Below are 66,507 nucleotides of genomic sequence, written 5' to 3'. Positions count from 1 at the left end.
ACCCTCATAGTGTCACGCAATCACAAAAAGTGAACACCTCGTTATGTTTTGTCCAGTCTAGAAGGCATCTACACCATTAAAAATTTGACGCCGTAACAAAAAAATGATTAACTTAACCCGATTTTTCACAAGTTAGGATCGTTTTGAACTTTTTAAAAAAAGTATGATCAATTTGAACCATCCTTTTTTCAGGAACCAAAAGAAGTATTAATCGATAAAAGATAAAAGGGTGTTGCTCCCTCCACCACCACAACTCTCTTCCTCCACCTCCCCAATTTTCTTTAATTCCAATTATATTCTCAGGTTAAAATTTTTTACTTTTATTTACTTTTACTATTTTAATATTTTAATTTATTTAAAACCTCTGATTTACTCCTGCACCTCTTCCATTTTCGTTTACCAATCTCTCTTCCGTCAAGCCTCTTCTCCTTCCATTTCCGTTTACCATTCTCTCTTCCGTCAAGCTTTCACTTCTCCTCCTCCCTTTCTTTCTTCTTCATTTTCAGGAGGCCCTTTCTTTCTTTTTCATTTTCCGGAGGACCGTTTGTGGAGTAGCCGTTGGGCAGAGGAGGCCGTTCATTTGGGTGGAGGAGCGGATCTGCGGCGTCCAGGTTTGTTTTCCGTTTACGCTGGTGCTTTCTGCTTTGTCGCGCTGAACAATGTCCACGAAAGGCCAAAACGGATGTGGGACATCCGTTTGCCTTCGACGGATGTCCGACTTCCGTCAACTCCCTCTCTTCCCACATCCTTTTTGAGATCCGTTTGATGCCGTCGGAGAGCCGTTGGTGGTGCGGTGGTGTGGGTGTTCCTGTTGCGGTGGTGTGGAGGTGGTGGTAGGCGGTGGTTTGTGGGCGGTGCGTTAGTGGGTGGAGAAAGCTGCTGGAGGTTAGTTTTCTTATTCTGGTATTTTGCTGTTCCGTTTCTGTGGAGGGGATGACCGGAGCGCCAGAACGAATGTCGCACATCCGTTTGGCACTGAAACAGATGTCGACGGATCATCACCTCCGTTGAAGGATTGACATCCGCACCTGAGACGAAGCTCCTCCTGCTGCTCCGATAACCACCATCACCTTAAACGTTCCAGCATAACCCACCACCGCGGTTCCTTGCCAGCCAACGTTCCAGCACAGCCCACCACCACACCGACTCACACCACGCACACTTACCCCACCACCACAATCTATCTCGGAAGGAGAAGAAGAAAAGCATGAATGATTTCCGTGTGCACAGTTTACTGGTATGTGGGGGTGCATTTGTTATAAAGGAGAGAAGAATACTAATTAATAAAAGTAGATTAATGTTGTTGATAAAAGTTTACTACGGGGCAATTTGGTCATGGGAAGGTGCAGGGAGTATTGAATGGAGATGAAGGGAGCATCTCTCAAGATAGAAATGTAGTGGAGTATGGAGACATAGACTACTTAACCGTTTAGTGGGCCAGCGGTGGCCCAGCGGAAAGTGGCATGTTCTATGCTTACTTAAGAGAATAACCAAAGACGAAAAATCCTCAATCATGTGCATCCTTTACTCCACAAATTTTGCCTTTTGACTTTCTGTCCTCCATCACGTTCCTCCTTTTCATATTTTTCTTTTTTCTCAAACTATGAAAAGCCATTTCCATTTTTTATTCTTCCTTCCAATTACATTCTCATTCTTGAGACAGAATACTAGTTCCATAGGCAGAGTGAACTACTTCCACTATTTATTTACTCACAAAAATCTAAAAATAGTAATATTATTTTAAAAAAATTACTACAACTATTTAAATATCTATCTTATTTTATAAATAAATTGTATAAAATGAAATTTCTCAGCCAATAAATAATGCCTGACAAATCATTGAAATGGTGACGTAATATAACATCATCAGATGAAGCCACAGACAACGATAGCTCATCAGTCTACAAGTAGATATATGTCAAAACAGACTACAAAATATTACAATTTTCTATATGTTATTTGAAATATGAAAATACATAATAAGATTATACCTTAAATCATAAATATTTACAGATTAAACTTCAATCAAATAATTTAACATATAAAAAAAGTAATATTCATGTTAGTTCATCTAGTAAAAATCATTTATTAATCTATTAAAACTTAAAAGAAACATTTACATACTTTTAGAAGCAATAATTTATTAAAAAATAAACTTAGTAAACTAAACTAATTGACTAACTTATATCTTTACGGAAAAAATCAAGACTTCTAATGTGTATTAACTATCTCGTTAATAAGCTTAAAAGTCTGAAAATTTTAAGATCGAGTTTAAAGTTTTCATTCATTAAAAATAAGCTCAATTTTCTTCCTTCTTTCTCTATTTTTTTTTCTGATATGAGCCACATCTATTACACAGTACTAAAACAAATAAGAAATTTCTGCTTATTTTATAAACTGGATACTACTATTTTGCCACCCAACATATTTTTATACACAGTTTATCTTCATTATTTTATCTTTCAAAATTTCCCTTATTTTATAAATATAAAAATTAATTTTTTTTAATGACTAAAATATTCGTTAAAGTAAGTTGTCAACGTAAGTGATATAAAATAAAAATTCTTAAAAATTTATTGTGAATTGACTGTTTTCTTTTTCTTTTACATAATATATATATAACATCCATTGTACTCGTCAAATCAATCGTGTCCATGATAAATAATAATGTTATCTTAGTAGTGATGAATTTTCATATTCATCATAATTATATGTGTGATTATTGATCCAGACATGTAAAAATCAAATGCATACAATGATTTTGATTAAGAATATAAAAATATTTATGTTTATAAATATAATTGATATTTATAAATATTTATTATGTATGAATAATGACTCTTTTAATCTTTATTTATAAACCAATCGAGTATATGATTATTTTAATCTTTATTTATAAACGAATCGAATATATGTATTATTATAATATTTGCATGACAGATATTTATTATTAAAAAATTAAAATTAAAATTAAAATTTTATTTTATTAAGTTAAATTTAATTAAAATTAAAATTAATTTATATTTTATTAGGTTAGATTTAATTAAAATTAAATTTATATTTATATTTAATTTAATTTATATTTTATATTTTTAAGTTATTTTATTTATATTTTATTTTAAAATTTTGTAAAATATATTTTTTAAAATATTTGTGAATATCATGAAAATACCGTAAATTTTAAAATACTCAAATATTTTTAAATAAATAATGAAAAGAGTATTAAATAATAATTTTTTTTTCAGATTAAATAATTGTTACTCTAATTCATATTGAACAGGAGAAAGTGAGAAAATGCTTTTTAACTTTGTGCGATGATCTTGACTATGGTGGTGTTTCATTATGGTAGAGAGTTTTCATAACAACCTCAGTGGTCCAAAAATATGAAATAGAGAAAAAATATTTATAAGGCATTAAATTATTTTAAGTAAAGAATTAATAAGATACTGAAAGTACTTACTCAACCTACCAATTGGAGAAGTGTTAATATGATGTACGCAATTTGACGCAAATATTACATCAATGCTTAGCTATCATATCACTCAGAAACACAAGTTAAGTAAGTTTAAGAGTTTCTTTACCTTTACACTTCAGGCTGTTTTCCTTTTGAAAAATGAATTTATGGGAAAATTATACTAGTAAAAAGTGTAAGTGAATTTAGAAATAAAATTTATAAAAATTAGTGTAAAATTTGATTGAGATAAAAAAAATAATTTAATTGATAAAATTTGAATATTATTAAAGTATTTTTAGTAGTATAAATAATATAAAATGATAATTATTAGTATTATATATAATTGTAAAAATTATTATAAAATGAGAAAAAATAAAAATTAATTTTTAACATGAAAAATTGTATTATTATTATTATTTGAAGTAAAATATACATTGAAAAAATATACATATGATGGAAGTAAAAGAGAAATAAAGTATTAGATGGATGTAAAAGAGAAATAAAGTAAAAAGTTGTTTTTAAGAGTAGAAATAAGAAGGAAATGGAGAAAAGTTGGGTTGTTGCATGGACACACGTCAACAAGTGGAGGAAAGCGTGCAGAGGTTGGAATTGAATAAATTACCATGAGAATCGATTAAGGAGTTTAATGGAACCGAATACTTGCGGAAACCAAATATAAGTATTATCAGTTGCATTTGTTCTATTTACTGAAACTGAATGCTAAAAAATGGGAACACAAACTAACACCCTCAAAACTGAATACAATTCTTCTTCAACTCCTTCTTCAAGTTTTCTTTTTTTTTTATCTTCTTCATTTTCAACAACTCTTCATCTTCATCTTTAACATGATAACAACCATCAACCTCGAATCACCATATACCAACCTCCTCCTGGCCATCATCTTGAGCTTTCGGAATTGATCTGCTTGCATTTTTATGTGGTATTTTAAATTGAGATTTCAATCAAAATCACTGCAAATCTGAATGTATCAGCGGGGTGATGAAAATGTGCATATCCCACAAATCCACGTAAATTCATCTTCGTGTATTGACTGAAATGAACGCAGTTATCTCACAAATCCGTCCTAGTCTTTCCTCTTGAATAATACAATCTGCCGATGCGAACACAACCTTAGAGTTGGTGGAGATTGTTATACATTGTTTCAATTACTTCACATATAACTATAATTAGCTTTTTGTCTCGTTAAAAAACATCTCTTATTTTATTTTCTTTTTTGTGTTCATATTATATAATGGATTTGAAGAAAAGAATAGATGAATTTGTGAATAAATTAATTATTGATTTTTTAAAAAATTTGGAGATGAGTGAGAATGAATTTGAAAATAAAATTTGTAAAATTTAATATAAGATTTGACTGATGAAACAAATAAATAATAATAATTTAATCGATAAAAATTAAAGATTATCAAAATACTTTATTCTTGTTATAATTGCTTGGAACCGTGTAAAACCGAACCGGTGCAACTAGAATCGAATACTCTTGTAATAGAACCAAATACGTGACGTTGGAACCAAATACCCTTGGTCATTTTAGAAATAATAGAAGACAAACGTGACATTTTGACATAAATCACTCAAAATCCAAACCTTTCGCGGGTGACCCAAAAACATGGTATCCTTCAATTCTTCGTTGCTCCATCCTCACACATATGCTGAAATGAACTACACAGATCTCACACGGTTTTTATCAACAGTAAAATCACCTTATACGAGCACAATGCTAGTTTTTTCACTTAATAATAACTTACTTATTTCTATAAAATCAATTTTTTTATAATTATTTTCCCATATGTATCACAATTTAAACGATATAAATATTTAAGACGATTTATTAAATTGCAGCAAGTAGAGAGGTGTTTTCTAATAAATCTGTTAAAGTAAAATAAAATTTGCAAAAAAATAAAATCATGAACGATTCTACTAAAATTTTGGCATCATTTTGATTTTTTAACCTAATGTAATAAAATAAATTCAAAGTAAATAAATCACATTCATCATAAATTATTCTTAACTACATAATCTTAATCACTTAACACTACAAAAATAACCAATTTTATGAGGGTTTTTTTTTCTGTATTATTGGCGGTTTTAACCACTGATAAATACATTTCCTGCATTGGAAAAACCACTGTCACAAAGATTTCCATCGGTTTTAGCGGAGGTTTTTTTCAAAACCGTCGCTATTTACGAAGGTTTTCACAAAAACCGCCAGTACTTGTAAAGGTTATACAAAACCGCCGGTAATTTATAGATTTATGTTACTGCAGTTTTTAGAACCCGGTAATACAAATAATTTAATTTTTTATGATTTTAATGATTTAATTAACATGAAAAATTTTTAATAATAAATCAAAATAATTTAACTATTTAATAAAAAACTAGAATAATCTAAAATCAAAAATTAATTATTATTATACAAAGTAAACTATAAATGTTAAACATACAACTTAAATAACATGTCTAATCCTAAAAATTAAAATAAAAATACCACCACTAGTACAAAAAGAAGAAAAGACACCGGTTATTTTTGTTTATAGGCATCGATTTTGCAACCGAGACATATACGACCGAGGTAAAAAAATTAGGTTATATGCCTCGATCACACACCGAAATAAAACAAGATAGGATTATGTCTCGGTTTTTAGAGAACCGAGGCAGTAACGTGTTCTTTTTTTCAGATTTTAGAACTCGCCACCGTCAATCAGTGAGATTCAATTTCTGAGGCTGAATCTGAATCTAAGAAAACCCAAAAAATTATCAGCAGGAGGACAAGACCCTCGCCACCGTCACCACCAACACCAGTTTCCTTTGCTCGCCGCCGATCCGCACCGGGGTCTAGTGGTTCAAGCTTCGTTCCTCGATCTGCACCATGGTCCAGTGGTTCAAGCCCTCTACTCGCCGCCGATCCGCACCGGAGTCCAGTGGTTCAAGCCTCGTTCCTCGATCCGCACCGGGGTCCAGTGGTTCAAGCCCTCTACTCGCCGTTGATCCGCACCGAGGTCCAGTGGTTCAAATGAAGATGGAGAAACTTTTAGCACCCTCAAGTACCTGGGAGCGTGGCAACAAGCTTGGCGAGACAGAAAATGGAGGTAGCCGCGACAAATGGAGGCAGAGGCAGCAGCGAACCCAGAACTGAGAAGCACCGGCGACAGAGATGGAAGCAAAGGCGCGCTCCAAACGTTGTAGAGGAAACGACCAAAGCACTTAGCGGTGGTGACCACAAGGAGAGGACGAGACGACGACGACAAACGGCGGTCACTGGCGATGGGAGCAAACGTGATGGAAGCAAACGTCGATGGAAAGGGTTTTTCTATTTCGCGCTAAGAAGAAGATGAACAGGAGAGTGGTTCTGTTTTGCGGAGCAATTTAAATAGCTTACTGCCTCGGTTCTCTACTTAACTGAGGCATAAACACCTTACGACCTCCGTCAACAACCAAACTGAGGCGTAAACACCAGACAGAATTACGTGAAAAGGCATCGGTCTTCCAACACCCGAGGCATGCAAACGTTACTACCTCGGTCAGCAATGTAACCGAGGCGCAAAGAGTTGACAAAAATAAAAAAAAGTTGCATCATCACCTCGGTCAGTGTTGAAATGCGAATTGCAGGCATTTTATGCTTTGGTTCTGAGTACAACCGAAGCAGTAGCTGTACATCAGAACAGCTAGCAAGCAGAGCAGTCCCATCTGGGCAAGCGGAGCAGGTATGGAGCAGAGTTTTATGCCTCGGTTTAGCTTAGAACCGAGGCAGTAGCAGGCTTTAGGCATCGGTGTCGGGGCAGCCGAGGCATATAGATCTATACACTTCGATTTCTGTAAAACCGAAGCCTATATGGTGCTTTCTAATCCCTTTGTTTTACTAGTGCACTGAATAACAATGATAAAAATTAAAAATTAAAATCTTGCTATTCTTCATTTGTCTTCTTCTTAATTTCATTCGTTGTTGACTTTAGCTCTGGGAGCCTTGTCTTTTTCCTCCTTGTAGTTAATAAGCTCTTCCTCGCATGCTTCGTCCTTGGTTTCTCCCATTATCGGCGAATCACATAATCAATTAAATCAGAACTTGAAACATAATATTATGAAAATCGAGTGGATAAATTGAACTAGGGTTTTGGAATAGGGAAATACCTGAGAGATGAAGGATTGAAAGGAAGATTGGAAGGTTGGGTGTTAGGATTAGAGATAGGATTGAGAGAGAGACTGCAAAGTAAATTGTTAGATGAAAAACAATTTGGAAAAAAGAAACTAAGAGAGCAAAACCTCCACGGAACGGTGCCAGTGAGGTCAGAAATGTGATGGTTAGCCTTCTCTGTTGGTTACAAAGTCGTGAAGGAGAAGAAGATCAAATGGCTCTTTTTTAAGAGAAGATGAATAAATAGAAAGAAGAAAGTCAGATGGAAAACATAAACGGGAAAAATGAGGGGGAAACAAAAGGTTTTTTCACCTCACCAGGAAGTTTCTATTTGAACCGTCTAAAAATTTTTTAATAAAAAAAATATTTTTAATTTATCTGGAGTTTTTAATAAAATTGCTAGAATTTTCAAGAGATTTTTAAAACCGCCAGAAATAAACTCCTACACTAGAAAAAAATGCAGTTTTTAATTCGATATATCGGCTTCGGTTATGTGATAACCGAAGCGTATAAGATTATATACACCGGTTAATCTAAGAGCTGAGGTAGAATAATGATATGGCACCGGTTAATTCAAGACACGATGCATATACCATTACCCAATTCAGAAAAAAGGCCCTATTGCCTCGGGTGACTAGGCAACCGATGCCTATATCTCTCCACTTTATTCAGACTTAACCTAATATGCGCTTCTCATTCCATTACTCTCCTATTTTTCCTCTACGCGTGCTTCTCCTTCCTCTGCTCTCCACGTGCTTCTCCTTCTAACTGCTCTCCGTGTGCCAGTGCTTCTCCTTCCTCCTGCTCTCCGCCTCGCCGCTGCTGCCTGTGGTGCTTCCTCCAACGACTCCACTCTTTCGTCGTCGCTCAGCCTCCGTCGTTGTTGCCTCGGCCGTTTCTTCTTCCGCACTGCTGCCTTCGCCGAAAATAGAAAAGGCCAAGCCGCTCCAGATGCAGATCCGCCGCTCTAGATGCAGATCCGCCGTTCCAGATGCAGATCCGCCGCTCCAGATGCAGATCCACCGCTCCAGATGCAGATCCGCCGCTCCAGATGCAGATCGGCGAGATCCACCGCTCCAGATCCAGATCCGCCGCTCCAGATCCACCGCTCCAGATCGGAGCCCTCCGTCGTCTGCTACCCTCTCACCCTTCGAATGTCGCCGCCGCCCTAGACAGTAGCGTTTGCAGCCGCGAGTCACCGTTAAACTTCTCATTAGTTTTAGGTTTTTCTTGTCAAACTCTATTCAATCAATGGTTTAACATTATTGTAATATTGTTTATGGTTTCTTGTTTGATTCCTGTATGGTTTTCTTTTGATTGTTTTAGATTGTTCAATCAATGGTTTAACATTGTTTTAATATTATGTGTTGTTTCTTGATTGATTTGTGTATGGTTTTCTTTCGATTGTGTTACATTCTTTAGCTGGAAAGTTCTGTTTGGTATGATAAATTGAGTCCTAAATCTGAAAAAAAAAAAACACCATACTGCCTCGGTTCTTAGAGAATCGAGACATATTTTTATCTCGTTTTATTTCGGTCCTTAACCGAGTCATGAAGTTTGACTTTTTTACCTCGCTCACATATGCTTCGATTGTAAAACCGAAGCCTATAACCAAATCTAACCGGTGTCTTTTCGCTTTATCCTACTAGTGCTGTTACATCACATTATTTTTGTAGTGTAATGTGTTCATCTCTGAAACCTCAATCCACCATGATCCACCTAACATAACTAAACTCGAAACTATTTTCATACTTTGAATTTTAAAAATTAAATATTGTATGTTTTGAGAATAATTTTGTTATATTCTAAGTTTTGGAAGTTTTGAGAATAATAAAAAAGCAGTCAAAATAGAAGATTGAGCAAAACTAAAATTTAGTTGTATTTTTTTTATTTACTTTTTCATGAACCAAAAAATTTGGTTTGAATTCTCTAAATCACAAGCCCACGTGTCAGAAGTAATATTTTTTAACCCATTTCTTCTCACATTGATATATTGTTTTGGGTAGAGTGAAAGAGGGAATTATATAGCCTTATTTAAATTGAAAGATAACATAAATTAGGTCTCAAACATAAACTTAGCACACTTAATTTTTTGTTTAACCTACTAAATAAATATATACTGATTTCCAAAACTTAAATTTATATCTAATACATTAGTTGGGTAAAATAAACTACATCAAGTCATACATTCAATTCATATTTTTTAAAAAATATACTAATTAATTGAGAAAGACAAGAAAAAAAAGACTCCAACACAAATTACTCAATATCCTTATCTTCCACATAAAAAAAAATATAAATATTCAAATCACTCCCTATGTTATGAAGTCCAAGTAGTAATTATCCAAATATTCAGTAATCTCAGTCACACATTAAATATTTGAAACAAGTAATTGTTGCATGAATCGGTAAGGATTTGGAATTTTTTTTTATTGAGACATACTATCATTTAAGATAAACCATCAAGTTTGATATAAAGTTGAAATTTTTTATTAGAATAAATTAGAAGATTTATCACTTATAAGGTATGAATTATTTATATAAGAAAATGTATTTATTTTTATATATTAATTAACTTTTTGACGTTTACTTAATATAAAACTTTTAACTTTATCTTATATTTCTACCAAAAGTAAACCACATACCCGAATCGTAAACTCTCATGTTAAACAAATTAAATAAAATAGATAAAATAGATTTGTTTTTAAATGAACTAGCATTTCAGTCAATCACAACCTTTTTGCAGATAAAATGAACCATCTTTTAACTCAAACCATATACCTAATTCTACATATATAGAATAACCTTCATTTTTATTTTATATAACTTTATTTGTTGTTTATTGTAATTAAAACATTAAAAAAAAGGAAGAAGATAAATCACGCGCAAAAAAGAATAGCACGCTTTTTTTTTTATGTACATTTGTTTTTCTTCCTCTTGTTTTTACATATTACAAAATGCAGTGTTATATTTGGGTTGATTTTGCAGCACTATCTAGTTTTTTAAGTATACAACCACTACCACTTACCGTAAGTTTTAGAACTCTACGTTTTTTCAAAATTTAGCTAAACACGCATTACTAGTAATAATTTTTTTGGTTGGGATAAAACCCCAGTGTAGTAAGATCTAACCTACAGTCACTATTTGTTTTCTAAGTTTGCGTTCAATAACAAGATACTGATATTTCACACGCAAATCATCATTAACTTAGATCAATATTACTATAATTAGATAAAATATAGGTATGAGAGGTGCCCATAAAATTGATGTTATGTTTGGCCAGTTTGGTCTCATCCTAAGTTAAAATTATTTCATATTCCAGTCTATTTTATATATAAATATATATATATATATATATATATATATATATATATATATATATATATATATTTATATTGTTTAACCTTACTCTAGGTTAGGTTTATAGATTAATATTTTCATCTAATTGACATTAAAAAGACTACAACTTGTTTATAACATTATTATTTATTTAAAAATTTAAATACTATTTGAAACAATTTTGTTTGTGTCTCCTACATTCATAACATGTATAATTAAAATAAATAAAGATTGATAAAAGCAGACAAAAGTCTAACATTATTATGAAATTGATTAAAACACTACAAAATAACAAGCACTTTAAAAAATAACTATAAACAATTCTATCAATTCGACATTTGTTTACTATAGAAGATAAACTCTTTTAGAATTCAAAAACTTAATTATCGATGGTTCGGTCTCCATCATACTCATTACCGTTCGGTCTCAACTTAATTATTGATCGTTCGGTCTCCATCATACTTACTACTGCTCGGTCTCATTCATGCTTCCGTCTTTCACCACTTGCTCTTCATTCATCACCGTTCGATTCCATCTTCCACCACTCGATTCTTCATCACTGCTCGGCCTCACCTTCCACCACTCCATTCTTCATCACCGCTTGGTTCCATCTTCCACCACTCGGTTCTTCATTACTGTTCGGTTTCATCTTTCACCACTCGGCTCTTCATCCCCACTGCTCGGTTCCATCTTTCACCACTCGGTTCCTCATTCCAACTGACCATCATCGCTTCTCTGACCAATTACTTATTGTTATGTGTAACTGTTTATTCTTTTCTGTTTTTCTCTTTTCCTCTGTATAAATAGACATTAATGTCTATATCTTTGTATTGTTTTTTTTCACATTAATCAAAATATTTTTTATCTATCTTCTCATAGCGCTCTGTCTGTTATTCTTCTCTTTCAATCTCAGTTTGTAAGTTTTGTTTTCTCCTTTCTGCCATAATGCCTGCAAATGCACAACAATTTTGTCTGCAATTTTTCTCGTGAAACTCTCAATTAATGTATAAAGAGTAAAGAAATCAACTCGTTATTAGCTAATTTTTATTTAGTTAATTATTTTTTAAATCAGACTTTGAATCATGTGATTAATTCCTTAAGTTAGGCTTGTTTTATCAACCTTATTTATGTTTTTAATTTTAATGCATTAATTTATCCTGTACAGTTTTATAAATTTCGGATTTTTTAAATAGTTTTATATGTGAAAAGATGAAAACAGTACTACCTTAAAGGATAGTTTTAAGAATGTTTAAACAAAACGAAATAATCACGTTTTTGTATTATTATTATTATTATATATATATATTAAAAAATAAATAGTCGGATTAGACTGATTCAAACAGAAACTCATTATCAAACCAGTTCATTTACTCATCGTTTTACAGAAAAACTGTCATAAAACTAATTTTATAATTAATTAGTTGGCTAATATTGTTTGGACCTGTTTACCCAAAAAAACCTTTCTATATAATTTTCTTAAAATTAAAAACACAAAATCACAATGATTGAAACAATTCTAATCCGATATTATATTAGTTATATGTGGAAATAAATGTCATTATGTGTTATTAAATTCAAGTATTATGAATTATTCTTAAATATTACAAATTATAGATATTATTTTATTTTTGTTCACTGTTATTTAAGTATTACTAATTTAATCATAATTAAACCACTAAGGGGTACCTTCCTTCTCATATCTCCATCCAAAACTCAATTGTTAATTACTAGAACATTGATAAGATCCATGCCAAGTTGTCCAGCTCTTGACAGTCAATTAGCAACTTCAATTAATTATAAAATTTCCAACTAGTTTAAAATATTTCTTTACATACCAGAAATTTAAAATGTTGTTTACTATTATAAATATATATTATATTTTCTGAATATAAATTTGGCTACTTTTTCTAAGATAGGTATTACTTATGAAAAAAATATTAAAATTTGTAGTTTAAAACCTTCGTAATTTATGGAAATGTCCTACATTTATTTACTGTATTAATCTTTTAGTAATAACTAATAATTATTCTAAAATAAAATAAAAATATTTAGCACTTAAATTTTGCTTATGATCATTTTCAACCCTTATTCAATCATGCGCGTTATTGCAGTCCGCTCATACAATTCAATAATACTGCCATGATTTACAAGAGCACAATTCTACATTGAAAAATGGAACAACACGTGGAGCTTTCAGATAGAATCACCGACCTGTCAACATTAGTTTCGAAAATGATAAAGAAGTTAAAGTGGTACAGTGACAGTACTTATTTGTCACTATTCATTGGATTTCCAAAATACAGTATTACAAGTTTACATTTAGCTTACTGTATCATTTGGAAATTTTAATGAAAATTGTAAGCGAATAAATTATAATCTAAATAAAAAATATTGATTTTTTATTGAATATTTGCAAATTAATCTAAGGATTCGGGAGTTTCTTGTAACAAGAAAATGGTTAAATTTAATTGAAGTTAGTAAATAGTTTTTGGCATCGTACTATCATTTATTACATGGAAAATAAGAGGAATTATTATAAAATAAAAATATAATAATTTATTAATCGAGAAATACAGAAAATGAAAATAGTGGTAATAGGAAGAAGATTTGAAAGAAAGAATTCGTGGCCACAGCACGTAATAGAGGTGTCGGTGAATGAGTGTCAAAATAGTAAATAAGGAGAAAAGCAGTGGCAAAAGTGAGTTTGTAAATCCCCTCAAACACCAACTTGTCTCTGCAATATAATCATTTCCCGCGACTTTGATTTTCGCATTTTTCCACTCGCTTTCTAGCTCTTTTGTCTGCAACTACAACTATTCTCTCATCGCCCTAAGAACTCAACCTCATTTCATTTCTATTCGATTCGATTCAATATCCTCTTTTCGTCGTCCTCACAGAAAAAACGATCGAAACCCTGAAATCATGCGAATGCAACACGCACATCTCCTTGTGAGTGTAAGTGGCTCAGATCTGGTGCTGATTTGATATTGGAGGACTAAGAAAAAAGTTAGGTAGAGACGAATGGAATTCGGAAGATGAAGTTCTATGTATCTGCGAAGGAGATAAAAAGAGTTGTCGCTGTTACCAAATCCGCCGCAAAGACATCTGCTCCTGCCGACACCATCGTCGGTCGCCGGGTTTCCTACCGGACGGTGGTGGCTCTCGGAATTGTGTTGCTGCTGGGTTTTGTGAGAGTAGCTGTTTTGGTGGTGGAATCTTCTGCGGCGTGCTCCACCTTTGGTAAATTTCCGACTCCTTTTCAATTTTCGCTCATAATTTTGAATTATATCTGCTTTTTTTTTTACGGTTAACCTAATTGTGGGACAAGTAAAGTACATATGAATTTGAGTGTTGAAAAAAGTCCCACCGAATCTGTAACGACCTACCGCACCATATGATGATGGAGAAGACCTCTTCTTTCAACTTATTTTCAAGATAATAAATGCAAAAACTTACTATTTTATTTTTCTTCTCCATTTCTCCTCTTCGTCAAACATAATGTTTTTAATTTACCATTTTTAAAATTCTGTTGATGATTTCTTTAATAATATTATTTGGAAACTTTTTTAAATGAATTATTTAATGAGAAGTATATTTTTTAATGCATTGAATATGTTTTGTATAATTGGAGCTTTTAAACACATGCATTCACATTTTTTGTTTCAATTTAATTAGATAAAAAAAAGATTTTGTACACAGTTTAAATACGAAAATGTAAAAATTAAAAATGTCGAAACTTTAAATCAGTTATTATATTTTCAAATGATAGTATTATTTAAATACGTTTTGCATTTTAAAATGTTATGTTTCTTTTACTAAAAAAAGTGAAAATAATAGTTTAAGTTTCATGTATATGGATATCTTTAATATTTTGGAGTAGCGTTATAAATGCTTTTGGTACTATTCCTCAATAAGAAAGAATAAAAATTGATTTTAAAGGTTAATATATGTCAGTCAGGTAAAACTCTAATTTTAATGAAAGAATATAATCATTGTAATATTACGTGCAATTTAGATTTATCTTTTAACTATTAATAATATTGTAAATTATTAATGTGTAATAATTCTTAATCAGTATTAAATCTAAATCAATAATTGATTTTTATATTTTAGGTCATAATGTCTTACCATTTCTAATTTCCAAAATACCAAAAAGTATTCGATTGGAATCAAATTAATTACAATCTACTTTATAAATGTATCATATTATGTATTATTTTTATCAGTTTATATAAAACGAAAGTTGACGCACACAGTTTTCAAAGTCTCCTCCCTCTATTCTTCTATCTTTCAACGACAAAAAAAAAAAAAAAAACCTTGAACGATTAATGATAAAATCATCTTTAAAATGAGCTCACATTTGTGACCATTGTAATTGTCACAGATTGCGTGGGATCGACATTTTTCGGCGGAGGTGACGACAATCTGGTAGAGCCAATCTATATTTTTAATCCTTTCTGATGGACTTTTTGTATCGTATCACTATTTCGATAAACACGTATTGTTTGAATAACCTATTTTAATAAATTATTATCACTAATTCGTTTTAGGGTGAGCTGGATAATGTTGAAATTAATATTTTATGTTTTATTTTTATGAAATCATCAGGATACTAAAATATATATTTGTTATTTTCTTCAAGTTTTTAACTTTCGTATTTATTAAAATGTGCAGTCATGAATAATTCCTAATATGATTTGAATAATTACTTTTGCTATATTATTTTATTAATATAGATACATATATATAATTAAGTGTGTGAATTATTTAGTTAATGTTATATTGAAGTCTAATTATATTGAAGGAAGAGTAAACATTATAACATGTTAGTATTGGATTTTAATACGAGCACTATAAACAAGAACGTGAAAGATTCAGAATCTCCGCCATAGGCATTCGCGGGGCGTTTTCAAATATGGTAATGACATTAATTAAAATTAATAAGGCAAGATAAGATATTGGAAGAGAGACTTCAAATGATAATTATAGGTCACAACACAACAACTGTAATCCATTGTTTGATACAAAATTTCAATAAATTAAACTTCAGAAATTTGGTTACAAAGATTCAGAGATGTATTTTGATAATAATATGTACTTTTCCATTTCTGTTGTCCTTAGAACTTCTTTTTTTATTTTTAGATTGCCATGCTTAGAAAATATTAAATAAAATATCAAATCTTCATAATTTCTTTGTAACGTAAAATTAAATTTTACGGTGTTAATTTTTAAGGTGGTATGTTATTAGACGTAAATTCAAATATTAAAAGTATCACCCAGATAGTTATAATGAAATAAGTACTTGCTTTTTACATCCTTATAAAACAGTTTTGCTATCTCAATATTTTATAAAGCTGACTGGAAAAACTTAAACACTTTGATAAAAGAAGAGGAATGCTTTTATTTATAATAACATGTTGTAAATAAGTGAAGTTTATAATGCATTTAAATTTTTATAGTAAAAAAAAATGTATGCATGGACAAATAATTAAGTAATGAGAACTCATATTTTACATTCCCGTGACTTTCATTCCCGTTTTTACGATGATACTGTGTGTATATACATGCATGAAGAAACTGAGAGAAGAGCTGACCAGAGCACTAATAGAGGCAAATGATGGTAATAAGGCAAATGAAGGAGGAACACAGTCATTTAACGAGCTTGTCAAAGTGTTGGCGTCCAAACAAGACCTTAAGGCATTTGCTTTCAAGACCAAAGCCACGGTACACAAATATCCACTTTATTTTAGCCACTTCTTCTTAAGATAACTACGTATCATTCACTATTCCATAATTTTTGATCCACCAGAAGGTAGTTTGCAATGGACTAAAAATAATATAAACATCGAGTTCATAGCTCTTTTGAAAATTTTCGATATATCGAATATAGGTTAAGAAACCTTAGGGGTGAGACAAAAATCAGTGTTTAGAAATTGTCTTTAGCTTTTACATTTGTCATTTATTAACTATTATTCTATATGTAATTCTTCCTTCAATTATGGACTGCCATGCAGCTTGTACTGTACCGCTACTGTTGTGTTGAACACAACGTTGTTTACAACTATGAATGGCAAAATCCATCTGAGCTATGCTAGGTCTTAAATTATTTGGGAAGCGGAATCATATTCTTATAAGTACGTTTGACAGAGAACTTTAAAAACAAGTAAAATTATACAAATACTTACTAATTTAACTAATATAACACTTAGAAAGGTCACTGATTATGTTGATATGTATACGTAGCTATCAGAGATGGAACGTGAGGTGCAATCAGCTAGAAAGAAGGAGTCACTTAATTGGTATATAGCGTCGCAGGGAGTTCCCAAAGGTTTGCACTGTCTTTGTCTGAAGTTGGCTGAAGAATACACTGTAAATGCCATGGCCAGATCTCGTCTACCTTCTCCTCTACATGTCTCTCGCCTTGTTGACCCTACACTTCACCACATAGTTCTCCTAACAGACAACGTCCTTGCAGCTTCAGTTGTTGTAGCTTCCACCCTTGAAAACTCAGCCAACCCTGGAAGATTAGTCTTTCACGTTGTCACCGACAAGAAAACTTATACTCCGATGCACACCTGGTTTGCCATCAACTCTATTAATTCAGCAGTTATTGAGGTTAGGGGCTTACACCAATATGATTGGTCTAAAGAAGTGAATGATGGTATCACAGAGATGCTGGAAACTAATGATTTAATTTGGAAGCACTACTACAACAACTATAAAAAGAAGGAGCTTGAGCACAATGAAGAGGATAACAGATATTTAGAAGCTTTAATGCCAAGCAGCCTTTCCTCGTTGAATCAACTCCGTCTCTATATCCCTGAGGTAACTAATTATTTATCTTTTCTTTCTTATTTTTTCTTGCTAGCCCTAACATCGAGGATTTTGAAAATGGTGTCAGCGTTTCAAGGGTTTTGTGGCGTCTGCCACCACAAATATCTGCAATATATTAAGGAATGATATGAGATCACTGTTACCTCAATATAAAACCTTTCCTATGATTTTAGAGATAAAACAAAACAAATGTTCAGTGATTATTCATGACTGTTTCATAATGTGAATTTTATGGACCAAGGCAAAAAATGTCAAGGTTTTAAAAAATGTCAGCGACCGTAATTGCAGCAGTGTCAAGGTTTTTGTGCTGTCTTAAGGACTTAGTAAGAACTTGACATGTTTCGTGATTTTTGTGGTCCGTCACAGCTGTTTCCAGATCTAAACAAGGTTGTACTGGTGGACGATGATGTTGTAGTACAGAAGGACATATCTTTTTTGTGGGAACTAGATCTTAATGGCAAAGTGAGTGGTTCCGTGTTCAAGTCATGGTGTGAGAATAGCTGCTGCCGTGGAAACAAATACGTCAACTTCTTGAACTTTTCGCATCCTATCATATCATCCAACTTTGATGGTGACAAGTGTGCATGGCTCTTTGGCGTGAATATATTTGATCTTGAAGCTTGGAGGAGATCCGATATTACTGAGACTTATCATTACTGGTTGAAGCTTGTAAGTATTGTACGAGGCGTTCATGTATGATTGCATTCATAAATGTTTGAGAGAGAGAAAGAAATATTGTGCTTTAGATATTCATTAAATTCATTATATCATGAAGGGTGCTGTTTAGTTCTGTTAATTTTGTGATTATGATATTAAACTACATGCATATGATTTGGTTTGTTGCAGAACGTGAAGTCTGGGTTGACATTGTGGAATCCTGGAGTTGTTGGACCTGCTTTGATTGCTTTTGAGGGTGAAGTGCAGCCCATAGATTCATTATGGCTGGTCACTGATTTGGGTTATGAGTATCGATCAGAAGAAGAAATGAGCAATAGCTTAGAGAGAGTTGAAGGTGCTTCTGTTGTTCATTTCAATGGCCCAGCAAAGCCCTGGCTCGAAATTGGTTTACCTCAGGTTCGAACTTTATGGAATAGATACGTAAATTTCTCCCATAAGTTTATTAGGAAATGTAGCATTATAGAGTGAAGAAATTACAGATCCAAAGTTCATCTTCAGATACCACCAATAATCATTATCAGAACTTTTCATAGTTGTGGGACTTTTTTACTAATATTTTTCTGTAATTTAAAAAAAAAAAATATAGATAAGAAATTAGAATTTTATGAAAAATCTGAAAAAAATAAAAAAGTCTCACGAGATGAAAAATTCTAATGATGAATAATGCATGAAAAAAGAGAGAAGAAGGTTTTGCCTTCAGTCCCTGTAACATGCATTCATGCATATATATAATCGTCCATACATATACAAATAGCTTAATTATTCTATACATGAAAATACTCTGCCAGAAGAAGCTACAGCAGTTAAGTATGAAATGTAATTTCTTTATAAAATTATGATATTAATCGTCTTAGTAGACAGCATTTGTATCCTGTTGGATTTTAAGTTTCTTTCTTGGCTTTTAAGTTTATAGCAAGGGTTCTCAAATTCCTTACACTTTATTAAAAAAAATATTTTCTACATTAATTATTTGGGCTTGATCTTTAAACCATTTTAGATATATCTATTTCCAGCGTAATTGTGAAAAGCTGAAAAGGATGAATCTTATCCTATTTAAACGTTAAAAGGGATTAAAATATATGATAATGGTGTAAATACTCGACAAACCATTAGAATAACAAGTAATTCTCACTTTAATAACACATAAAATTAATATATAACATGATAACCTTAAAATGTATCACAATCAATCATTTTACATTTCAACATTCAAGCCATATTTTAAGTATCAATAAAAACCAACCACTTTACACTCAATATATGTATGTTTTAATTATATTTTCTAATTTTTTAATTTAAAGTATTAATATACTATTATATTATTAAAATGAATGATAAGTATATGTTTTTTTAAAGTATTAAAGTACATATATTTTTATCATAATAATAGATGAACTAAAAATGTAAAAAAAAAATTACTAAAAGAAATGAAAGAAAAAAAAGATACATTTATGTATTCAAAAAATAATTAAACTTTAAATACAATATTTAAGTTTAATTAAATATAAATAAAGAAATTATATTATAATAACCAAACATTTTCTCAACCTTTTTTTTTCTTTAACACTATAAATAACTACGTTACATATATAGTATCTTTTTAATGATCTTATGATATTTTAGAAACATATACAACTGAATCCTAAAGTTGATTTATACAGGTTCAATGATGTTATAAAGATAATCCTATAAGATCAACTATTTCGGAGTTTCAATGAATATGATCCAATGCCATCATACAAAATCCCCCAACATATTTATTTTATGAGTGATCTTTTATAAAATTCTTTTAGTGTAAAATTTACAAATTTACGGTAAATAATTAATTTAAATGACTAATTCTTGTTCCTAAACAATATCTCGTTATAGCTGCTTTTTGAACAAAACACACTTTTCGGATTACTCTGCCTTAGTTTGTGTTTTGACTTCGGAGCTGGTCTCACGGGTGAGAGAGTTTTGGGTTTGATAAAATATTAGACCCAAATAAAGCCCAATCTGTAATACTTAGGTGTCAAATTCATTCCGGCCCATGCTATCTACATCTCCCTTCACACTTTACATCAATTTTTATTTTTGCCTTTATATATTCAAAAAACGAAAGATGACATCCGTGAAACAAAAAACACTTGTCAATTCAAATCAATAATGTTTTAATTAAATTTTCTTTACTTTTTAACTTAAAATTCAAATTCACATTATTATATTACTAAATTAAATTGTAAGATAAGTGAGTGTATTGTTTTTAGAGTGCGTCAAATTAATTTTTCTTGTTTGTTACATTCAAATTTATCTTTTAACCTTTTTTAGTTGTACAAATTAAACAAATAACATTTCTTCACATCCCTACTTTTTCGTACAATTTACGAAAATTAGTTTTCCCAATGTACATAAAGGAAAAAGAATTTGATATTTTTTTGTTTCCCTTTCACGTGATATTTGATTAGTTATGTGCAGTCCACAAATTTTTTCATTAAATTTATAGTATATAGTAGGGCCAACCAAAGATACAACACAAATTAATATGGTAGGACTGAATGTATGGAAATTATACATATTGGAAGATACACAGACAATATCATATATATATATATATATATATATATATATATATATATATATATATATATATATATATATATATATATATATATATAACATATGATGTATTAGTACAAATGCTGATTCTTGCTTTAATTTCTTAAAGTTTTCATGGGAAGAAGTTTAGCAGAGGAAATTCGAAGGGCACCCTTCAGGAGACTTAGGGATATGTATCCCACACCACTTCCAAATCATAGAAAGGCTATGCCATAATTTTAAATAGGGTTATCAGCTGCATCCAAAGGTCAAAATCAAGGGAGAAAGTGTTAGAAAATAATGCACAACTTCTATAATCAGATTCATGGAAACCAATTACATACAAATTTAATAACAAAAATAAGATTAAATTATAATATATAAATTAATATTAATTTTACTTATAAACTATAGTTTTGTGTAAGTGAGTTTATCACATTTCTAAAAATCGATATGTATATGGTTTGTAGGAGAGATTACATGTAATATTTTTCTATAGATCGAAATCAGTTTACACATAACGCGAAAAAATGTTTATAAAAAATTAATAGTCACTAACTTGACTATTAATTTTAGAGACTGGTTTAATGACCAGTTATATATGGAAATAAAACATAATTTCAAAACTAACAATCCTTAATTTAAAAAAATATTTTACAAGTTAAATTATTCAACAACTAAATATTCATTATTTCTAATTCAGATTCTATTTAATGAATTTCTTATAATCAATTCAAAAATAAGAATTTATAAAAATTATATAAGAAAAGTTCTATAAATTAGTTTATGCCTTATATATTATGAAAATGTTAATTTCATTATATTCATAAATATTTATGTAAATAAACCCTAAAGTCATAAAAAAATAAAATAAAATCTAAAGAGGCCCCTCAAATTTGGGATTTAAGAGAAAAAAAAGGAGAGGAATAGAAGAAAAGAAGAAAAGGAAAAAAATTGAAGTAAAATTATAATTGAGCTGTTTGATAAAATAAGTGTGTAAATATAACAAAAGTATATACTTTGAGACTGAAAACATTCACTTCACAGCTAGTTTTAATGATATATATTAAACTTTAAATTAAAATTAAAAAATATTAATATATTGGTTATTAAGTGGTATCTAAATATAATAATAACATATATATATATATATATATATATATATATATATATATATATATATATATATATATATATATATATATATATATATATATATATATAAAAGGACTGAAAAAAAGAAAAGAAAACAACACACAAGACTTTACAATACATTACTTACTACTGATTTATTTTTCTGATAATAGAGTGTATGGATGACATGAATTAAAAAGCTTATACAAAGATTGGCAAAATGTTCATTGCTGCTTTACCTTGCTGTGTAAAAATTTCATCATGGATGCATCAATGCATTAAAAAACAATTAACTTGTGATGAAGACGAATAATGTGCTTACACAAGTTGAAGAGCAGTGTGGTCTTGACGTGAGTATTGATGACTGGAATCTATGAGGTTTACAGGGAAGAAATTCCTGTCATATGACTGTGAAGCTGGTAAGGACTCGCACACATTTCCTGTCATATGTTGCTGTTGTTCTTCTTCTCTATCGTGTTCAGCTATCTACCAATCATCACACCAACCATGTATTCTTAGTTACATTATATCTATATCTATCTATATATACAAAGAGAAAAAGTCTTGGAGAATGATGAGAGACCTTAGCTCGCAGAAAATTATTGTGGTTTTGCAGCTCTATTTCCTGCGTTTTTTCATGCATATGTTAGAAGAGGTCGACCATGTACAAATATCAGACATAATTTCGGTAAAGTTTGTATTAATCTATCAAATTTTAAGTTAGTTTTCAGGATTATTCGGCTTCAGTTTCATATTCTTGGTCCTGTCACTAGAGTTACACAATCATGTTCAATATTGTTGTATATATTCATTTTCTTCAGATACTATATATATGTATATGTCTAAATAATGAAGCAAGCAAAGCAGAAACTCATATATAGCATGCATTGAAGGAAGGATGAGTATACGTACCCGCTTTTGCATGAATTCGATATCCGCAAACAATGTCTCATGCTGAAAGAAGTTGAGTGTATGTCAGTTCAAAGGAATATACATACAGAGAATTCTAACTTGGAAGAAAAATAATGCATATATAGTTTTATTCAAGATACTAACTTAAATTGTCTTTATAAGTTGCTATAGTTTTTTACTAATTATGTTTAGTGGCTTAATTCTCTTATAATACCTTTCTGGATCTGACTCTGCTCAAACCTTTCTCCAATCTACTCTCAAGATTCTTTAATTCCTTCAGACTTAGAGAACTAAGAGCTTCACCAAGGATGTGCCTGGAATTAATTAAGCAAGAAATTCCGGTGATCTTTTCGCGAGAGACTTGTTGGAAAACTTTTCAAGAGAAGAAGCTGACCTGTTTAGATTCTGAATGTCTCTGATTTGTCTTTTTAACTTGGATGATTCTTGCTGATAAAACTGATATTCATATATAGTGTAATGTTTGTCAAGAGGTTACAATATATATATAACAACATGGTGATAGAAAAAATTTAGAAGATTTAACCAGAACACTTAATAGTTAATATCGTTAATTTTCTTAAGAGAAACAAAGAACACAGTGAATTTATCACTCAAGATGATGAGAATTAAGTCACCAAACTCAAACAGATTCTTTTTACCAAAGACTACATTATTCACACACAAAAAAGAAATCCCAAATTCAAACACAAATCATGTTTGTTGCTAGAAGCAGAAGGTCTTGTAGGAAAGAAAAGAAAAGAAAATACTGAGATTGTCTATTTTGTTTCTAAATTGGTTTTTGTTTTAAGAAACTATGTAGTACATTTTATTCAATCGTGTATCTTTTTGTCATCTTTTTTACTATTTAAATTACTCTTTATTAAATATATCAATTTTTGTAAATCCTAAGATTTATATAGATCTAACAAGTTCCTAATCATATAATCCGAGATACTGTTGACATAAAGGGTTAATATTTAAGTTTTAGAATATCTAATCTCCATAGAAAGTTATAAATATTTTGTATAAAGAAAACTTACCATATTTTAAAACAATAAACAATTTTTGAACCAAAAATTACCCTAACTATATATATATATATATATATATATAGAGAGAGAGAGAGAGAGAGAGAAAGCATTTTCTTAGTTTTCTTTGATTTGTTCACTAATGAAATTTACCTGTGTATTAGCTTCAGAGACAGATTCTGCATTTGAGGAAGCAGCGCATGCTTTCTTGTACCTATCGATAGTTCCTCTAACACTGCAAACAATACACCAAACAGAAGCATAAAAAGTTGATTAATTTATCTGTGTTTTACAAATAAATTATGAACTCATCTTCTATTGACATTAAACTTTTAGGTCAAAGAGCTCTGATCTCGAATTGGAAAAAGGTTTAATCTTATAATATCCCATTAAACGTGTAACATATCCCACTAAAGTTCAAACACAAACTGGTTAACTTGTATAACCATAGTTAGAGATAATGCGGAATATGCAGGAAGAGGTAGATGGTTGCATCAGTAGGTGAAAGTTTACCTTTCCCTTTAATTGAAGAGTCCAAAACTCATAATGGAAAGAGTTGGGTATAGAATTGACGTGAGGAATGCTAAGCTTTATTCCACAAAAAGATGAAAGCAATACAAATAAATGGGAAAGAGAGAAGTGATTAACCTTTAGCCATTCTTAGAATCTGTTATCATAACGTTACTTTTAGCTATTTAGGGTAAAGAAATCAGAATAATATATAATCACTCTGATATGTAACCTCTTTCACATTAAATCCTTTTGTTCTTCTTTCAAAGATTCTACATTCTTTTAGAAATACAGATAAGGATGAAAATAAAAGATCAATGGAGATGAAGATGGAAAACCGTAGACAATACTCTTGCTGATGGACATTGATAATACCACCATATGGGGTGGAAAACCCTAACCAGAGAATACTTTCCTCTATTTATGTAAAGGACAAAATTTACTAAAATGGGAAACAAATTCTGACTTCCACGAATCTCTAGAAATACTTATTGCTTTAAATTCATTTACTTTGTCGACAACCAATTCATGATGAAAACTTTATTCAGACTTTTCAAGATATTGAAAAACGTTATACACTAAAAATGTACGTATAACAACCAATGGAGACCCTAATATCTTATTTGATATTGTATGGAAATAAAAAAGGGTATGTTCAAAAGAGAAACTGCATTTACCAAAAGAAATTGTATAAATAAAAAGATATACAATCAAAGATGTTAAAGAAAAAAAGAGATGCTAAAACACAAGATGAATGATATCACATATAAATGTACCGTGCGAATAAGTGATCTCTTTTCCTCCCCAAAAGGTATTTAGTTGGAAGATAACCTGGATTTGCAGTTTTTGCACAACCATGTAATGCGATCATGTAATTAGAATCGAACTTCTTTCATACGTGAAAACGAATTGAAGTGATTGAGGTGTGACCAAAGAGTGAAAAAGTCGAAAACCCTAGCTCCCATTTGGATGAGGTGCTCGTGTTATATCACTATACATTGACAAATAAGTAGAACAAGTACTGATATTAAGGAAGAGTCAAAGTTAGACACGACAGCAAGAAAAACAAGAAGGCTTCATTGAGTGCGTGACAGCTTTGTGCAGAAGACCCTTTTAAGATTTGATGGTTGACAAGTAGAGAGAGAAATCAAGAGAGATAAATAATGAAAGAGAGAGAGAGAGAGATTGGTAAAGCTTATCACAGCATGGTCATTGAATCAGAACATACACAAGGAAGCTAAGATCCCTCGCCTGCAAATCTTTGTAACCCTAAATAAAGCTTTCTCTTCTTCTGATATATATATATATATATATATATATATATATATATATATATATATATATAAATATATATGAATATATATGCTACTTTATATAGTTTCACTTTAATGTCTCTATTTCTATTGCTTAAACAGATCTGCACCCTTCTAAACAGGGAAAAAGAGCAACGAGTACAAGATCTAGACAGAATGGTAGATATCTCAGGGAAGACTTAGAGAGTAATTTCTGAAAATACTGACTCCTGTTTAAGGAATGAATATATATATATATATATATATATATATATATATATATATATATGTGTGTGTGTGTGTGTGTGTAACACTAGAAAACAAAAGAAAAGAAAATGTTTTAAAATAGTTGTGTGAAGATTGTTATGATATATGAAATGAGAGTGACAGAGAGGAAGATGTTTGAAAGAATTTGAACCTGTTGTTTGCATACTCATAAAGGCGTCCACGGCTTGAGAAGACAACAAGAGCAACTTCGGCATCACAGAGAACAGACAATTCATAAGCCTTCTTGAGCAACCCGTTGCGACGTTTGCAGAAGGTAACTTGCCGATTGGTGGTGTTCTCGATCCGCTTGATCTCTATTTTCCCTCTTCCACTTTTCTTCTGAGAACACCCTTCTGATATTGCTTCGTTCGGAAACTCCATATCTCTCTCGCTGCAACAACCTACCCACTACAAAATATAGTCAGAAAAGAAAACATAAAACACCAAAAGTAGATATTTTTCCCTTTGGGTCACTTCAAGAATGGATGAAATCTTTTAGGATAACCAAAGAAGCTTCGAAAGAAATGGTCATTAAGCTTGATGATTTGTACTGAACATATATACACACTATGATATTAAGCTTGTTGTCCCTAAGACGAACATATTATATAATAATGAAAGACAGAATGGAGAGAAAGAAAGGGTGTGCTTGTAAGTAGATGATAGGTAGGTGTTGTACCTATGCAATGAGAAGAGCAGTATTTATGGTAGAAGAGTGAAGAGAAAAAGGATGCAAAATATGGAAGTGGGTTGGCCTAGGAGAAAGGTATTTATGGAGTGAAAATAGAGGGTCGAACTGATTGAGAGCACTGAAAATAGTAATTTGGTGAAGGGATATGTGTGATGTTTGGAGAATAAAAGAAAAAGGAGGTTGAGAAGAGAAGGGTTTGGCCTGGGATTCAGCTGTTAAGTCTGATGTTCAATGTATGAAGCTTTCATATCTGTTGATGTATGTATGGGAAAAAGGTGAAGGGGGACAATGAAAGTGTCTTTTTGAAAGTGACTTTGTATGAGGTGGGCTTTCATTATTCATGGCCTATGAGAGGGACGTCAACGTAAGTTTGCACGCAAAAACTTACAACCCTTTGATTTTTTAGGCATGGCTTCAGGTTGCTTCTTGGATTTTGAGTTTTGGCATTTTATCCACATAGAATCCACTCTCTTTCTCTTCTACTTCAAACCTCTTTTCTCAGTTCCTGCTTTAACATCTTAAGGGATCGGTTTATATGAACAAAATATTCAGTCCCGAGAGATTATATAAATATGATTATGTGAATTTAATCATATCAAAATTACAAAATATGAATTTGTAATCCTTGAAACTTCCCATGTTGTCATATTCATGTATATGATTATCATAGTTTGATTGTGTCTTTTTCAGTGACATTGATTAACGTAATTGATATTTATTTTCTTCTTTTATACACAGAAGAGATGAAAACATGATTTAGAATCGACAAAGAATAACGGCAGTTTTTAAATCAAAGTAAAGTCTTCTACAATTCTGCGAATTTATAGTAGTATGGTTATAGTCAATGATATTGATTATGTGAACACTTAATTCAACATTTAATTATGCTACACACTTCTATTTTTTGTGAATTTTAGTATTATTCTTTTATATCACCTTTAAAAATGGTTCCTCTATTTATTAATTGAACGTGACTTTAAAAATAAGTTTTGATACCCTTCCATATGAAATAAATAAAAATATTCACGTGAAATAAATAAAAAACATGTTATATATGTAATAATTTAAATAATATGGCATTAGTTTGACGGTCAAACCACTAGAAAGATGAAAAGACACCCTCCATCACCACCAATACTTTCTTAACCATCCGGAAGCTCTTTTTGCTACTCATAGCCCATCCTTTAATACCTCAACCAGACCATGGAAGAACAAAAAGTCACCACCATCCGTTTTCGAGTAAAAGAAAAAAAAATTGAAATTGAAATAAAAGATTACTGAAATTCACAAGAGAGATACATTCATAGAAACAGTGAAGAACAAAAGCTTCAATTTCCCTTCAACTCACAATTCAGTGTCAAACGGAATCACACCCTTAAATGTATTTTTGAGTAGGTATAACACTACCACAAACATGTCCACAGTGAGCATGGAGCATCGATGTAGGAGGAGACCACGCCTCAGATAGTACAAAATACTGTGAAACCATATATGAGGATCACATTGTAACATACTAGGTTAAAAAGTGAATTTTTTTAGTCTAAGTTAATTATACAAAATTAACTTATAAGATAAGATTTACACTCACTTATATATTCTAAATTAGTTTTAACACTACACAATATGAGACTTCTTACAAAAGAGGAAGAAGATAATGTCAAATACATGTAATCGACTCAAGATCAAACCCAATTTGACTAATGAATGTCGAAAAGAGAATGGAGAGTGGGTGAGGAGGGACGCAAGACAAAGACAAGTTTCTCTATCTTATATATATCTATTCCTAAAGAAAAAAATTCATCTCCATAAACTTATTGAATATAAATTTTTTGTCTCATAACGAGTATAGACTTACCATATCAATTAATTAATTTTTGTGAAATAATAAATATTTCTTACAAAAAAAACATAATATTAAAAAATATTTAATATCAAAGGATGTATTCTCTTTTCTTCAATATCGAATATTTAGAAAGAAATTATAATCACATACATTTCAATATCGAATATTTAGAAAGAAATTATAATCACATACATTTCAAATTACAGTACTAAATAAAATTTCATGAAACCAAAATATTTATTAAATTTATACAAAAATCATAAAACAAAATTGATAAAGTTTAAAATATTTTAAAATAAAATTAGGAAAAGAAAACAAAAAAATCAAATTTTAAAAAATTTAAATGTCTCTTTACAACAATATTCATTAAATTCTAATGAAATCTTTGTTTATACACTAAGAAAAATTATAATATATTATCACAAGTAATTTTAAAAATTAATAAAATGAACTATCATTGAAATAGTAAATAAAATTACAACGATAAATTAAATTGATTTCTGAAATTAAAAATATAAATAACAAATTGTAAATAAACTTGGTTCATTTTTATTTAATCAAACGTCATAAGAAAATATATGAATTAGTATATTAAATGAACGAGAGACAAAATTAGTTGCATATTCATTCTTTTAATATACATTAACTAGCTAGTAACGTAAAAGATAAAATTAGTTGCATATTCATTCTTTCAAACATAAATTGCTAGTTATAATTCCATATAAATTCTTTTAGCATCTTCATATCGGTGATGAGATTTTTATCTGAATCTTTTATTTATTTTATAGGATATATAACTTTGTCATTTTTATATAATGTAAGATTTACACTCACATTATTATATTTGTAACATTTGACTATGTGTGTGAGTAAACCATAACCATTACAGCCAAGTTATTTTCACCGTTGTTTTGAGCCTTATATCACACTCAAATTCTATTGGGAGAAATTTAATGAAAATATTAATTAAGGTCATGTTCTATGTCCTAAGGCGACCAAAAATCATGAAAAAAAAAATAGAATCCTTGAAGTTTCTTCTTTAAGGACAACGTTGTTCAAAGATGGAAAAGGGTTTGATGATAAGCCATTGATAAGTGCAATTATTCCTTCATACCTACTCGTAATCATAGTGTCTGAAATTGGGGCATACAATCATCTTCTCCTTGACAATATCTGATCCATCACATGCCAGCTAATTAAAGTTCCTTCCATGTATTTATATCACCATTATACAAATTACAAATGCTTGGAATGTGATCTTAGGGACAAAGATTGAAACAAGCACGGACGCGCAAACAAGAATTCTTAAAATTTGTCATGTATGAAAATTAATGGTGTTCAACAATGTGTTGGATACAAACAAAGTCCCACATCGGATAAAATATGAAATACACATGAGTTTATATACACATAAGATACATCCATTAGTAAGAAATTTTTTAAACATTTCGTGTAAAATATAGAATTCATAAACATCTTAAATTATTAGAATCGATATCTAAATCCAATGAATCCATCCCTAGATAAATAGTATCACTTTCAACTAAAATCATTAATTTATAGTATTTTTTTTATGTAGTTAATGTCACTCACTTGCACTCAATATAAAATATCTAACTCTGCAGTTAAATTCCCTACATTATAAAAAAACTCCCATTACTAAGTTACAACGAGAATGTTTCTTTCTATCCTCATCTATCGAAATAGTCTCAGATGAATTAGAAAATTAATATTAAGAATTATGTATCGTCTTTAATATTTAGCGTTATTTGTAAACAAGCTGTGAAAACGTAGAGGAAATACTACTTTTTTAGTGAAAAAAAAAACTTTTAATGTATAGAAGAAGTAGTACGAATAAAAAATTCAAAATATATATCATACTTGAACATGAAATTTGTTAGAATGTACATGTAGCTCAATAATGATATGTGATGAAATTAGTTATTAAAATAAACCATTAACTATTCAATGTAAAATTTAAACTCACAGTAGAATTAATAACAACTAAAATATGTTTTCATAGACTTATCTAAACCTTAGAAGGTGATTTTATAATATAAAATTTGTATTATCCTTATACATGTATTGGTAATGTTAAAATGAGAATGTATATGTGCTTTCTCATGTCCAGAAAACAAAACCAGGCTAGTATATGCGTTAAGAATGGGTGGTAAAAGGTAAGAAAAAGCTTGTTTTACTCCAGTTTTTGTCTTTGAATTGCCCTAAATGATTTAAGTTGGTAATTGAGAGTGAAATAGTGATACCAATTAATGCATAACGTAGGACCACACAATGCAGAGCAGCAATACTGTGATGATGATATATAGTTCATTCATAGTGGAGCATAAGTCAAAATGGAAATTATAGTTATTGATTAGGTGAGGGACCAGCACTGCAAAATACGTGAGGAGTTGAAGAAGATGCTATAATCATCCTTCCATAAATGGAGACCATGAAATTTTCAGAGTCTAGCATGGGAATCATTCTCTCTGTACTGTGTAGGTACCACCAAACATCACTCTATTACTTTTTGATTTCCTTCCAATTCATTCACCTCACTATTAGTTGCCTATACTTCCAACATTCAAACCCTAATTCTTCCTTCTTTTTCTTTGTTCCAATCATAAAAGGAAACTCAATGTCACTTCTTCTTTTTTCACTTCCTCACCAAACATTTTTCACTCATTTCTTTTCACAACTAATCTACCTCAATAGTATTTTTTCACTTTCAATACAGAAAGATCCATATATAATAATATACACACAAAACCATGATGGTGTGATTTAGATAAAACAAATCTTATCATGCAATGACGTGTTTCATTTATGTTATTTACATCTCAAATATAATTCTTTCATTCTCGTTGAATTCCCAAACACGTACCTAGTTTAAGAATTAAGAATGTTTTGTTTTATGTTTTAGTCATATGTGTGCATATATAACCCTTTATGTTTACTATTTTCCATTTATATTATCTTATTTTTAACGAATTAATTTATACAAAATATTATAAAACTATTTTGGTGTACAATGATAATTTTTAACCTCATAAACTATTCAAAGCCTCTAATAGTTATTATAATATTAAACACGTTATAATTTAATATATGAAGTTGCTAATGATATTTCTTCTAACATTTTACTCTATATGATCCCAGAACATTTTAACAGCATTTTTTTTAATTTCTTTTTTGTTAATTACATTAATTTTCTCTCTTTTCTTCTTATTTATTATTTTGTCGTGTGAAAGTTACACAAATATATAGTTGAAATATATATTCTCATAACAAATAACAATGCTGTGTTATTATTACTGTTCATGATCAGAATCAGTAATACACACATTAAAAAATATAGTATTTATTTAAAACAATTAAAAAAGTCGTTACTATATATTGTATAAATAATGTATCATTATACAAACCATTATCAAAGTTTGCGTTGTACGAAAAAATTGTTTAGCCTAAATAACAACATAATCTTAAGTTAAAACTAACTACAAATAAATAAACCGCTGGTTTTAACGGGCCTCCATGGTTGATTGAATCGGCCCAATAATGTTATGGGCATATTTCGTTAGCTTCGCTCCTGTTCTTCGTTCTTCACTGCGCTTTCCTCTTCATTGGTTGTCACTGTGACTGTGATTTCTTTTTCTTCTTCTTCACATTGTTCCAAACTTTCTTTTCCATTATTGGTGGCTCTTCGTGTTGCGTTTTGGGTCGACGAGAAACGCTCCAAGTTTCAACCATGGCTGCAATTCTAACTTCTAGATCTTCTCTCGTGTGCCTTCACCTTTACTCATTTTTATTCTACCTCATCACCGGTTTTTCCTCATGGGTTTTCATAAAAGCTTCCAAATTTTAGGTATTAAAGTAATTTCTGTTGCTTTCTCTCTTATTTTAGAGTCATTTTAGGGTAATAAGCATGCATTTTACCATGGCTGATTTACATTGTTATTTCCCTCTTCACCAAATTATTGTACCATGCACTGCTAGATCAAGCAAAAGAATGCTTCAACAGTTTACAGAACTAACTACATTTTTCCTTTGATTGTTACTGATTTCTGACACCCTTAGTTCTTCTTGTAGTTTGCCCCTTTCAGACTTATTTTGTTGAAATATTTTCCATATTTTTATTTTGTTTTTCACTTTTAAAAGTTATTTTTTCTTAAAAAGAATTAAAAATGAAAATGTTTAAAAATGAAAAAAGGTAAACGTTGTTGGTTCTTTATGTCTGCAAATTGAGTCTTGCAAAGGCAAACCTGAAGATGTTAAATTTTGTACATTAAGGTCTGTAACTGGGATGCCCTAAGCATGCATTCATGTCACGGTTACTTCCTCTTAACATTTTTATTGTAATTAAAAAGCTGCAGAATATGTTATATTTACTTTTTCAGGCAGCAGTGTAGGTTAGTTTAGGTTAGTACCATTTTTTTCATATCAATGATGGATGAGCTGATTTTTTCAGGTGAAGTAATTAACTTGCTTTGGTTTACTCGTTGAAAACCAAACTAGTGGGTCGTTCTATGTTTGGTTGATTGAGCAATAGCTTCTCTGGTTCGTTATGATGACATGAAATAACATCATCCAATTTCTTACCCAGGTGAGTGAATGAGTTATGACAATGTTATGGTTGCAAACTTGTGTTTATTAATGATACTTCTGAGGACAAACCCCTGCTTATAATTCCTTAGTTCTTGTTGTATTTGTTATCATCTAATCAGAACTGGAGTTTCAGTTCATTGATCTGCATAATGAAAGATTTGGATTGAAGAATTATGCATATTACCCCAAATGAAGCTTCAGTTCTGATAGAAGAATAACACAAAGCAATAGAATAAAGCAGTACAATATATCTAAGATTTTGTCCTATTTTCAACGTTGTGTCAGTTATTTTTTTATCTTAACTAAACTTGGTCATTTATGCTTTGTTCGGTTGCATTGATTTGTGGAAGATGACATGGATTTGAGGGTAATTTATTTGTTGTTTTTTTTAGTGGATTTGTGGGTAATTGAGAATAAATTTGGAAGTAAAGCGTGTGAGAATTAGTATAGAATTTTATTGATGTGATTGATTAAAAAAATTTGTATAATTGGTAGAAATGAAAGATTACCAAAATGTTCCTAGTTATTAAAGTTATAGAAAATGTTATTTATTATTGTTATATTTAAATTTTAAAATTTGTATAAAAAGACCAAATTATAAATAATTATTTAAACTATTTTATAAAATTAAAAAAATTATAATGTAATAAAATAAATTTATTATTTTATAATCTTTTAAAATATCAAAACTTAAAATAAAATTTGAATATATTATACACTATTTATCATAAATTTATTATTTTATAAAATTTAATTGAATATAATTTATATATTAAAAAAAATTAACTATAACTTGTAGTTATAAAAAAGGGTTAAATATGTTTTTCGTCCCTTAAGTATAACTGATATTTGGTTTTAGTCCCTACTCAAAACTTTGATGGCTTTTAGTCCTCATAGTATTGAAACATGTAATATTAGTCCTTAAAAATGGATGGCGTCAACTTTTTATTGATTTGGCAAACGGCAAGGCCACGTCTTATGCCAGCTTGCCTCTTCACTCTCTGTCACGTTGCTTGTGCTTGAACTTCGTTCATCTTCTCCGACAGAGCAATCACGGTTTCGCTTCTCGTGCACCATCACCCTAATCGCGCAATAGCCCAAGCCGCAGATCAAGCAAGCATCTCCATTCTTCACCTGCAAAGAATCAAACAGCCGAGCCCATTTTTCTTCCTCGCAAGTCTTCCATGGCATTCCCAGAATCACCAGAAACTCAGACAAATCCAGAAAACGCGAGCAACCCCAATCCCAAATCGCCCGTGTCGGAACACTGAGTTCGCTCCGACCAATCGAGAACCACGGCCAAGCGAAATCCTAAATCGTGAGTGCTGCGACGAACCCTAAATCACCTAAGCCTCTCCGCTGCGCCTTCATCTCGCAAGCTCCCCTGCACCGACACAACTACTTGTAGAAGTTGTCTTTCATGCTAGTGTACTGTTGTTTACTTGTGGAAGAATGTCTCTCTGTGCTTTTTATTTTTTGGGATACAGTTGTATGTGCATTTTTTTGCAACTTTCGTTACTTTCATGATTAATTGGCTCCTTATCCTTTATTCTCTAACCTGCAACTAGTAATTAATTACCCCGTGTTTTAGGGGTCGGTGTAAATCACCATGGTCACAAAGGAGAAGAAAACACGCTCTGTCATCTCATCAATGGAAATCCTTGTTTACATAAGATGGTAAATTCTGTGATGGTAGAAATAAGTTCCTTGATTATACTTTTTCATCATGTATATATTTGAAATTTATTCAGATAAAATTTATACAACTATTAATTATACATTAAACATGCAGGTATGACTTAGGCAGCACCAAGGGTGAAAGAGATGTTATAAGAACTCAAAATAGGTGGGAATGCAAGTTCTATCTCCAAATGTTTGATTCATTTTATTGCTTGTGCTCAATCCATCATGTACTGTTAGACTTAAAATGTATATTGTTTGGATTTTTTCCTTTCTGGGAGAGGTGTTAACATCATTTTAATTTTATTCCATATCTTTATACACAGAAAGCAGTATGAGAAACTCCGTAGACAATGTCGGAGACTCATCAAGCAAAGTAATGTTGAGGTTCGTTCATGGACAAGTCGAGGTTTGTGAGCTTCGTCAAGATTCCTAGAGAAGGAGGATTGGGGCCTACAAGGTTGCACACTGCTAGCTAGAAGAAGAACCTAGCTCTGCCCCCAACTGAGATGATGAAGAAGCAATGTGACAGATACTTAAGAAGAAGACGTGGCCTCGCCGTTTGCCAGATCAATAAAAAGTTGACGCCGTCCATTTTTAAGGATTAATATTACATGTTTCAATACTATGAGGACTAAAAGCCATCAAAGTTTTGAGTAGGAACTAAAACCAAAATCAGTGATACTTAAGGGATGAAAAACATATTTAACCCTATAAAAATTAAGCATTTATCTTAGTTTTATTTTATTTGAAAACAATGTGGCTTATGTATGAATTCCCTTTTTAGTTCTTATGTTGTTTTCCCGGCAACAAGACCAACTCAAAAACCCTAATTTTTCACATTCACCTTTCACCGAATTCAAGGCCCTCTATCGCCTCCTTCTCACCCCAATATTTCTCTTCATTGTTCAATCCATTCATCTTCGTTGAAATTTTCCTATTTGTCTTCCTCGATTTTTTTCTTCTTCCGTCGCCTTCTCAGAGCGGGTTTGTGTTTGAAGGTCCTTCAATGGCGGAGGACCGGAGTGAGGTGAGTGATTACAGTTCGGAGGAAGAAGGAACTGAAGATTACAGGCGCGGAGGTACCATGCACGGGAGATCATTCACTATTCTCAGCATTGTCTAGGGTCCTCTCTTTCTCCAGCGTCTCCTTCTCGAGCTTCCTCCACTGCTTCAACAACCATGGAATGGAGCTCTCTACAATGCCTGCAATGATGGATTGGAGCTTCTCCAGCTTAGCCTGTCTGCATTGTGCAGGTTCCTCACACTTCAGGCGGCCTTCACCTCCACGCCAAGCTTCCCTCTGATGTCGTCGTCATCATCATCGAACTTTTAACGCCGCCTCCAACTGATGCCACACAAAGATGGAACCAAATTCGTCTTATTGGAACCGAATACGGAGGTGTAATCTGAAGAGGGAAACGAAGGGGGAACCGAATACTCTTGCGGTTGGAACCGGATACACCTCGTCTGTGAATTGTTCGAAAATGTGGAACCTAATACTCGAGATATGGAACCGAATACATGTCGTGCATCAATGGGTCAAACCTCTAGAACCGAGTACTCCATCTATGGAACTGAATACACTTTCATTTTTTTCGTTCCAGCAGCACTGTTCATCGTCTTCTTCACCTTCGAACACACACTTCCAGTAAACCCATTCTTCTTCATGCCATCAACTCCTTCTTCGTGAATCTACAGTAGCCCTAGTAAAAGCGTAAGCCCACTGTTCTTCTTCACGTTTTTTTACTTTAAACTTGTTCGAATCAGTTCTGTACTTTTGCGCATACGTTAAGCTGATATACACACAAGGAATTGTTTAATAGCTTCAGGTACTTATGACATTTCACCAACAATCCCTCCAAATCTCTTCACTTTGGCGGGTGATGAAAAAACATCGCATCCCACAAATCCGTCTTCACCAACACTCGCATTTCCTCTCATCCGAACACCACTTGCTTTTCAAATACTCGTTCGCATTCGCCTCTAAACAGTATAATGTGTTCAAGCGAATACTGCCTTAAAGACGTAAAGAACCTTGTTATGCAAAATTCTGGTGAATAGATGCATGACTGAGGAAAGAATCTGTGTCCATTTTGCAGCAGCAACAAACCTTCATACAGACGAGGATGGTTCTGAAGGTAGTTGATGATTGAGGGCTATAAAAGTGATGTGCATCCACATTCCAATGAAAAAGTGAAGCAAGGAAAGATTTTATGCGAAGTTAAGATCCTTAAAATTTCATGCTCGAACAACATTAAAAAAGGTAAACCCTATGAAGGGACAAAAATTACCAATATCGAATTAATGTTTTTGGAACATGAAATTTCAACGCCCTTAACTTCTTTCTCTTTTCATCTTTGTTATTATCGATAACGTAATTACGTATTGGGTCATGTATAACAAAAGTTCAATACTCTTCTTACGCTATTAAACAAGGTTTTGGGTATAATATGAATTTAATTTATTTAACTATTAAAATTCACGCACATACAATACTATAGTACTTATTTATATTTCAAATTATATTAAATTTAAACAAAGCAATTTAATTATGTATTAATTAGTTTTTAAATTATGTCAATGGCAATGCTTATAAACTTAAATGTTTTTAATAAAATCAATTTAACAAACATAAAGAAATTCAACATTCACAAAATGTAAGGCCTTTGTTTGATATGTAATTGAAAATAATTTTAGGTGGGTGGAAACCAGTTGGTAATGTTTGCTATGATCGACTAAGAGAATAATTAATTTAAAATCGGTGATATTGAGTATATTATTTCTCTTTTTTTTCTATTGCTCTTAAACAAATCCCTTTAATTTTTCCTTTATTTTTTTATTTATTTCCTTCATTTTTTTTTATTTTCTCTTTTCTCTACCAAACAACAAGAAGTTAGAAAGCATAACAAAAATAATCGTAAAAAAGAGTTATCTTAACCTTTTTAAATTAATGCAAAAATATTACAAACCATCTCTCATATTTTTACGGTCAAGATGTTACCTCTCATTTCTCACTTTCCATTATTAGAGAAGATACAATAAAAATATTTTTGGAATAACGATAGTGGTGAAATTTGAATAGTTATTGAAAAGTACATAATTAAATTCATATATACACGGACAAAAACCTTGTTTGAGAATCTCTAAGAAAAATAGGAAAGAAAAAGAAGAAGATTCTCTGGGGACCCTAAACTTATTAATGTAGGGTTTGAAATGAATTGAATTTGATAGGTGTGGGTACTATTTTGTCCTATTCATGTATACCAAAGGCCGTAGTACTTTTTACGCAACTCTACTGAGTCTGGAAAAACCTATTGAAAGGTGTAGGCACCTTCCTCCGCATACTCTATCATCATCATCTTCAACATTTAATGCCACAAAAAGCTTACACTTCAAAAGGTAAGGTATACGGCTAATCCTAACTCTCGAATATTCACAAAACCACGTGAAACCCAAAACTTTTTCCATCCTTATAACCTTCATCTTTATTCTCTCTTTCCTCTCTTCACAGAAAAGAAGATTTTTGAATCATCCCACAAGCATTCCTTGCTTCTTTCATTCGTCTGCTACACCACACACACACATATATATACACATCACCAAACACTATTGCATGCATCCACAGCACAACTCACCTATATCTCTCATTACAATTTATTTAATCTTATTCCTTCCTAAAATTCTGCATCATCATGGTCCTTGGAACAATGGCAAGACATTTGGACACAATAATAGGGTGATCAAATCTCTCTTTATTATAATTATTTGCTTATCGGAATGTTTCATACAATACCTCTGATATTACAGAAACATATTCACCAGAATATGTATTCTGCAAAAACACACTGTAAATATTGTTTTTCCCGTGATAACAGTGAGTTTTTTGTTTTCTGCATGCCAGGCCTGGTGTGATGCTTCTTTATCCTCTGTAAGTAACTATATGCCATATCATGCGATTATATATATATATATGTGTGTGTGTATGTATATGTATGTATCATTTTCATTTTCACACCTCCTCATGGCTCTTATTGATTAATTAACAATTATTTAGAAAGAAAACAAGCATCCTACGCAGTGCCATGCATGCAGATTATTTTCACCATAAGACTAATCATTGACTTGTTGGCTTCGAGTAACTATCATAGATATGCATCAATGAAGGCGATTGAAAGTCCTTCAACCTTAGATGATCAACAATGGCTAACGTATTGGGTTTTATACTCCTTCTTGACTCTCTTTGAGCTTTCCACTCATAGGATCCTATGTTGGTACGTTAAAGTTGATTTCACGTGAGATTAAACTATATGTAGACAGAGTCACAGTAATTTGATGTTAATTAATATAAATGAAGGTTTCCAATTTGGGGATACCTGAAGCTTGTGTTTTGCATCTGGTTGGTGCTGCCAATGTTCAATGGAGCGGCTTACATATATGAAAAATATGTGAGGCAATACATAAAGAATATTGGAAGCTACAGAAGTTCCAATTATCCTGAGGAGTACAAGAAGGTCCTTCACATGATGACCTTCGATGCAAGGAAAGCAGTTGAACGCTATATCGATAGACATGGCCCTGAAGCTTTTGAGAGAGTAATCAGAGCGGTATATATATATATATATATACCTGTGGTGCTAAAACTGAATTGCTTCATTATAAAGCTCGTCTGTCTGTGTTTTTGACAATTTTGTTTTCAACTTTTATATGTGCAGGCTGAAAAAGAAGCGAAAAAGCGCTGAGTGAGTATCGATTTGACCGGTTTTGGAATGAAAAGAACGTAAACATGCTCCAAACGATACTTCTTCCAGTGTACATTTTCAACATGATGGAGACGGAGTCTCACAATTATAGTTTAATTAAATGACAGCAATTGTAAGCTTGATATAAATTTTATATGTACCTTTCCATGGTTTAAAAAATGCACGTAAGAGCAAAAAAGTATATGGTTAAATTAAGTAAGTTTTTTTCTTTCAATCCTTTGAATAGAATTCTACTATTTATAATCAGTTTTCTCCGAAGCTCTTTCTGCATGACTCATACATGCTTAATTGGGATGACTGCTGCAACAGTCACAAACATATATAAGCGATCGTGATAAAGCTTGGCGATCGCATAAACCATATATAAAATGATTTGATAGTGGGTAATACTTATCTTCAAACAAAGCGACGTCATAATGATTATCATAGACTGAAGTGGCTGAAACCCAATCTTGTAATAAAATAAACCAGTTTAACCTTTTTCCTTCAGCGCTTTGAACAGTAACTAATACTGTTCTGAATCAAAGTTTTCAACCAAATGCTATTTGTGAGGCAGAAAATAGAAATTGAAACCTAAAATCATGCACTGGTAATTATCCTAGAGTCTTCAGTATATGTGTACATTCTAAATCGTAACAACTTCACGCCCTCCTATAAAGGTACCGTCGGTTATTAGCATGACTTCCAGCTCAGTAATGCATCAGTTTAAGATACAAGTTGACTGATAGAATACTTGGAGAAGTATGATCTATACGACAAAGAATCAGACACGAGGATCGACTGCCATAATTTGCCCACTAACTTTTCCGTTGAACTTTCATAAATTTTTATTTTTTATTTCGTGTTGCATTAATAATATAATAATTGCTGGTGTAGCAGCAATTAAAGAACATCTGACACATCATTAGCTCGTTTCGACTCACATGAATACGAAATCCGTTTGATTTTGGATTGAGCAAGTGAAATTGATTTATTTTTAACATATTTTAAGGATTACAAAACACAATTCAGTTTAAATTCTCTCACAACTTAAGACAGGAAAGCAAACTAAAATTATTTTTCCATCAAAGACAAGTTCTTGTGATTAACTTATTTCAGATCCAAAGCAGCTTGAAATAAAATTTGAGAAGTTTTTAGTGAAAAATATTTAAAGCAAAGGTAATAGAATTATTTTTCAGTAACATTTTGCCAGTTCAAATCAACGAGTTAGTATCAGATGGTTAGGGAACAAATAAGCCCCAAATTAAAGTTTTATTGAATAGGTAAGAGAGATGAACTATTATTCTCTTATTCTAGCCCCCAAATCTTTCTTTCCTTTCTTCTGTATAAAAAATAAGCACATCTTTGCCATAGTCATTGAACAGATACCATGTGGAATACCTGACTGAAAATAGATATGGAACGCATCAGCTTTGGTGACAAAATTCTGTAAAGGGCATAAAACTTCAAAATTGAGAGCTGGATGGAATTATATATCAATTTTCCACTGGCTTCAGCAACCTAGCAATATTGATACATATACATTCCTGTTATGTTCTCAAATGGATATATACTATGGAGGAGGAAAAACAGATATGATAAAATGACGTGACTTACACCTAAAATCAGTATACTTTTGTCAATTTTTCTCTGAATTTCTACATCACTATCACTGTCAGTAATTGCAAGTGAGAATATGGCAGAATAGCTTGTCATCATGATCCACATTTCAAGAGGATTTTAGGATGTGCTTAGCTCTTTTAGGACCAAGTCGGACAGGACCTGATGTTACCATGCTGTCCAGTTTAAAAGAATTCACAGCAGGATACCTTGAAGGATTTAGATTTTGTGCCTCACGCTGACAACTCTTACTCCTAGCACTACCCATTTGTGGATCCAGTTCGGGTGCTCTTGTGTTCCGTTGCAATTCCACTCTTGACTTTTCACCAGTCAACCTAGTCACACTACAGAAGTTTTCTTGCACCTGTATATTCGGTAACTTGGTAGGTTTTCTGGAATCATCAAGATTAGCCACGGCTGTGGGTCTCTTCCTGACATTCGTACACGGATGATGTTCATCCAACTTCAATCTGTCAGAGACATGGTTTATATTTCTGTTGCCACTATTTATGGTAGAAGGTGTAGCCGGAACATGTAAAGGTCGAACAATTGATGCTGGAGAAAGAGGAGTAGTCTGCATGGGACGCAAAGAAGTCAGATGATTAGAAGGGAAGCGAAGTTCAGGTGAATGATTCACGGATTGCGTTGTGAAATTATTTCCCCATAGATTTTGAGAAAAACTTTGACTACTTGTGCCTGAAAATTGCTGAGAGAAGGACCCTGGAAGCATTTCATCTGTTGAGCTTGACAACCACGATGGTGAACTTCTGTAAGGCCTTTCAAACCAAGATGTTTTGGTCTGTTCAGCGACAGTTGGCTGCAAGAAAGGAAATCCGAAGGCTGATTTGGTAACAAGGGGATTTTTATTCCCGTCGTTCAGCTCACCATTGTTTAAACTAGTGGAGTGTCTAAAATTGCCAGGAGTAGGTAGTACCACCGATTGAGAGCTCAATCCTAGAGGTTTAGCTCCATGTATAAATTGCTCTGGAAAATCGTCTGATGCCCCATTAAACACTGCATACAATGTAGACTTTGGAGTAATGGGATTGAAAAAAGAACTTGCATTTCTGTTGACTTCAACACTTCCATTTTGAGATACAGGATTCCTTTGCAGATCAATAAACTGTCGAGAAAATCCAGAGTCTGTACCGGGCATCAACATGGTGCTTTGTAGTGCTTGATTGCTTTGAACTTTGGCTGATTGCAATACACCGTCAGCAGATATTTGTAAAGGTGAACCAGATACCCAATCCTGCTTAGAACTTCTTCCCAACAAAGAGTGCTCCAAAGCTGCATATTCAGAATAATTCCTTCTTCTGGATTGCTCATCTGTCCAAACATCTCCGGCAAATTGTTGCATCTCTTGGCTGCTTCTACCAATTGGAACATCCTTACCCATCAACCTCATTGTTGGTTGGCTGGAAGTTAGTGAGATATGATCTGAACCTTCTTTCAGAGAAATCGCCCCATTTCCACTGTGATTCCGTACTTGGTCGGATTGATTCTTTTCAATGAATGCGTTTTTCTCAAGGTTCGGCTTTGAATTAAGAGGTGGAAGATAACTCGTATCTGAATTAGGTTGGTGGATATCTTCTCTCTCTCTACTTTGTAACTCAGTAACGAATAATCTGGTTGGATGGTGTGGAAATGGATTAAGACCATCTCTTGTAAATGTCTTCTGAACATGATTCTCATTAGCGCATAAATTTTCCAGGTTACCTTGGTGAAGAATATTGCTAATGGGTAAACCACTTAAAGAACCACGTACTGCAGTTGATGTCTCTGGCTGGTTCATCCCTAAGTTTACACTTGAACTGAAATTGATAAGCTCACCATGAGAATTGAGGGGCAAACCAAAAAAACTGGGATCCAAACAGGAATTTTTCACACCTCCTTTATCCCAGCCTGCAAAGGGGAATGAGTTATCAATCATATCTGCAGAAAACATGCGAGAAAACTGTCTGTCACCCGAGGCCTCATCACTATTATCATTATCTCCACAAGCTTGCAATGGAGATTCTGGTTTTTCATTTGCATTATATGAAGCAGAATAAGATGACGAAGGCTCCAGAAATGTCTTCGTATTGGCATTTGAATCAACAAAATCAACCTGGGGATCATCGAAATGGTCCAACTTTCCACTGTAGTCGAAAGATCCAAATTCACATGCTTGTGTATTTATACCAGACATCTGCTCTTCATGAACTGCAGAAAGAGGACCAGAAATTTCTGTATACGGGGAACAATGCAGGGTAGTTCTGTTGCTTCCACAAAAAAAGTGTGAATTATTATTGTCACAAACTGCCACCTTTGTCAACAATTCTGACTTCTCTTCTAAGTGCTTTGACTTATCTTGATCAGTACATGGCTTCAAGCAGCTTTGTACGGTATCTTGTTCCAGAGTGTTAGAAAACTGTTTACTTTCAACTATAGGGCAAACCTCCTCCTCTCTCTTGTCTCTGTCTATATTAACATGAACATGGCCATAATTTCTATTTGGCTCCATACTCGCAGTTTCTTCATCACTTCCAGAGGATTTCTCCTTTACTACTGAAGAAGCCAGCGCATCTGAAGATATGTTGAACATGGCTTCATCAAATGAAGTTGTCTTTTTTGGACCAAGTATATCATCTTTACCAGAGAATTTAACATGTCTGTCAGAGGTTGGCTCTTCATCATTATAATGGCTTTTTTCAGGACCATTTCGAATGTTACTGACACTTGATGTCTTTCCAGAAACATGTTTAAAGTGGCTCTTAAGAATACTTCCATGAACAGGAGATATGGCCTTTTGTTGCTTTCCAACTGAGTCAAAAATTTTAACGTGTTGCTTCTTTTCTACCGATATACAATTTAAGCCCAATTTCTTTCTATCAATAGAAGGATCAACCCCATGTAGCGGAACCATTTTATTACCAACTGTACCTTGTAGTTTTCTGGAACTATTTGCTACATTTTGCACCATGCGCTCGTAAGCATCACCCTGATATAGACAAGAGTCGCAAAATTAACAAAATTGTGCATGTCCTATTATAATGGTATCTGAATAAGATGATTAGGTTTTGAAATACAAAATATGAAATACTTGTTGCCAAAGATAATTCACTGAATATCTCCAATCCCATACAAAAACTAGAATATAATAATACATTCTGTAGCTTTTATCATTTTTTATTAAGGAGTTTCCAGCAATAAATAAAATGACACTGTCACCCTCCAAAGAAAATAATAATAATAAAAAGCACAATAGATTTGCTAACAAATTATATGCAATTTTTTATATCAGGATACAGCTATGCCAATGAATGAAAAAGAAAATAAATAAGATTACAACAGCATTTCATGCTTGTGATGTCAACAGGTCTGTTTCATAAACTGTCCATATACAACACCAGCATTTCATATACTCTTAACAATTCCAACCGGCAAATCAGAAAGGAGTTAAACAGTCCAGAACCATGATACCATTACTCGGAGCATTGGTTTTTCATTTTTTTTTTCTAATTCTTAGTTTGTCCGTCATAAAATAGCTTTTGTAAAAGATTAAGGAAACTCGCTCATGCCTATACCTTGTGACTGCATAATATAAAAAGGCAGAGACATTTTCAGATGGAAAATATGGTCAAGTAAAAGTAGATTTAATACGAAAGAACAATTCCATCATTGAAAAATTTCAGGGAAACTACACAGCTATATTTCCAGCATTAATTATAAAATCATGATTCATACTTCTAGATAAACAAACACTTTGATTATTAAGTGGGAAAAAATCATTATATTGAATAAAAGACTCTAGTGTCATTTGAATAACAATTTAACTGAGATTTTAACTGCCCCGTCATTCACTTAGAAATATGTCAAAATGTCTGAAAATTGAAATCCGTTAAGATCAATTACAAAGTTCCTCCTAGTGTACCGCGAAAACTTCGAGTAGAAGCTTAGAAGATTGGAACAATTGAATTAAGACCTAAACTTTATCCTTATTTTATCATGATAAGAAATTACACGAGAACTTCAAAACAAAATTCTTGAATTCGATTCCATTAGTATCAAAATTCGGAAGACCGAAACATATAAATCTGTATATGTATATATAATAAATGTTTAGATCATATGTTTTAGTAGCCATATGATACACTTAAGTACTAAGGAAAACAACCCAACTTTTGTTACTAATACATCTCAGAAAATGCTCGTAGATTATCTGAGCTTTATATATTCTCGTACAAATACACTATCATTTTCTTAAGCTTTAACGATTCAATGTACATGAAATAACTAAAAATCAAAATCCAGTAACCATTTATAGGAATACCAACAAGAAGAATGCATGTAAAATCTCATTTATTAACAATAAAATAAATTAAAGTTTTTTATGTAGTAATCCTAAAATTGATTTTTCCTTTAGAAACAGAATGTTAAACAAACATTCAACAATTCGTACAAATATTTAAAAAAAAATCTAGGTGTAACTGAAAGCTGGGCCGTAAAAATAATTATATACTATAATACTAATAGTAAGATATTAAATATCCTATATTGTAAGACGAAAAAGTTTTCAGTTCAGTACCTTCGTAAGTTCCTTTTTTTTCATAATGGAGTACCCTTCTAAAGTTCTAATAACAAATTTTCTACCTTGGTTCCCGATTACACCTCATGTTAAAATAAACAAAAATTGTAATGATGAAACCCTATATTTTGTCACAAATTTTCTCCCTTATACAATTCCACTTCGAGGAATCATGTAGGGAAACTTTTGTTTTGATGTCAAAAAAGATTATTTCTAAAACTAATATCCAAGAGAAAATTGTCCTTCTATCTAACAGCATATACATCCTTATCATTATTTATACGAAGCAGAAGCTAACGAAAAACACATGCATCGATGTAGAAAATATTGTTGACAAACAATTGTTACAGATTCGTAAATTAAAATGTCACCATGTTGTGTAAATTATTATTGTAAAATAGTTTTTATGATGATTTCCTAATTCGTTTAGAAAGGAATTTAAAGTACAGAGAATAATAAATCTTTTAAAATGAGAAGAGCCACAATTATAAAGAAGGTTAAATAAAATATTCCTAAAGTCACTTATTTTAATTTTATTAAAATTTAGGACATTAAGTAATACTTTTCTCTAAAATGAATTATATTAAAACGGGAGGGATGGACAATTCAAAGTGAATGCATCAATCATGGTGCTCAAATACTTTTTTTTTAACATAAATATAAAACTGCTACGTAAAATTGTTCACTGCTGAAATACGCATATGATACACCTCTGCAGATCACATATCACCATTCCAAACATGAAATTCCCGTAGAATCTCAACGCCGAATCATAAAAAAATGACAGGCGGGGAAAAAATATTATGATTGTAGAACCAGAGTTCGAGAATATTTTGGAAAATAAAACATTTAATTAGATTAATCTAGATGTTATTCAAAACAATATCCTAAGATGCCATTATTATAGATATAATAAGGATAACATATATGTTTCATTACTTCCACTTTCAAATTTCGGCCAGCATTACAATTAACCGACATTAGTTCCGGTCCTCTCATGGTTTTATATACTTCCTATAGGTTGGGTTCTGACACATTCACATTGGTTTGATTGGGTATCTCAAAACTGTCTGCACATAAATATGTACAAAACAACACTACTCACGAACTTTTATTGACCGATTACATCGAAGTTATTCTACCCAAAGACCAACAATTCTTGAATATGATCAGGTGTCTTACAAGAGAACAGATAGTCCAAAGCACTATACCATAAATTACCACCCTCTAGTTCACTAATACGTCACAAATATGCCCATGCGATATGAACTATATCAAACCAAGTCAGAGTATTCTTTTTCTGATGATACACGCCCATCTGGAGTTGCAAATGCAAACATTCATCAATCTAAATCACTATATATAAACTTCTGACACCCAATAAATGATCTAACAAATTCTGGACCTCTACTTGCAGATCTCCCACTAGCCAAAATACATCCAGCTGTAAGCTGTGTATAAACCTCCAAGTCCGAAAAACTAGCCACAAGAGATGAGAATCTGTTGATCTACCCATGGCCCATATGATAATTCCCCCCCCAAATTATTAGTTAATAGTGACGGGGCTAGAAAAATCCCTCATCATTAGGCTCACCTCTTCTACCTCGTAACCCATGAGTGGCCCCTTCTAGCTAGGGTACCTTGTACTGATTATACACACCACAAACACACATACACCTTACAGCTGGAGCAACATTCTTGCAGTCTTCACCACCATCTGAATTCCTTCCGCTCACGAAGGCACTTGTCTTAATTTTCGTTTTTCATAACTCCCCTTTCCCAACTTTTACTTGCCGCGTATTTCGCTGAAGTACTAAATTAAAAAAACACAAACTCACTTTCGACGACAAATGTCAAGCTCTCTCTTATCAGCTTTTTCAGCGGTAATTTTATGCAGAAAAAGCAAGACATAGAGTAAGCAAAAGCATAATCGCATGGCATAAGCAACTACATCTACACAAAATCTACAGTGTTGGGTAATATTTTATGCGCAAATTTCATGGATTCTGCCCGGAATTAACTGCAAATCGCGGAAACACAGCAAATAACGAAAGACTGAGTTGTATTTTATGAGACACAGTCTACATACCTTCCTCCCAGTTGGTCCATTGTTGAAGACATTACTCTTTTTCTTCTTCTTCTTGCTCAGAACCGTCTTCTTCTCATTGTTTACGAATAACACGCCACTCTCACCGTACTTCTCCACCTTGCTTTTCTTCTTCTTCGCCTTCTTCATCTTTTTCTTTTTCCTATTCTTGTTCGTACTCTTCCTATTCTTAATTACCGAAACAACTGGAGCAGCCGTAGAAGCGGAAGGAGCAGGAGCACAAGCTGAATCCTCACAGCGATAATCGGATTTCTCTTCGTTTTCCTTAACCTGAATCCCTTTGCTTTTGCCTGCTTCGATCGGCGGTGCGACCGTGAGAATCTCCGCGATCGAACGCTTCTTCGGAGCCTTAGGTTTGGACTTGCAATTAACGGTCCTTCTCATCTGCCGTCGTTCCTCCCTAACGGCCTGCGCCAAACAACCGTCGATGTGCGCGTTCACCGCCGTTACGGTGGCTGCGTTAAAATCGCGGCAAACAGGACACACCATCTCCAACTTCTCCTCCTCCTCTTCAGCGGAATCTCTTCGGTCCGATTTCGACGACTCGCCACTTCCGCGCGTGGATCTCAGCGCCTCGAGGCGCCGAGAGAGCCACTCGAACTTAGAAACGGTATTCGAAACCTCGTCCGCCACATCCTCTCGGAACGGCCAGAACTTCAACACGCTCTCGATTTGCGGTGGCGGCGGCTGCAGCTGTGGTGGCTGTTGTTGCTGCTGCTCTTCTACCTTGAAAATCTCCGCTATGGAACGCTTCTTCGGCGCCTTCGACTTCGATATAGAGGAGGACGACGACGACGACTTCAAATTCATTATCCTCATGTGGCGACGTTGCTCCTCTCTCACCGTCTGCGCGAGGCATCCGTCGATGTGCGCATTCACGGCCGTGAGCGTAGCAGCGTTAAATTCGCGGCAAACTGGACAAACCATCTCCAATTTCTCATCCTCGTTGTTGTAATCGGCAGCGTGAGAAGGAGGCGCAGATTCTTCGGAGTCCTCTTCGCTGCAATCCGCGTCACCCTCGTCATCGGTTTCAGAAACTTCCTCAGGCGAAGGCGGATCGTCCGGATTTTGCGTGTGGTCGTTTAAATCGTCGGATCTAGGGCACAGCGTCATCGGAGGAAGCCAGGACTGAAGCTCCTCACGCGATGCGTCACGTGAGACAGTGGATGAAAACGGCCAGCACTTGAAAACATCGACCGACCTCATCTTAGTTGTGTAGTCCCTGCAACACCGAATCCAAAGCAATAACAAAGCTCACTACAATATATAAGTAAAAATAAACAAAATCAAGAAAACAGAACACTGGTTATTAGATAGAGATACCTTATGGAGAATCTATCAAACGTAGCCGCCATGATCAGTGACCAGAGAGAGTTCCTCTATGAAGAAGAAGAAGAAAGAGAAGCGAAGAACATATTATTATGATTAGATGAGAGAGGAGAGAGAGAGAGAGGGTAAAGAGTAATTAACGTTTTGCTAGGGAAGAAGGAGGAATGGAAGAGTGTGTGTGTTGTGTGTAGCTGTCTGTTTGCTTTTCCCTAATTTATGACTGAAAGGGACGTATGAGAGAGAGGGAGGGCTCTAAAGTGACGACAGATACAGAGGAAGCGAAGGTGAAAGAATATTTTATTAATTATTAATTAACACTCCTAATAATAATAATAATAATAATAATAGTATTATTATTATTAATCTTATGATTAATGTTTAATGTTGGTGCTTGTTAAATATTTTATTATTGCTAATCAACTCTTTCCCTTTGTTTTTTTTTTCATTCCATGCATGTTTTTTTCATCATTGAATTAATTAGGTCATGTGTTGGTGCCTTGCTGGTTCCTAATGTATTTTAGTTTTATTTTAATCTATGTTAATGATAGTATAATTAAAGGGGATGTGTGTATTGTATAATGAGCATATAATAGTATATATAGGGTATGGTATTTGTTAAATGTTAATGCTAGATTTGTTGTATGATCTGTTGTGTTATATGGCCACGCTCGTGTACTCACTCGTATGAAACAAAGATTCTGCTGTAAGAGCACAGACAAACCACCATATGCTATCACCCACTACCTGTCCACGCGCTTTTTACCTTCATTCCATCATATTTTCTTTTCTGGTTTTTGAGGTTCACTTAAATAATATGAAATAAATAAATAAAAAATAAAAATAAATTGATATTCCAAGTGAGTAAAAAGAAAATGACATAAATACGATAAATAAGAAGATAAAACGTAGTAGATTAATAAAAGTTAATTTGTTGAAGATTAATGAAATAAGGTGAAAATAAATTAAAACATAAATCTTTTTGAACAGGAAAAGGATACTAAATGTTACATGGTTAATTTTGCATGTTCACATGATAAATGTTGTATATTAATGTGTTACCAGTTGATTTTGAAAAGTAAATCAATCTACACTGACTGTAAAGTTGTTTGTCATCTCTAAATAACAAGAGAATTTGCATTGTCACGTCATTCCACTGAGTAATTATATCCTACACCTACAAAACATTTTCTCTTTTTCTATTTTATTATTTTCAAGCATCCATATTATCACTTATGTGTTATAATATATATATATATATATAACATATTTTTTAATCTCTAAATTTTGACATATAATTAAAAATTGTCTTTGTAATAAATTTTATATACATTTTCATCACCAAATTTTAAAAATTAACAAATATAATATTTTTAATAAAAAAATAATATTTATTTACTTTTTAAGTTTAAGACTAAAATATATTTAAATTTAAAATAAAAACAAATTCTGAATTCCTAAACTATAGTAATTGAAAAAATACTTAGTTGAGTCCATAACAAAGCAAATGTGTTTTTCTTATTGACTATGTTTTTTCTTTTATATATTATTGAAATAATGATTCTTAATGGTACAATCAAGTATCATGAAATCTATTATAGATTAGTTATTTTTAATGAAAACTTATGTTATTTATTGTATGTGTATATTATGAAAGAGTGGAGTGTTTATTTTACAATTAATTAACCTAATTCTTTTTAAATATTTTTCTCATGTAAGGATCATTTTAGAATGAAACTATAAATTATATTATTTGTGTAAGATCCATGAAAAATATTTACCTTAATAGTAATAATTTTATTACTAGTAGTAATAAATTTCTTTGTGAATGGAAAATATAATAAGTTTATGTAAAAATAAAATATGGAAAGCTAAATAAGAAATTTTGGTAGCTTAATTGGTAGAAAATTGTGGTTATTTCAAGAACATGGGTTCAAACTCTTTTCTACCTTTTTGTTTAAAAATAAAAATAAAATATTGATAGTGAATAAAGCACTTCATGTTTTAAGGCATTATTGAGGGATCCAATATGTCAAGTGGTGATTAAAATATTAATATAATAAAATAATATTAAAATAATAAATAATATTAAAAAATTGTTGAATAGTAAAATTTTTGGACTATAAATAGCCATGAGAGGGGAGGCTATTCTACACAAAGAGAGGAAGAATCAAGTGAGAAATCTTGAGAAATAGAGAAGAAAGAGTTAGGAAGAAATTTTTAGTTGCAAGAAGAGTAGAGGTTCTTGAGGTTTTTCGCGAAAACAAATTCTGAGCATGAGATTAAGTCTGGAATACAGGTAGGGGAGCTAACCTTTCTAAGCTTTTATATTATGATTTAGTATTGTTTTATTACTATTCATGTCTTGAAATTATGTGTGAATACTGTTAATGAAAAACATAGGTGCTTGTTATATATCTATCTATATTGAATTTCTGTGTTAATATTATATGTTGTTGTTTTGAATCTGTAAATAAGAAATTTGTTAAAACTAGTTGAGGAACACTTTGGCTAAGGAAAGACTTGGTACTTAAGTTGTCCATTGTGACGCACCTCTCTTTCTTGGAAGTCTACTCGACAAGTTTTTAATTTAAATCTTGTTGAACAGATTATGTAGTGTTAAACTATTGTGCAATATATCTCGTTGGAATGAAAATGTCTGATGAATTCATGTTATTGTGGTAGATATGGAATTATGAATTATAATTGTGATGGTAGGATAGAGGAATCTTAAAAATCGGAGTTGGTACATCCATGATCATAGAGCAGCCCTGGTCAAATCCAGTAAGTTGTGACTAGTCATATGTACTGGCGTTTATGGTGAGTTTGATTCGTCAAACATTTGATTCTTCTTCGGTGACCATGGTGATATTTTAGTATTGTTAATTTATTTTGTGATATATTCATTTTGTATGATTTCTGTGATGATTGTATTTTATTATATTGGATTTGAATTTATGCATCTGAACATGATATGAGTATTATGGAGAGATTTTGTAAGGGTATAATGTGAGTTGAGGAATATGAGCACGGTATGAGTCTCGTGGAGAGATTCAGTAATGATATGGTATGTATGTATATGTTGATGTTGAGGGTCCTGTAGTTGGAGGTTATCCTGATACTCTAATAATCATCCAGTCTCATGTAGAGAAGGATGGATTATGTGGTGAGAGGGGCAGGAGGTCCTGGTCTATGTGCCGGTTTTGGACATAGTGTTGAGGACTAACCTTGTGGATGGTATGGAGTATTTTGGAAGTGTATTTGTAAGAGGAAGTAGAAGTCATCACAAGTGCATAACCTCCCGTGACCGCTCATCAACATATCATCGGAATGAGTGTCTATTGGGTATTGTGGAATGAGTGTCTATTGGGTATTGTGGAATGAGTGTCTATTGAGTATTGTGGAACGAGTGTCTATTAAGTATTGTGGGATGAGTGTCTATTAGTAATTGTGGTATTGTGGGATGAGTATCTATGATGCGATTGTTGTATGATGGTATGATTATCTATGATGCGATTGTTGTATGATGGTATGAGGATGTATGACATAATTATTATATGAGGTTTGTTGAGTGTATCAAAGTAATGGATGAGTATCTATTATGGGATTGTTGTATGATGGTATGAGGGTGTCTGACATAATTATTATATGAGGTTTGTTAAGTGTATCAAAGTAATGGATGAGTATCTATGATGCGATTGTTGTATGATGGTATGAGGGTGTGTGACATAATTATTATATGAGGTTTGTTGAGTGTATCAAAGTAATGGATGAGTATCTATTATGCGATTGTTGTATGATGGTATGAGGGTGTCTGACATAATTATTATATGAGGTTTGTTGAGTGTATCAAAGTAATGGATGAGTATCTATTATGCGATTGTTGTATGATGGTATGAGGGTGTCTGACATAATTATTATATGAGGTTTGTTGAGTGTATCAAAGTAATGGATGAGTATCTATTATGCGATTGTTGTATGATGGTATGAGGGTGTCTGACATAATTATTATATGAGGTTTGTTGAATGTATCAAAGTGATGGATGAGTATCTATGATGCGATTGTTGTATGATGGTATGAGGGTGTCTGACATAATTATTATATGAGGTTTGTTGAGTGTATCAAAGTAATGGATGAGTATCTATTATGCGATTGTTGTATGATGGTATGAGGGTGTCTGACATAATTATTATATGAGGTTTGTTGAGTGTATCAAAGTAATTATGCATGTTTTATAAATAATTGGTTGCATGTTAGCTCACCCTACTTGTTTGTGTTTGTGTATGTGCGATGATCGTATAATTTGTTATACGGAAGCAGATGAAGGAATGTCGTCTGATTCAGTGCCAATGAAGAAAGAGATAGAAGAATAAATTAGAAGAATTCGAGTTATATTTATGAGTTTGTAGTTGAAATTTGAGTTTAAAACATATATATATATATATATATATATATATATATATATATATATATCAACTATGAATTATCAAGTGTGAGATTAAAGAATATTACCTTAAATATAATGTTACAATATATCAATTATAAATTATCAAGTGTGAGATTACCAGACTTTACAATTTGAACGCTTCTGAACCAATCAAATGCACAAAAAACTTTCGAACAATAAAAATGGATATGAAATTATATTGTGTGTGTAGTCTCTCAAAACTATGTAAAAAATTTAGCATTGTCACATCACTGTGCTTTCGTTCTCTCACTGCTCAATTATTAACATAATTAAATGCTAAAATAAAATAAAATTATATTATTTTAACTATACTACAAGTTTTTTTATAAATTTAAATATTTTTAAATTACTATTTATTGAAAAGTATTTTTAAATGTGTAAAATTTTATATTTTTAGTTAAACTTTTGTAATTTTTCTTTTTAAACTGAATTATATAACTATTCTTTTATTTATTATTTATATATATTAAAATAATATAAAATTATATAATTAATTTAAACCAATAGTACAATTAATATAAAAAACAAATAATCATTGTATTAATTTAAGAAAGAAATTATTGAATAACAAAATTATCATACTATTTAACAATTTTTATAACATCACACTAAGGGATATTTATTAGAAATAGTAGGTGTTATCACTATTGATCTAGATAATAACTATAATTATTTGATATCTAACATATTTGATCAAAATATTAAAATTACTTATTATATTACATTAATAACATGATGATGATAATATTTTTTATATTAAATACAAAATGTTATGTTTTTAATAATTTAATAATCCCGTCAATTTATAAAAAAAACTAATAAAAATTTAATTGAACAATATAAACATTTTAAATACTTAATTGACAAAAAATATTAAAAAATTAATTAAAAATTGACATTTAAAATTTGAAATACATAAATAAATATGTTATTTCAAAAAATTTATGTGAAAAATGATATAAAAAAGAAATCAAAGGTTCTTCTAATTTATAATAGTACATAATGTAATAAAAATAAGGACAAAATAGACAAATAAAAAAACGGAGAGATTAATATAATGATGCTGCTGTTTAATTTTATTATTATTTTTCAACTATGCAGGTGTGTTGAAGTGACAGTAGATGGACATGGAAGGAGAAGAAGCGCGTGAGAATGACGCGGTATGTGGCGTGTGATCGTGGTTAGAATATGAGACGGGCCCACTAAGACACACGCACAGTTACAGCACGCATCATTTTGACTTTAGGAGGTTTTTGTTATTTAAACTTTAAAGCAACGTACGCTGCAAATTACCAACTTCTCCATCGCATCTTTATCTTAATATATATAATTAACAAAAACATCATACATCAAATTATACATACTTCTATTAAACTACTATTCTTATATACTCCTATATTATGTTCGTTCAGAATAAATGAGTTATTAAAAATATTATATCAGCTAAAATTTAAGCAAAATTTTTGAAAATTAAAAATTAATGTTTTTTAATGCAAACATTGAAGATCTTTTTACAGTAATATGTTTATTATTTATTAACAACATGCATGAGAAACTTTTAAGTCTATTTAAAAGTTATATCTTATGACATTACTTTGTGAAAAATATAAAAGAAAATAACATTTGATTTTAATATGGAAGAAATATACGTTCTAACAATGTATTTACAATTTTCCCCTATAACTAAATTCTTCAAATCATATTTAAAACGAGAAACCATACATACTAATAATTAATTTAATCTTAATCAATCATACAAAAAAATCCTGTCTTCAGAATTTTATTTCTATTATGGACATGCATTATTAGCACAGAGAGTCTCGTGTTACTACTATTATTGTATATGGTACTGTTATATCATTCAATAAGATTAATGTGTATATAGTTAATAATATTGTATTATTAGTATGAATACTTTTTATTTTATGTAATAATAAGGTATGAAAAAAAAACTTTTTATGATTTTGAAGATATATTCTCCTTTAATTTTATTGATAATTATTGTAATAAAAAAAGTTAATAGTAATGGAAGTCTTGTTACATTAGTCCAATTTATTTTAATTGATTGAGTACAAGTAATTAATATATAGTATCATTCAGTTATAAATCACCATGTATTAACAATATAAAAAATATACTTTTATTTATAATACGTATAAGATACATTTATTAGTTTTTATATATATAATTTTTAGGTTATAATAGTGTAGTGGATTAAAAATAGAAAAAATGAAAATTAGAATATAATTACTGTGAAGAAAATGGGTTGGAGATGTGGCACAATGATGGAGGAAGTGACTGAAAATAACATAGATGCATGCGATCAAACAAAACGACAACAACGTAGGACCCACCCACTAATCATAATTCTATTCTTGTCGTTTAGTGCACACATTATTCTCTCACCCTTTGTCTCTTTCTCTAGTATTTTCTAATCTAATCTCACACTTTGGTTTCCTTTCCTTTGCATCATGCTTTCTAATTCCAATTCCAATTTTTAGCTCTTATCTTACCTCTCTCTTTCTCTGTTTCTGTCTCTCTTCACTCTCAATCTTCCTCCTCAAAGCTCTCTATATTTAGGTATGTGCATATAATACTAATATTTAAATTTCTAGGTTGCAAGGTCTTACATTTTCGATTTTATGTTTTTCTATTTCTTTACCATATAAAGATTATTGATATGATAATATATATTAGTTCTTAATTTTTGTTATGATACCTGCTGCCCCCAATCCATAATCAAGGGATCATTCTGCTGTTTCTGTAAGGAAAATGAAATATAATTTAATATTCTGATGGAGTATGGACTTGGTGATAAAAAAATATGGATTTGCAGTTCTAGCTCAGCACTTTTTCTTTTTCTTTTTTCTGGAAGGGATTTTATTTTATTTTTGAGGGGGAGGGAGTGAGTAACACACTGTGATTCACTGATTTTCACTCCTAAAATGAGCAAAGAAGGTGTCAGGCAGGTGATTTTGTTGAACTTTATTTTATTTTTTCAGTTCAACCTGGTTTTGGATATTTGTTTGAGATTTTCTTTCTCTGAGGGTGTTTTATTGGTCTCTGTGATGATAGATTGAGGAACAGGTTGAAGGGCATGTTTTTGTGAAAGTCACTTCCTGTTTGTTTCCTTATTCTGGTGAAGAAGTTGGAGGAGATTGATATTAACATCACACAGCTTTTGAAGGATGGTGAAACAGAATCTACAGTCCAAGCACTGTTAATTGAAGTCCCCCCAATCAAATAAATAACTGCAACACAAAATTACTGCTAGAAGGTAACAATAAATTCCAACAATGCCTCCATCACCAATATGGGAACATTCTACTGAAATAGTTTTCTAAACGAGGATAGAGAATTGATAGCGACACGTTTCATATTATTGGTTAAAGTTTATAAAATCTAGAGAGAGAGACTAACTAAAAAGAAAGTTTGATTAACTAAATTTTCTGATTTCCAATAAATTTGAATCAATCATAAACAATATATGCCAGTAGTATTGTATATACATCATAAGTGTGCTTCTGATAGGAAAAAGAAATTAAAAATGATTGGCATTTTGAAGGAATGCTAGAGTCTTTCTGAATTATCTCTATGAAAAAATACCTTGCAAAATTACTGATTGTTGGATATGGGCACAAAATGTTTGTTTGGATTCACTTTGAATCATGAAAAATCACATTGGAATACTAGTTAAGATGATAATATTTAAGTTTGGTTTTGATGTTGAAAAATTAAGTTGAGTTGAAACAACTTCTACATTGGGCATGGAATTTTACTGTTAACTTGCTTTTAGAATGCAACATCTATTTGTACATCTATGTGATTGGGAGTATTCCAATATGGAATCCACCTTGATGTTAGAGTCTGCTTTTAAACTACAAACAGCATTTGGGAGACTTAAAGAAACCAGTGAGTTGCTTGAGTTTTAGGAGGAAAATGTTGGTAAAAGGATCCTCCAGAGCTAGTTAGTGATGACATTAAAATTCATGCCCATGGATAACAAAATGAAATGAAACATGTCAAATATTATGGGGAAGTTTAGTTAAGATATTTTTTGGTGAAAGAAACATTAAACACATTGTCTGTGTCTGTGCTTTTACTGTGAGGAAGCTCAAGAACTGAACACTTCAGAGATTCAGTTCCTCATGCTAAGAATTATGGGACCTTCAAGGATATTGCTGAATTAATGAGTGGGGAATATATATTTGAGAAAAAGAAAAGAAAATGAAATCAATTTGACTGAAGCAAAATATTATCTTTACATTGGAATTTCTTAATTTTTGTGCCAATTCCCATGCCGTACGGTGACTTTTAATCCACCTCTGTAGATGCATGTATATAGAAAATTACCATGGAGTCTAATCAATGAGGGTGTAAGTGCTTGTTTGTGCTTAAAACTAGTAATCTGTGTATATCACTGTCAAGAGCTATATATGGAGAGACAAGCTGGTGGATGAAATTGATCGTGGTAATATCATAACACTTAAATTAGTTCATTCTTCAACAAAATCAATATGTTGGAAAGAACACAGCCAGCTTTCTGGATCTGGAAATTTGGCCATGCAACTACTCTTTAAACATACTGTATGTGTTTTCACAGTTATGCAATTATGTCTTGTTTGGTACACTTTACGAAATATACTGTGATTATTTAGAAAAGAGAAATGATACTTTATACACAACTTTTTTACCTCTAACATTATCCTTTCTTATTTTTATATTTTTTAAAAATACAAAAATTTCACTCTTTTATTATCATTTCATTCTTATAATTTCGTTCTTGTAATATGTATCAAATGTGAGTCATTCTACTACTACTTTTTAGCAAATGTGGGTGTTTCTGGCTGCTATTTTCATTAAGGAAAATGTTTTTTTTACAACACTAAATACACCACTTGACAACTACTTTTAGGATATTTTGGTCATTAAAAATGTTAATTTTTGTATTTATAAAGAAAGACAAAGATTAAAGGATAAAATAATAGACGTTTAGTGTGTGTAAAAATTTTGTTGGGTGTCAAAATAATACTATTTTTTATTAACATCTCATTGGAGGTTGGTTGGTTTTGATAGGGTGGGATTAATGTTATAATGTGTAGACATTTAAACCAATTATAGATTTCAGTGTTAAGGCATGTTTGGAAACACACTAGATAAATGAGATAAGTTTTTCGAACTTTTTCTATTATAATTGAAAGTATAGATTTCTAAAAACTCCTCTAGCTTTGTATCCAAATAGTGTTATTAGTAACATAATAATACTTCATGCTGCTTGGCTGTGTTGCTGCTGCCTTTAATTACACAGATTTTAAACCTCCTGTTGATTAATTAGGATTTTTTAACTTCGGTAGTTAGATTTTATGTTTGTAGCTCACTTGCTCTTTAGAACTGCTACAAATATGTTGGGTCAACTTACTGATAATACTGCTATTTGGTATCATAACACATTGTTATGACCCAGTCAAGTCATTAATCTTTTGTATATGTACTTTTGTGAATTCACATTATATTTTGAGAACACAGTCTATAGATTGATATTCAATATAAAAAGGTCAAGGTGTGTCAGAAAACTTTTACCATAATAGAAGCCATACTATAACGATGGTTTTTTATCGATTTACAATTTTTTTTTTACACTGACCCATAAAACTTTAAAAAGTTACCACAGATCATCATGCTTGGAAGCAATTATACTGATTATGAAATTAATCTTAGCATAAAATTTCCTTTAAAATGGTTACCATTACTTCAGTAACCTTGGAGCTATGCAACAAAAACTCTTTATTTCACAAATCTTTTCAAAATCTCAAATTCTTGGTTTAAATAAAGTAATTTTCACCCATGATATATGCATTTGTTGATCCATGGAAATTGTTGTTAATTAATTTAAGTTTCTTTTGAGTTAAAAATATTACTCCTAATTATTTATTTATGTGGTCCTTCTAGTTATACCTATTTACTAAGTTGAAAATACCCTATATTTTTGCCTTCAACCTTTTAGTAATAACAAGTGATTGCAATAAAACTTTCAGGATATTCTTTGGTCTATCTGAGTTCTAAACGCCAGTGAAATATAGTTTTTAGCATCTTATTGGACTATTGACTTTTAACACTTGGAAAAATGAAAATCTGAACACTTTCTGTATTGTATCAGATTTTAGAACTTTATTTAAACTCTTTATTTTATGAATCTAGAGAATGATAACAGGTGTTCAGAATTGGCCTTCATCAAACCTTAGTTAAAAACGAGATAAATTAGTCATGGCACGTTACAAAACGAACATATATATATATTGATCTCTTGAAAAGAAACATCATAGTTTTCTACAATAAACCATCTTTGAAAAAGGAAAAAAAAAAGAGTGTATTTGCATGTTACAACATACTAGTTGATAAGAAACAGATTCATATTTACAAAGACAAAATCGATTCACCTTGTTGTTTATGTGAGAACTTCATTGGTGAGTAGTTTATAAATAGTTCTGCAAAAGTTTTTAAAGTTTTCTCTGTTTATGAGTATCTGATACCAATCTCACCTAAACTTTTATCTAAAAAAAATGGACTAATCTCAAGTAATAAAAGATGAAAAAGGGTATTTATCTTCCCTACAAAAAGAAGATGAAAAAAAGTAAAAGGGGGACAAAAGTTACTGTGCTAAAACAGCTCCCAAAATGGCACGCAAGTATGTAAGCTAAAATGGACCTACAGACAACAAGGTTCCCTTTTCTTTTCCTTCTTTTCACCGTACACCTCTCTCTTCTTTCTCTTTACTTTTCTTCCACAAAAACAGTAATTTTTTATACATTTACTTTAGTATTTTCACATTTTTTCGATTTTTTATTTTTTAAAAATACAAAAAATTAACTTTTATTAAAATTATTTTACTTCTATAATGATTGTCAAATGGTAGTCAAGCAAGTGTTAAAAACCTTTTTCCTTCATGTTTAACATTGAGTGATGATCACATGATAACATGTTTAATAACAATTTCCACAAACAACAAATGAGGCCCCAAAACCGAAGAAAAGAAGTGAGATAAATATATTATCTTCGATATTTGTCTCAGTTCTCAACCTACACATTCCATTCACTTCTTCACTCTTCTCTTAAGTTTTTGTTCCAAGCCAGCTTCTGCTGTCTGGTGCACAAATGGCTAATGAACATCATTGAGAACAAGATTATAATATGTTAACAGTGATCAGTGCAAGACTTTTTTACACTGGATGTGATTTGATCTTTGTTTACTATAAAATTAAAAGCTGTTAACTTTTATAGGAGTTAGTTTCAAAAAGTTGTTTAAAATGATGTCAAACTAGTTCATATAGGGTGAAGATCAGTGTGTTGAAATTAAATTATTAATTTCTCTCAAAAGTGGTGGCATTGTTTTTCTACTACCAAGTTATTCTTTTGATTAGTTGTCTGTCTGGTGATCGCTTTCAGGTTTACTGTTTGCAAATTCAGATCGTACTGATGCAGAATGAATATATGGTTGTAACATGCAATGGTGTCAGTTGTGTGTGTTGTTCATTGCAGCTGTTAATCTTACGTGTGAAAATTAAGAATGAAGGTAACGTTGGTATGTATGACAATGATTGGTGTTTCAGAAACGTGACACCGTTAAAATTGTAGCATAGAATAAGAGGGAATTTTTCTTTCCAATTCTCTTTCATCTTATTTCTGCATACTTCATTTTTTCCTAACTCTTCTTTTTCATTTCACTGATCAATCATCCTAAAATAGTGAAGTGTAAATTTATGTTTGTTCTTTTCTTTCAATGCATAAATGGTGTGTGTGGGTGTGTGTATATATATATATATATATATATATATATATATATATATATATATATATATATATATATATATATTGTACACAAATTATATTCTAAGATTACATTATTGACAACATAATAATTCATTTTTGAAAAAAAAAATGTTGTTCCCTAGATAGTGGATGCCAATTATTGAGAAAGTTAATTCCATTGCCAATGGTAATCAAAGTGTTGAACTGTGTTTCTGTGGGGGATACTGCTGGTAATTTCTTTGTTAATTTTTTAGTATTCAAAAGCTACTTTCAATTCGATTCATTCACAATTTGGCATAGTTAGAAACCATTTTTTTTGAGGAGGATCAACTCATCTATGACTCATACCAAAAAAACAATAAAGAATAGGTGTGTAATGTACTAGATTATGAAAAAACCAAAATAGATCAATAATTAATGAGTAATAAATTCTTTTTTAACAGAGTAATTCTCAATTCTATTTAGAACAATAAGTCGAAGTGTACATGGGTTGACAATTGAGAATAATGTAGATTAATGGTTATATGTTGTAGAGTATTTTAGATTTTCTCTTGATTTTTTCTTTAAACGAGATGAAGAAAAAGAAACAAGAATAATGTACGTAATTCCTTTATATAATCTATATCGATTATTTTTTCTTTAGATTTTAATATTTTAATTTGGTTTTTCAATAAATTAAAATTTATTTATGGTTTTTACATGATAAATCTTTCATACCATATATATCTTTAGTCATAATTAATTTTAATTAATTAGATCATTCTAATAATTTGGCTAACAAAATATAATGATTTTAACATAGTTAATTATTTGTTATATATATATATATATATATATATATATATATATATATATATATCATATCATAAAATGTGTTACACTTTATAAGTTAAAAATTGTCATTATATGTTGTGAGTATATTCAAAAGATCTTGTCAAATGAGTACATCTACATTTAGAACCAAAATAGTTTTTATTGCGTCAATCGCAATCACACCTAACAACGATCACTAATTCTAACTGAACCAAGATTCACTATAAAAATGTGTAGCATAAAAATTAAGTGAAAGTAATTTGTACATGTCTATTTTCAACTCGTCATTACTTTGTCTCAATGAAATCAATATAATAACTTTAATAAATAGAGTTTAATTTTTTAATAATAAATCATATATTTATAAAACTAAATATGTCCAAAAGATAATTTATGCATACATGAAATCAAACATAAAATACAAACACACAAATGATTAACTTTGATAACTCTCCAAATTTGCATATTTTTCTGTGTTTAGGAGTCTTTCTTAACTTCTTTTAGTTGTTAATTGGGTAGAATTAAGCTAGTTTTAGGTTTTTCTATTAATTCTTTAGTTTTTATAGAATTTTAGTTAAAAATAGGTTTTTAGGTGTAATTTTTAGTTTTTTGTTAATTAGTAGGAAAATATTTTTTTTTTAGAAAATCTTCTAATAAAAGTTTTGTTTTTCTTAATTAGGTTTAATGTTTCTTTAATTGTAAAATTTACCTTTCTTTTGTTTCTGATTGGTCCCTTTTTCATAATTGGATTTCAAATTTCAGATTGGACCGTGTTTTGGGCTGTTGTTGCCACCATGGAATTAATTGAAAAACACATTCTGAGCCACTACAACGCTGCTGGTCTGATGCAAAAGACTGGAAATTGGGCCGTTGTTACTGAAATAAGTTGGGCTGATGCTGCCAAGCTATGAAGGGTGTTGCTCCTTCCACCACCACCCCTTCTCCCTCCACCTCCCCACAAAATTTTTAATGACAAAATTACCCTTTAATTTTTAACCATTTTACTTTTAACCTTACATCATTCCTCACTTTCACTCTCGCGCAGCCCTACCCCACCCCAGCTTTCTCTCACTTTTTCTCTCTTTGAAATCTGTTTCTTCCCACCTCCATCTCACTCTCTTCTCTCTTTCGGTGAGATCCGTTTCTTCTCACCCCAACTCTCCCTTACTCTTCGTTCGTGGTGGTGCGGTGGTGTGGTGGTGAGTACGGTGGTGGTTCGTTGGTAGTGACTGGTGCATGCAGATCTTCAGTGGTCTACCCTCAGGTTGGTTTTCTTTAACCTATGTGTCCCGGTGCTCTCGAATTGTATAACTGCAGCCTCCTCCCATCGCATCACATCACACAATCAAACCAAAGGATATGTAAGATACAATATGGATAAGGTGTTCTCCTCAGTCGACGAAATCTTTGATCACTTCTGGCCATCGCCGCCGACCCCGTCTCCGCCACCAATAAGGCCTCCAAGATGAGTCGCAGCGCCTCCGAGTGGGCCTTCAATTGCTTCATCCAGAAATCTCCAACTAATGCCGCTGTTACTACTCGCATTTTCCTCTGCAATTCTACCGTTAGTCGTCGTCGGACCGCCTTCTTCACACAAGATGTTTGGCACACAGCGCTGCCGTCGCCCGCCGCGTGATCTCCACCATCCTTAGCGGTCACCGCTCCATCTATTCTGACGCCTTCCATTCCCTCCATCGTATCTCTCTGTCACCTGTAAATCCTGGAAGAGGATAACCACCAAACCCGTGCCTAGATGAATCTCATCTACAAGTTGATGAAAAATGTAATCTTTTGGAAGGCCGTAATCATCATTAAATGCAATGTATACTCTTTCTCCAACTCACTTCATATTAATTCATATGAAGGAACCATCTGCAACTGATAACAAAGGTAAGCTCCCAAGGAACTCCTTCTCTAATCCGCGGGGAAGACCCAATTCAGAGTAGTGCCTCCATCTCCTTTGCAACGCACACAATGGGGATACTCACCCCTACAAAGGCTTCAACTTCTGTTTCACCTTCCATCAAAGTTATTATTTTAATATATTTTGGTCAAAGAGAGAAAGAGATTTAAGGTTAAAAGTAAAATGGTTAAAAATTAAAGGGTACTTTTATCATTCAAAATTTTATGGGGAGGTGGAGGGAAAAAGGGTGGTGGTGGAGGAGCAACACCCCGCTATGAATTGTGCTCTGTTGCATTTCAAGATTAGGCCGTTGGGCTGAGTACCCTTAAGTGATGCGGTGCGTTTTGGATAAGCAAGCTGCACTCTGAGGGGTTCATCTTTGGAGCACGTCATTTGGAAGAAAAGAAGAAAAACACCCTTTCGAGCTAAGCTAGGGCTCTTGTGCGTGAAGAAGAGAGAAGACGAAGTTGCGCATCATCTAACTAGAGCTGACCAGAGCTGATCGGTGGAGATGGAAGATGATCGGATGGCTAGAAGTGGAGCTCGTGAGGGAAGAATGAGGATCGTCCGATTGAGATTTGGAAAGCGTCGAGGAGAAGCTTGTAGCGAGCAAGGTTCCTATCTTTCTCTTTCATTTTCTCTTTTCTTTTCTTCTTTGACCCTATATAAAGGGGTTTCCACCATGTAACATAGACACACTTCCAGACGCTACATTTTTACACTCTCTAGAGTTAGGTTTTTTTTACAAGCTTTCTATAGAGTAGGTTTTCGTTTTTCTTGCTTTTGGAGCGCACACTCATGGTGGTGACAGCCCATGGTGGCTTCAATTGCGTGTTTTGTTCGGTACCTTCCCTTGTACTTTTAATTTCTTGTTAATAAAAGTTGTTTTTCATTATGTGTTTTTGTTTTGAGCTTTGTGATTCTGAGTTTGATTTTCTTTGCAATGTTTATGCGTTCTTGTGTGATTATGTGATTGTGTTTCTTGTTTTTCATTGAAAATTCATTTGGACTCTGTAAGTCTGCATTTCTATGATTCCTTTGAGAATTATACGACCTCGAGGTGGGCGTACATTTTCGAGATGTCTTCTCGAGTCAGAGATGAGTTCAATGCATAAAAATTCATCCAGATTTATGTTTCTATTCTTTTCTTTTTAGTGTATATTAGATTTAGATTTGCATTGATTGAGAATGAGTGAAAATTATCATTGTAAGTTCTGAAATATGAATTATAAGACCCTATGATGGGCTTACTTTAGTCAGAATGTCTTTCTGAGTATAATTGAAACTTTATCCTCAATCATTTGCACATTTAAATGAACATTGGTTGGACAAATTAGTGGAAAGAGTCAAATTAAGTTCTGAAATATGACCTATAATACCTTGTATTGGGATTCAACTTCACAGGATGTCTTCCTGAGAACTCTAAGCACTCTTTTATTCGCTCCAATGTACATTCACCTATGAAATCAATTATGTTTTAAGATTGTTATCTTGCTTTTGATTAATTAGAATTCAGTTATTGATTAGTTGCTTTCTAATGTTGTTTTGGATTAATTTTGTTTAGAGTATGATTAGATGTACATATTAGGTTCTTCATCTTACATTGTTGATTCTGAATTGATGTTTAGTTTAGGATATATTGTTCTAATTAGTTGGATATTAATTACTCATTTTAAATGTTCAGTAGTTTAGGTTCTTTCTTTTACATTAGTTTCTTAGTCTAGTTTAGGTTTCATATTAGAGTTTTATTTTCTTTAGTTCAACTTAAATTTTGTAATTATTTACTGTTGGTTTCATTCTTTCAATTAAATTTCATTTTTCCCACCTGTTTAGTAGTTAGTAAATAGAAAATAAAAGCAAGAATTAACTTTACACTTTGAGCTTAATTATACCGAGTCCAAGGATTGATACCTAGGTTGTTCCTATACTTCATTAATGGGGAAACTTAGTTTGTTCTGAATTTGTGCGACCAAAATCCAGTTTAACAAACTCCCACTAAACCAAAGATTCCTCAAAATGTAAAACACTCATATGAGCAATAAGCTCGTGAAAGACCTTGGGTGTAAAAGTCTTAGTAAGAGGATTTGCCATCATGGAGTTTGTCCCAAGGTGTTCCTTAGAAATCCATTCACTTTATATCCTTTCTTTAACAATCAA

The 66,507-nt window shown here is 31.8% G+C and overlaps 4 protein-coding genes and 2 long non-coding RNA genes across 16 annotated transcripts; 4 read left to right on the top strand and 2 right to left on the bottom strand.

Moving 5' to 3' along the window:
- Window positions 1–13,700: 13,700 nt before the first annotated feature.
- On the top strand, window positions 13,701–19,314 carry LOC108337152 (probable galacturonosyltransferase 15). Its single transcript, XM_017573612.2, has 6 exons — window positions 13,701–14,186; window positions 15,331–15,374; window positions 16,521–16,670; window positions 17,190–17,771; window positions 18,147–18,449; window positions 18,627–19,314. Exons 1-6 carry the CDS (start codon window positions 13,982–13,984, stop codon window positions 18,924–18,926), a joined length of 1,584 nt encoding a protein of 527 aa, XP_017429101.1. The 5' UTR covers window positions 13,701–13,981; the 3' UTR covers window positions 18,927–19,314.
- A 1,814-nt stretch (window positions 19,315–21,128) lies between these two features.
- LOC108338609 (agamous-like MADS-box protein MADS1) lies at window positions 21,129–27,391 on the bottom strand. Of its 4 annotated transcripts, none has more exons than XM_017575592.2 (9): window positions 26,855–27,391; window positions 26,327–26,583; window positions 24,260–24,341; window positions 23,473–23,534; window positions 23,293–23,392; window positions 23,079–23,120; window positions 22,750–22,791; window positions 22,489–22,652; window positions 21,129–21,288 (listed from the first exon to the last, which is right to left on the bottom strand). In XM_017575592.2, exons 2-9 carry the CDS (start codon window positions 26,554–26,556, stop codon window positions 21,285–21,287), a joined length of 726 nt encoding a protein of 241 aa, XP_017431081.1. In that variant the 5' UTR covers window positions 26,557–26,583; window positions 26,855–27,391; the 3' UTR covers window positions 21,129–21,284. The 4 variants fall into 4 exon arrangements, with proteins under 4 accessions (XP_017431081.1, XP_017431082.1, XP_017431080.1 ...); XM_017575593.2 differs by having other exon boundaries at window positions 26,327–26,576; XM_017575591.1 differs by lacking the exon at window positions 26,855–27,391 and having other exon boundaries at window positions 26,327–26,848.
- A 4,884-nt stretch (window positions 27,392–32,275) lies between these two features.
- On the top strand, window positions 32,276–35,804 carry LOC128197926 (uncharacterized). The gene is made up of 5 exons (XR_008250660.1): window positions 32,276–32,574; window positions 33,178–33,312; window positions 34,906–34,991; window positions 35,107–35,160; window positions 35,321–35,804. It is a non-coding gene; the product is annotated as an uncharacterized LOC128197926 (long non-coding RNA).
- A 2,314-nt stretch (window positions 35,805–38,118) lies between these two features.
- LOC108338048 (HVA22-like protein f) lies at window positions 38,119–39,849 on the top strand. 5 transcript variants are annotated; one of them, XM_052879997.1, is made up of 5 exons: window positions 38,119–38,396; window positions 38,899–38,925; window positions 39,146–39,268; window positions 39,352–39,601; window positions 39,710–39,849. In XM_052879997.1, exons 1-5 carry the CDS (start codon window positions 38,254–38,256, stop codon window positions 39,734–39,736), a joined length of 570 nt encoding a protein of 189 aa, XP_052735957.1. In that variant the 5' UTR covers window positions 38,119–38,253; the 3' UTR covers window positions 39,737–39,849. The 5 variants fall into 5 exon arrangements, with proteins under 5 accessions (XP_052735957.1, XP_052735958.1, XP_017430196.1 ...); XM_052879998.1 differs by having other exon boundaries at window positions 39,352–39,589; window positions 39,710–39,848; XM_017574707.2 differs by lacking the exon at window positions 38,119–38,396 and adding an exon at window positions 38,408–38,733.
- Window positions 39,850–40,920: 1,071 nt separating this feature from the next.
- On the bottom strand, window positions 40,921–49,556 carry LOC108338047 (uncharacterized). Of its 3 annotated transcripts, none has more exons than XR_001832995.2 (4): window positions 49,357–49,556; window positions 48,016–49,255; window positions 41,354–44,339; window positions 40,921–41,141 (listed from the first exon to the last, which is right to left on the bottom strand). XR_001832995.2 is itself a non-coding variant. In XM_017574706.2 (3 exons), exons 1-3 carry the CDS (start codon window positions 49,386–49,388, stop codon window positions 41,466–41,468), a joined length of 4,146 nt encoding a protein of 1,381 aa, XP_017430195.1. In that variant the 5' UTR covers window positions 49,389–49,556; the 3' UTR covers window positions 41,201–41,465. The 3 variants fall into 3 exon arrangements, 1 of the variants encoding a protein (XP_017430195.1); XR_001832994.2 differs by lacking the exon at window positions 40,921–41,141 and adding an exon at window positions 41,201–41,257; XM_017574706.2 differs by lacking the exon at window positions 40,921–41,141 and having other exon boundaries at window positions 41,201–44,339.
- Window positions 49,557–56,269: 6,713 nt separating this feature from the next.
- LOC108338530 (uncharacterized) lies at window positions 56,270–61,606 on the top strand. Of its 2 annotated transcripts, XR_008250538.1 has the most exons (4): window positions 56,276–56,408; window positions 56,704–56,797; window positions 56,904–57,105; window positions 61,272–61,606. It is a non-coding gene; the product is annotated as an uncharacterized LOC108338530 (long non-coding RNA). The 2 variants fall into 2 exon arrangements; XR_001833044.2 differs by lacking the exon at window positions 56,704–56,797 and having other exon boundaries at window positions 56,270–56,408.
- The last annotated feature ends 4,901 nt before the right edge of the window (window positions 61,607–66,507 follow it).

This window comes from Vigna angularis, chromosome 7 (assembly GCF_016808095.1).
Source record: "Vigna angularis cultivar LongXiaoDou No.4 chromosome 7, ASM1680809v1, whole genome shotgun sequence".
Lineage (NCBI taxonomy): Eukaryota > Viridiplantae > Streptophyta > Magnoliopsida > Fabales > Fabaceae > Vigna > Vigna angularis.
The sequence above is the reverse complement of the archived record's forward strand: the minus strand, read 5'-3'. Positions and strand labels throughout refer to the sequence as shown.

Bases quoted from the DNA above. Each gene is read 5' to 3' on its own strand.
- LOC108338609 (XM_017575592.2), bottom strand. From the start codon at position 26,556: ATGGAGTTTCCGAACGAAGCAATATCAGAAGGGTGTTCTCAGAAGAAA. The intron at 24,342-26,326 runs GTTCAAATTCTT...TATTGTTTGCAG, and splicing joins TATGAGTATGCAAACAACAG to TGTTAGAGGAACTATCGATA. The intron at 23,121-23,292 runs GTATTATAAGAG...AACTTCTTTCAG, and splicing joins GCAGAGTCAGATCCAGAAAG to CATGAGACATTGTTTGCGGA.
- LOC108337152 (XM_017573612.2), top strand. From the start codon at position 13,982: ATGAAGTTCTATGTATCTGCGAAGGAGATAAAAAGAGTTGTCGCTGTT. The intron at 15,375-16,520 runs GTAGAGCCAATC...ACATGCATGAAG, and splicing joins GCGGAGGTGACGACAATCTG to AAACTGAGAGAAGAGCTGAC. The intron at 17,772-18,146 runs GTAACTAATTAT...GGTCCGTCACAG, and splicing joins TCCGTCTCTATATCCCTGAG to CTGTTTCCAGATCTAAACAA.
- LOC108338048 (XM_052879997.1), top strand. From the start codon at position 38,254: ATGTATACCAAAGGCCGTAGTACTTTTTACGCAACTCTACTGAGTCTG. The intron at 38,926-39,145 runs GTAAGTAACTAT...TAACTATCATAG, and splicing joins GTGATGCTTCTTTATCCTCT to ATATGCATCAATGAAGGCGA. The intron at 39,269-39,351 runs GTACGTTAAAGT...ATATAAATGAAG, and splicing joins ACTCATAGGATCCTATGTTG to GTTTCCAATTTGGGGATACC.
- LOC108338047 (XM_017574706.2), bottom strand. From the start codon at position 49,388: ATGGCGGCTACGTTTGATAGATTCTCCATAAG. The intron at 49,256-49,356 runs GTATCTCTATCT...TCGGTGTTGCAG, and splicing joins TTTGATAGATTCTCCATAAG to GGACTACACAACTAAGATGA. The intron at 44,340-48,015 runs GTATGTAGACTG...TGTCTATATCAG, and splicing joins ATGGACCAACTGGGAGGAAG to GGTGATGCTTACGAGCGCAT.